Raw genomic sequence first — 72,089 nt, 5'->3', positions numbered from 1 at the left:
ATGAAAGACTGAGAAATACTGAAAGTTTTTTGTCCAACTGGGGTCTCTGTATACACACTTACATCTTTCATTGTTGTGTTTCCAAGACACATGATAGCATTTGAAGTTTCTATTGTTTTCATGATAATATTTTCATTGCAAAGTTTTTATAATTTTTTCTCTCTCCTTTCTCGTTTTTTTTTTTCTTCACCTATTTCTTTTTAGATAGTCTATCTGAATGAAGTGAAAAATTAAACTATATAATGCAGCCTTATTATAGGCGGAACAAAATGAAGATGATCTGATGAGATAAATTGCTGAAGGTTAATAGCTTTTTAAAAATCAATCTTCCTTACAAAGGAAAAGGGTAAATGGCTTAGTGGATGAAGCCTTGGCCTCTCACCTTTCTGACCATAGTTCAAGTCTAAACTGTGAGGGTCCTGAGTTACATGCTTTATTGGGCTGAGATCAGTCTCTAGTGGGCAGGAGTCTGCATTACAAGATTCATGGATGTATTTTTCCATACAGGCAGCAGCAGCACGAGAAGCTGATAGAGACTGCTCTATAATCTCCCTAAGCAGTGAGGCTGATGGACCAAAGTTAGTGTCACCCTGCACAAAGCACGAGGACATTCCAGCTGGCAGTCCTCTGAGCTGTCTACGTGTCATGCCCTGGCTATGGAGTCAGACTTCCAGAGCACCTTACAGCTTTTTGTCAGCAATAAACATAATGGTCTCCACTTAACAAACAAAAATTATGTGAATTTTTTAGAATAATAATTAACAGATTACTAGAGAGCTTTAATAATCATAATTGATCATTTTTCATATCAAGTTCAGGCAAAGAAATAATTTATCTCAACTGTTATTCATAAGGAAGGCAAAAATTCAGAGAACAAAATAATTGAAGTGTCAATTAGGAAGTTTAAGTAAAAGTGGAGAAATTAAAAAAAAACCCAACATTTCTAGCATAATTTATTAGCATGTTAATCAAGTTTTAATCAGATATTAGTCTGATAATTTATGTATTCCCATCAGTCATGTGCATGAAATGACTACTAAATAAGCTTCTTCCTGATTTAGTTTTAATAATACGTTTTAATAGAAAAGCACACTGCATTCTGAGCAGCAAAATGAGCAATCCAGACTGTCTGCTGAATAAACATACAAGGCACACACATAAAAAGAGCTTTCAGTTAAGGAAGCTTTTGCAAGCGTGATTCTTGTAAGCAAAGATATGCTCCCTTGAGGCCCAACTAAAAGCAGAATTTCTTAATCTTATGGGAAATTTTATTTTCTAAGCCAAAACAATGTAGGAAATGCTTGTTATTTAAATGTGAAAGTGTTTTGGTTCACCTGTTTGGCCTTTGCAGCAAGATACACAGAGTCTTGTGTGAAAGTATTCAGCTGTGGGTCTGTGTATTGTGAATGTTTTGAATAAGCTTAAAATCAGATTTATAAAATGTGCATTCCTGCTACTGAAAACACTGGGCGTGCTTGTGGGGATTAATAATTAATATGCAAATATAATTTGAAAGTAATGTGTGTGCTAAGACTTAGGACTTGATTGTATGTTAAAATGTGCATACATTGATGACACTTCCATACACATCCCAGTGCTTTTTAATGATTATTGCTCACTGTTAATTCAAAACACCTGCAAGTCCCTTTGTTTTGATCAAAGCACTTTTCCTCCCTTGAGACTGATGGATGGCTTTGTAATTTGTGAGGTAATATGTTAAAGGTCAGGAGTTAATATGTCCTGTGGAACTTGCTCTTCTACTTGCCTTCATCTCCCAAATAGGCTGATTTTTGTGTGTGTCTGGAACCCCTGTTCATATATACTCTAAACATATGTGTGCTCACACTTAGGCATGTGTTTATGTGTGTGCATCTCAGCTTGTACACATATATATAAATGCATGGAGTAACCTTTAAGAAAATTTTATGTAATACTTCTTTTTGTAACAACCTTTTGCTGTTTGTACCAAGCATTATTCTTCTTCTTTTTAAAATTAAAATACCCACAAAACATGCATTTACTTTCAGCTATAGAAAATGCTAATAATGCTTTTAGAATGGTCTTTAAAAAGTCTAATTATATCATTTAAAAACGGAGAGACCAAAGGGCAAGCTAAATTCTCCTAACATAAATCAGACTTTTTTATTTCAATGACTTTAAAAACCTCAAATGCAGTAATTTTAATAGCAATGAAAGAATGAATAAGTCATAACTCCGCCTGATCACATAACTGTCTATAACTGTTATTAAATGCTCCAAAATAAGTGAACTCATTATGTTTCTGCACTGCTTTTAGCTAATCTAAGATTCTGCTCACTTAATCATGCAGAAAAGGCTTTAGCACAGTTTTAGACCCTCAGCAAGGTCACTTCAATGCCTTTTTTTTTTTTTTCCTGTTCTGCACTGATCATTTAAGAACAGCACTTTGACCCGAAACTGATGATCTCTCATATAAGCTTGAATGCTTAACCCCGAAAGGGCTGTGCTTCAGATGTACATTTGCACAGCCTATTGTCATATTTGCTGCAAACTGAGCCAGACTCTCTTTTCGGGGAAGGAGGAAATGCCAATCAGAATTTGTAGATGTTGTGTGAATGATGAAAGTACATTTTATGATACCTTCAGAGACTTGAAGTGATTTTTAAAACACATGCTCCTTCTATGGACTCTTTAAGGAGTTTTAATTGGCTCTAGAAGTATGGCAACTGCATTGTGCTTTTTACTGTATGTTTCTCTCAGACATTACATAAATCTTATATGTAGAACTTTCCCAGAAGTATAATTCATTTAGGCATGAAAACCCCTTTAGACAACTCTCGCCTACAGTGAAACTGTAAACACATGCAAAAGCTAGGGAACAAATGTTGTCCCTTCTTTTCTTCATGATGCCTGTGCTGCAAAGCAAAGTGCATTTTAATGTCAGTGAAGCTTCTTCAGAAATCACAAGCAGAGGTGAAGTCCTACACCACTGTAGCTAATGCAAAACTCTTTTATTGATTCAGTGGCAGCAGGCTTGGGCTTTGAATCGCAAATGAAGGCTGTAATTCTCAAACGCTAGTAAACATGCTGAACTCTACTCATCTGGTTTGTGCTGTTGATATCAGCAGGATGACTTCACCTGAGTCAAGTTGTAGAAAACTTAATCCCACAGGCATTTATTTCTTGATGTGCACTTTCCGTTCTCTCCTCATCTGGGCACACAGTCAGAAGGAGGAATAATGCAGCCATAGCGCAAATGCAGGGTTTATCAGGGCTGTTATAAAGGTAATCATCATCCAGCAACACCATCTTCTTTATACATGGTCAAAGTCATCCTTTATGGTTCTAAAAGGTCTTTTCAAAAATACTCTTTTTCTTCTTCTTTTTCTTTGTTATATTTTAAAGTCAGAATGTGTTAAGCGTGGATGAGAAAACATTCATGTATTTCCCCCACATCTTTTCTGAGTCTTAGCAATACAAAACCAATTGTTTTTTATTACATTTAATTACTAGTGAGAATAAGAATAAAAGAAAATAAGCCACAAGGACGGCATTCAAATTGCCCAGTGCAGCTTTTCCAGCTATCATGGAAAAACTCAAGCAGTGCTTACCTGCAAAGGACTGCTCCCTACCAATCGCTGGCTCCCCACACTTCGCTGTGAAATGAAATTTTCTTCTTTTCTACAGATATAAAACACTCTGTGATTGTATAATTTCTGGCCATTCAATGCTGCTGGGGTTAGAGTCATAAAATCTAGACTCTAGGTCTATTATGGTTCTTCCCCAGAGACAGTGTTTGTGGGAAGAAACTCTCCCTGCCCTCCTGCTGAAATAGGGAATGGGAGCAGTATGCAAAGGCATTTACACCTCATGACACTGCATTTGTTCTTCAGACTACTTGAGAACAGCAAGGACATGTAAAATGGTGTCAGAACTCCCTCAGACTGTGGGATGATGGGTGCTTTACAAAGGAGGTGTGTTTTTCAGCTGTACGGAGAGACACTTTTCCATGTACTGCCATAAATCTTATGGCTCTCACTGCTCCTCTGGGCCTTGCATTGGCCACGCCTGCTTGGGAGACACAAGTGATTGTTTAGAGGTAGTCTGTGATGTTAAACCATAAACTTTGCAAGTCACAAACTCTTCTGTGTTTATACTGTACCTAAGCACAAATGGTCCCAGGCCTACAGCCACTACTGCAATGCACTTGATGTAAAGGCAATCCAGTAATTCCTAGTGTTACAATGTACTTTGGTATATAATAAATTAGTATTGTTGTCTTTTCTGGAAAGACTTGCATAAGAATTACATTATAAATATTCTACAACAGAGCAGCAGGTTCAAAAAAGCAAAAAATCCCAAACAAAACCACAAAAATACCCCACAAAACCAAATAAATAATGGAATAACCCTCCAACTGGATATATAATAATAATAATAATAATATTATGTTTTAATATTGCTTGTTTTAAGACAATTAATATTTAATTAAAATGTAAATTTTGGTTCATGCTATTTAGATAAATGCTTGAGCCTTGAATTGGTGCTCCCTTTCTCATTTTAGATAAGAAAGTGTACAAACAAAGGTTTGAGGGAGACAATATGCCTCAAGAAGAGGAAGGAATTCGCCCAGTTCTCATTGAAGAGGTGTTGTACTCAGAGACCCATCTTTCTGCTACTTTTGTCATGTCCATTCAGGAGCTTCAGAAAATGTGTTTGGTGAATTGTGTAACCAAGGGTTTACAGGGCCCTTAGCTGTTGTTGTGCCCTGTCCCACATTCTGTCTGTGAAACAAGGCCACTGAAGCACTCAAACAAGTCAGATTCATACTGCCCCATTCTGCATATGATAAATTATTGTGACACCATGGTACAGCCACTGGGCAGTGCCTCAGAATCACTGCAGCAAGGAAAATCTCTTCTATTTTTTAAGTCTGTGCTCTCATCTGCACAGGGTAGTTTTTCACTGGGAAAACAAAATCCAGCTGCTTAGAAGCAAGAAAAGACAAATCTTGGACTGAATAAGTAAAGGCTAAATATTACTATTAGAATGGCAAATGAAGAGATTTTCTAAGGCAAGCACAAAGCAAAATCCCATTCCAATATTTCAGAATATAAGCGGTATCTCTAGCCAAATCAGAATTGCATAAATGTGATCCACATTCTTAATTCACTATATCTAAATCCCAAAATGAGATGAGAGAGTGTGTGTGTGTGTGTGTGTGTGTGTGTGTGTGTGTGTGTGTGTGTGTGTGTGATTTTAATGTGGGAGGAGGAATTCTACATTTCATTTCTGTATTTTGCCTCTTGGGTCCACCTGAGATTTAGGAAATGCTTTAGGGCCAGCCAATAAGCAGTTCTGCTAGCAAAATTACCCCATTCACGTGGTAATGATTCATGAGGACACAGCATTATTTATGCATAATTGCATAAGTGCTGTGTATTAGCAATCATGTTCATAACCCCCAATGTTTAGCACATTTTTGCATGAATGATTATGCATGTGAAATACTGTGAAGATGTTTTAAAATATTATAAAGTATTTCCTCCTAATAAACATGTTTGTAAATATCCAGACTGGCCTGTGAATAAAAGCAGGGTGAGAGGCATGAATCTGTATTTATTAAAGACAATGTGATACCAAAAAGAATCACATCAAATTCTAAAACCTGGTTTTTGTCCCCTGAAGGATTGCCCAACTATGGAACTGAAACTGATTAAACCAGAATTATAATGAAATAAAAATATCCAGCCATGCAAAATTCTGACTCTAGTTAGCCACTTGTAACTTTTTTCCTGCTAATTTCATTCATAGTGTTATGAATGCAGGGCACCAGACTTGAATAAACTGCTTATAGGGTTATATAACAGAAGCTAGGTAGGATTTTTACATGGCACTTTCTGTTTTTGTTTTTAGCAGGAATTTTTTTATTTACTATTTTTATCCAGATATTTTTCATGCTATACTGGAGCATAAAGAGTTATAGTTTGAAGGCTTTATTGCCATAGTGAATCTTATTTAGGATGCAACTCCATGCAAATTTTAATTTTAGAAAACACATTTTTTTCACATCTGCCAGCAACATAGAGCTTGGACTTCTGTTTCTGCAAATATTTTGTGTAAATTGTAAGGAAATTTGTGTTGATTCAAGGTTTTTCTGTGGGAATCACTAAAACTACATTAAATGGATTTATTCATTGTGGTTCATGCTTTGTTTCTCAATGACATCCAAACCATCTCAGGATCTCATGTATTCAGTGTAAACCTAGCAAGAAAATAAAGAAACTCTTCAGGGCCCCTGATAAACAGCTGAGTTGAATTATTTCATGTTTGTAGGATTTTGTAACTTGGAGGTTCCTTATCAGGATGAGAAGTCGATAGGACCGGTTGACACACATCCCAGGTTCCTGAGGGAAGTGGCTGATGTTTTTGCCAAGCCTCTGTCCATCATACCTGAAAAGTCATGGTGATAAGGCAAAGTTCCTGGTGATGGGAAAGAAGAAATCATTGCTTCCATTTTTAAATTGGAGACAAAGGGAGATCTGGGGAACTGCACATGAATGAGCTTCATTTCACTGCCTGGGAAGATTATGGAGTAGGTCCTCCTAGAAGATGTGCTAAGACACATAAAAGAAGGACATGATCCATGGCAGCTAGCACAGCTTTACTAAGGGCAAATTGTGCCTGACCAACGTGGTGGCCTTCTGTGTTGGATTGACAGCAATGATCATCACAAGGGAAGACTGAAACATGTCACTTATCTAAACTCCTGCAAGGCCTTGCATATAATACCACATGACATTTTAATCTCCAAATTGGAAAGACATGGATTTGACAGATGGACTTTTCAGTGCATAAAGAGTTGGCTGGATGAACACAGGCAGAGAGTTGTGGTCCATGTCTCTGTGTCCAGGTGGAGGCCAGTGACAAGGGCTCTGTCTTGGGACCACTACTCTTCAATATCTTCATCAACAACACAGACAGTGAGATCAAGTGTACCCTCAGCAAATTTGCAGGTGACACAAAGCTGAGTGGTGCAGTTGACACAACAGAAAACTGGATGCCATCCAGAGGGACCTGGACAAACTTGAGGAGTGGGCCCATGAAAACACCATGAAGTTCGACAGGTCTAAGTACAAGATCCTGCACCTGGTTTAGGGAAATCCCAGATGTGAGTACAGAATGGGAAAAGTCAATGAGAGCAGCCATGCAGAGAAGGAGTTGGGGTTCTCATGGAAGAAAAACTGGACATGAGCCAACAGTGTGCACTCACTGCCCAGAAGACATACAGCATCCTGGACTGCACCAATAGATGAGCAGCCAGGAAAATCAGCCAGGAAAATCAGAGGTGATTTTCCCTCTCTACTCTGTCTTTGTGAGACCCCACCTGGAGTGCTGCATCCAGCTTTGGGGTTCTCAACACAAGGGCATGGACCTATTGGAGTGAGTGCAGGGGAAGGCCACAAAGATTATCACAGGGATGGGACATTTCTTTTACAAATACAGGCTGAGAGAGCTGGGGTTGTGCAGACTAGGGAAGAGAAGTCTCCAGGGAGACCTCATTGCAACCTTAAGGGGGCTGATAAAAACAAGGGAGAGGGATTTTTGATACAAGCAGATGGTCACAGGACAAGGGGCAATGGTTTTAAGCTGAAAGAGGGCAGATGATTGAGGGCAGATGGACTAGACATTAGGAAGAAATTTTTTACTCTGAGGGGAATAAGGAACTGGAACAAGTTGCCCAGAGAAGCTGCGGATGTTGTATCCCTGGAAGTGTTCAAGGCCAGGTTAAATGAGGCCCTGAGCAACCTGATTTAGTGAATGGCAATCCTGTCAATAGAAGGGAGTGGAAACTAAATGATTGTTAAGGTCCCTTCCTACCTGAGCCATTCTAAAATTCTGTGACACAACCTGCTCTCATATATAGAGACATACTATATAAAACTCACATAGTATATAGTATGAATGTATGTGAAAAATCAGTCAAATGACCAAGAAAGAAAGGAAATGTGGTTCCATAGTGCCCTGGAGATTGCTAGGTGTGTCTTCGTGTCTTCATTCTATCAGATTCATTTAAAGGGAGGAAAATTCTTAGAGGTATCTGGGGGGAGATGCCATCAATCTTTGTACTTAGATTAAAAAAAATTAAAAATTAAAGAGTAGGCTGTGTACTTAAAAAGCAAATAAAAATGTGGGTTTTTCTAGACAGCAGTATTTTGATAAATTCTTATTAATTAAGCTAATTTTATCTTAACTACTGATAAATTTACCAACCTCCTACTAATATTTCTTTCAAAATCTCATGTATGCCCTATGGTGGTACATGAAAGGAGCATTGCAAATAACCTACTCAAATAATGTAAATTTTTTTTTCCAAAACCTGAAATGAGAAGAAATCTTAATTTTTACCTTTTCCAATGGTGTATTTCTATGCAGGGAGGAGAGGACACCCAGCTGGTCTTCCTTTAGCATGTCTCCTTTGGACAGTGATTGCTCCTCTGCTGAGATTGTCTCAGCCGGCCAGAGCATGGTGTTAACAATGCCAAGGTTGTGGCCTGGATCCCCGTATTGGCCATTCTCTTAAGAGCTGGACTCAATTATCCTTGTGGGTGCTTTCAACTCAGTATATTCTGTGATTCTATGTTCTTATCCTGACTGGTCCTTTCACCAGTCAAGAGTCGGAAAGGAATTTGGAGATCCATAGAGTCAAGATGCTGTAGTACCTAGAAGGAAATTTGTACTGCTCAGACAGCATAAAACTCCTTGAGGTGGCTGAGCATCACCTCGAGGTCACTTTTGGGCTGATGTATATTCAATCCCTATTAAGTCTGAGCCCTTTTGTTACCTCTTTGCCTAAAAGCCCCTATAAGCAGCATAGCCAAGATGACCTTCTGCTGGGAAAACCAGGAAGGAAAAGAACACATCTCAGTAGTGCTAGCCAGTGTAATCCAAATCAGCTTGTAGATTGCTTTAATCTATAATTTGGACTGGATAAATCTGAATGTGGCTTCAATTTTGGAGGTATTTGAAGGTCAACTGCACATCCTTAGTCCATTTTCAACTAATGGCTTTTCTTATTCTGAAAGGAAGAGAGATATTTCAAGTGCTACTTCTGCATCTGTAAGTAAAAGGATGAATGAATTCTACCCTTCAAGCAGCAAGTAGTCCTTATACAATGAATGTATGGGTGGTACTTTTAGATCTGGAAAATAGAGGAAAATTATTTTGATAGCATGCAGTTAGTATGGCATTCTTTTGCCCCCACACTTTGAAAAAAGAGAGCGTATAGAAGAAGCCACTTATCTTCTTCAAGCCCATCTTGAACATCACCAAATATCATTGTAACAACTGGCTGATCATAGTAGACATAAAGGAAAAAAATAATTATTAATGTAAGTCTCTGACCAATGATGATGTCAAATCCATAACCTTATAGAACTTGGGATGAACACTAGAGAAAAAGCAAGCCTAGAGGGTTTTCTATGTTTAATTTCAAAGCAAACTGAATTTTCTAGCTTCCAGTCATTTTATTGAACTTCCACTTATATTTCTGTATTTTGGTAAAACAGAAGTTATTCAAGTACTTGCAACCACAAGAGTGCGGAGATCTAAGATCAATGTAGATTAAAGCTTATGTGAAATTTATGAAGAATCAATGACCCAAAGTCCAGGTCCTCAGTTTTGGGGCTTAGTAAGGATCTTCACTGAAATGTGCTTCACATTACACATCATAGCAATTTTTCTTCACTAGTATAAAGACCATTATTATTTTTTCAGATATATACTATTTTTGTCCACATCATTAGTGTGTCAGAAGTTAAGGCAATACACGGCTTAGCCTGTCCATAGGTAGATGGTAATCCATTGAACAAGCATGCTGTTAAGTCAGGTCATCTGCTGCTTTTTGGGGAGGAGTGGGAGTGTTCCTATCCCACACCACCATTAAGCTAACCATAGACTCTAAACACGTTGCTAAAACCCTTCATTCATCAGAAAAACACGTTAGGCTGCTTGAAATATTACAGGTGGAGGTATTGCTAAAATCTTCACATCTCATCACCAATCAGTCCCCAATTCCTTGATGATTCAACAAACTGCAGGTGAAAAAAAATTGTTTAGTGCCCTCTCTTCTGCTAATCCTTATTTGACTTTCCCCATTTGTCCAAGAATGACTACTGGAGAATGTTTTCATCAAGGGATTTTTTGACAATGTTACTAAGCTTTGAAACGAGCCCATCTGTGTGATTCTGTATCTGGTCTCTAAAAATTTGTAATGTATCTATCGTACAGAAAACCTTAATTGATCTTCTGGAATGTGTTTATTTACTTCAGTTCTTGAAATATATTTGCTTATTTAGATGAATTTACCACAGTAGACAGAAGAAGCTATTTATGTCTCAAATGTGTCATTGATTATTTTTTTCTTTTTATGGATAAGTGTGATTTCTAACTCAAAAAGTGTTTCAATAGACATAAAATATTTTCAAAGGTCTATTTTACTTCGCAGCAAATGCATTTACCTTTGGTGGTGTGGTCTAGACAGTGCTACTAGACTTTAATTTAAGTCATGTCGTGGAAAGTAGACTCAATCATATTCAAGGGGACAACAGACAACCCCAAAATATTCCAGGTCAACCAGGATAGCAATGTCCTGTCTCCTGGAAATAGTGGTCCCTCATGTTCAAGAAAGGTGAGAGTTGATGTCAGTACAAGTTAAAACATGGTAAAAAAAATACATTCTACTACAAATAAATTATGCCTTTTAAAAATAAAAATCTTACTTTGCTTGTTTTATATGAAGCTATTTTGTTAGAAAAAATGACCAACAGATCATCACACAGCCCATGCTGTGAACCAGATTCACAGAATGTTATTTTATGTGTGCCTTGCAGACAAAGGTGCTAATCTAAGGAGCAGTTTTCTCACATGTGCTATGCTTTCAAGGAAAAGGGGATATCAAAAGATTCTTGAGAGGATTTTTCCTTCTTGCTTTCCTACTAACATATTTTTAGCAAAGCATGGTGTTTTTTTAGATATACATGACAAAAAGCATGCATGGGGATTCTCTTGACCTGGTAGAAACTAGTTGTTTCTCTATCCATACTTTTTAGCTTATAAATCAGCTATTTTTAACAAGTGTTAGGAATGTAAAACTGTCTCCTTTTCTTCCTCTCCCCCAACTCTGTCACAGGAGACAGGCCAGTTTTCTTTACACATCCATTGCTTGTTAAATTCATTCATTCTGATAGGCTTGGCTAGTGTCCTTAGACATAATATCTTAATGTGCATGTGTTTTTAAGCAATGACTTGCCTATCTTAATAACATCACTAACTCAATTTGTTCCTAGAAATAGATGGAGATCAAATACTAATGTAATAGAAAGTGGAATTAAAAACAAGGTGCCAGGACTATGTTCAATTGTTAGCTTAAGGAAGTCCTGGCTTTGTCATGCTTTCTCCATCTTTCTCCCCTCCCCACCTCACCAGAATTGTCAGCTGTTTCAGAACAGTGTAAGTAGTCCCTTTGTGAGGTACTAATGACCTTTTCTTGATTTTGAAGCTTACCAGGAGTTAAGCAACTCGTGCATGCACATGTGCATCCACTCATAAGATCAGTTTTCTCCAGCAAAATACATTGTAATTTTATGCAGTGTTTAATCATTATTCCTATTTTGCAAGAATATCAATAAAATGTGTTGTAATGTTTAAATAAAAGATATTCTCAACCAAATGATCATAGAAAGCATGTTTAAAAAGATGTCAGCTTACATTTATACAAGTGATAGGAGCAATCCACACCAACTGGATGCAAACCACACAGATGGCTAGCAAGTTGGAGTATTTACAAACGCCTTGGATATTTTAACATTCGCACTCTTTCTACCTGCCACAGCAAATTTGAACTAGATTTTCCAGCTGCTGTCAGATCCAAATGCAAGAGTGTCCTTCATTACAAGCACCCCTACCAGGAATCCTTGGCAGTATATGTCTATCTTCCCTGTGTATTCTCTCCCCTGTAGCTTGCAATTAATTGATAGAGTATAAAAAGAAGGACTGCAGAATGATAGAAGTGCCTGGTGGAGTGTGAGGGTTTATAAAGGCAAGTTGGATGTCAAAAATGGAGACAACCCCTCCCTTGCTTAAAGGAACCAAAAACATTCAGGAAACCGTGCATATTCAGCTTCACGCATGTAATTATGTAATAGACTACAGTGATGAGTAACAGCTTGTATTTCGGTGTGGCAGAGGTGGTGTAATACAATGTTTGAAAACATGGTTTTTTCAGTCCCATCCCAAATCACCACCCTCCCCTACACTGCTTTGCATTTCATGCAACCTTTCTGATCAGGCAGTGTTTTCTTCCTACTTTAGGCACTCATTATAATAACTTAAAGAATAACACCTAAATTAGGCCCATCACTGTTTTTATAGTCATAGCATTCTGATAGTATATGAGTGCCTTAACAGCTGTAACTGTTTGGGTTCTGAGAGGAGCCTTATTTTAACCAAAACAAGTTTGTTGACTTCACTACTTTTGTGAACAATTCCTCCATCAACTCCTTTACTTCTGACACATATCAACAGAATATTTTGCTGTTGGCAAACTATCATTTAATGAAACATCGGGAAACTTACTATAACATTCATCTAAATGAATCTCTCATGCTTAAATGGGTAATATTGAAACATAAATATTTTTGCATTTGGGAGACTTTCCTTTGAGAAAACCATATATAAAATGGAAGCTCTATGAGTAATGAGTGACAGTTCCTTAAAAGTTAATATTTTCTTTAATCTATTTCCATAACAGGAGAAGAGAAGAAAATACAGTGCTAAGCATAAGGTGTGCTTTTGGGATTAGAGAAACAATCTCTGCTAGTATGTATATCTCAGACCACAGGGAACAATACACACACCACAAACACATTTTTATTTCATTTAATCAAATATAGAGGTGTCTTAAATATTTTTTCCGTGTTATTAAAAGGATTGAGGATTCCTTACATTTTCTTTTTTCTCTTTTTTTTTATAAAGAAAAGTAAAACTGCCCTTAATACTGGACTAGACTCTGTGATTGTCATGTAAGGTAATGAAACCATTAAATGCACAGTATTAAGAAGAGACAAGATGCAATTAGCCAAGAAATTACTCTGATCTCAGTGACATTTTCAAAAAATCATAATACAATATACATTGCAGGACATGATTGACAGTCTAATCCAGTTTTGATGGAACGTAGTCCACATACTGAAAGTAAAGCAGTACACGGCCAGATAAAGCTCACAGCTGTGAATCCCTGATATGTCCTTACAGTCTTGTCACCCAGGAAATTCCTCAGGTTTAAAAGATGATGAAAGTATCGACCATTAATGACAGGATCATCTCCTACCCTGAAATAAAATGTACTAATCCCTTTTGCTAGGTCTATGAATTCCTAATATAAATTATATAAACTGTAGTAATTCATCTCTGTTAGCACAGTTGTGTTTGGAAATTGTACAGCAGTCTTTGCCCTATTTGAAATGCCAGATGAAAGCAAGACATGTTCGTTTAAGCTGCAGCATAAAGTAATTTAACACAGGGGACAGAATAACTTCTGGATAATGAGCAGTATATATGTAAAAGAAGGAAGTTCTGAAGTTCTAAAGTGGCCTGATGGATTTATGCCTGATCTTAGAAAGAGGCCAAAAATGTAAATATAGGAAGTATGGTTAAATGCAGGTGCTTTGTTAGACGTTTGTAAGATGATTTAATGATTGAGTCATACAGAATACATCCTCTAACTTCAAAGAGACATACAATGGTCATTTATGTCTTACAAATAATTTGGATGGTAACCTATCCATCATGTTAAAATAAATAATGTGGATCATACTGGATTATACTGCAAGGGGGGAAAAATAAAAAAATTAATCTGAAGTGACATTTACAAACACATTTGAATTTCTGTAATCCATTTTTGATAGTACATGGGCTGCATATGTCTGTCAAGCTGGATTTGCAACCATGTGCTCATGTGTCATTGACACCTATAGCATTGGCTAGACAAACAGTCATTGATAAAGTCAGATGGTTAACTATTTAAAGGGCATTCAAGGCACCTGTAAATATTACAAAGCATAAGGCTAGATCTTGGATATTTTTCACAGAAGTAATGACAGAACAGAAATGCAAAGTTATTAAAATAAATACCTGAAATCCATGGATGTAAAGTAAAATTCTTCAATAACAGTGTTTACTAGTTTTAAGAGTAAAGCCAGTAGAGAGAGAATATTGCTAATGAATCATATTTTCAAAAACCCACATTTGTTCTAGAGGTAATTTTTCAAAAGGATTCCATGTTTTGTAGCCTTTTAACATTGTGTCTCTGACAAAAGTCTGCAGTAGAAATCACTGCACATACAGACAAAAGAGAGTCCAGTGTTATTAAGGGCTCTGAGAACACTTTAGGAAGCAGAACATGAGAGAATAAATTCTTTCATGTCTGGCTAACATTGCTTTTGCCAGTTATGTTCAGAATCATTGCAGTGAGATCAAAAGTTAACACTACACTTAAGTTTCCACAACTTGTAGGATTAAAGATATCCCACAGGTATGATGGACTACAACTGATTCAAACTCTCCGAATTTCAGCAGGTTTCAGCATAGCTTGAAATATGAACCAAACCAAAACTGATTGCATGCCATTCTCAAACCACCTCAGAGAACCCAAAAAACCCTCCAAAAAGCAGCAGAAATCTATTAGTCATTTGAAATGTTCAAATAAAAATTCAATAGATAATGTCAGACCAAAAAGCAGAACTCAACTTTGAATATCTACCCAAGCTTACATGCAAAGAGGTGACTAATGGATTATGCCACTTTATGAGTCAGACTTAGAGAAATATTGCATTTCCATCCTGAGGATTTGATTTATTCAAGCTGGGTAGTACTAGAGATGAATACAACTGGGTTTGTAATTAGCTTATATTAAATTCAAGGGTTTGTTTGGGTTTTTTATAAAGTTTACTAAAAGCTGCAATTTAATGCTAAATTCTATTTAAAATATGTCTGAATCCCAAATAGCTTCTGGATAATTTTCATTTGTCTGTGTTCTATTTATTCAATACAGACATATTTTTTTATTATCTTATCTATCAAGACCTTGAACATTTGGAAATACTATTGACATAAAGCAGAATTAGAAAGCACAAAATACAGCAATAAATGACAAGATTTTATTGCAATAGTGTACATACAAGAATACACTTTAGATTACTATCATAACTAATATATTGCCATGCTGATAAGAAAATGGCAGAAAAAGAATGCTTGATACATTAGCAGCTTGAAACTAAGAATGTGATGATTATCTTTGATTTCACTAAATTTGGTAGTAATCAAGGGCCATCAGCAGCTCCTAGGAGGATCTGTGCACACCACAGCGTCTCATCCTAGTCCAGAAACACAGCAAGTTAGAAGAGTGTATTATAAAGCAGGGCTGCTCATACTGCTTACAATATCTTCCATAAGTCTACCATGAATTACTTCTTAAACCACAGCTAGGCTTCCTCAGGGAAGATTTTTCTGTTTCTGTTCTGAGTCAGATACTGTGCAATCTTTACTCACTGTTATAAATTAGCTGTGAATGTGTCTTGCCTACACAGCTTCATGTCAGTAGGTTCTTTCTTTCCCCTTTTTTAAAAAATGAACAAAAATTGAAGTATATTTCATTCCAAATCAAGGAAAAATGAGAGAACACCTGTATTTCAAGGTTTAGTTTTTTTCTTGTAATACGAGTTTTCCCAAGCAGAGAGGCAGAGGAATGAAAAAGAATGTCTTGAGGGTTTGTATAGTAGGTGCTTTTATGTTCAACAACAGTACAATTGTATTCTTTGTTTTTAAGTGTAACTGTCTTTATTTGAGGTAAATGAAGATTATCGGCCCAAATTGTTTCAAATTGGTTTTGATTACCTATGCTATAATCTTTAGGTGAACAGATATTCAGAGTTGCCTTTTTCTTTTCCCATGTGCACAATGTGATCATGCTTTTCTATTTTTATTATTACTTAGGGAATATAATAAAAGAGGATAACTTTGATTTTAACTGTTGTAAAAGTAAACAAATATGTTAAGCTTTTTAAAAATAACAAATACATTGACATTTTTGGATGTTTTCCTATGTTTCAGTACTTTGCCATTTATGTTCAATTTTTAGGCAGTCAGCTTCAATTCTGGCATAGTAATTTATTAGAGAATCCAGATTCCTTTGAGAAAAATCAAAACTGATGATGCCAGCAGACTCAACATGAGAGTATAATGCAGTTAGTTTGCTGTATGAGGATTTAAAGGGAGAAAAGAGGAAGATGCTATGAAAAAACTGAATACTTTAGTGTGTGATGTGCTAATAGTGTAAACTTTGTCTTTTAATAATCTTAGATTTTTAATACACATAATGCTATATGTTGTGATAAATCCTAAAGTTCTTTTAAATATAATTGTACACACTGCAAGTTAAATGATTGAACGTAATTTTGCATGTGTAATTCCAGCATCAGCTACACTAGGTATCCTTTTTATAGTTATCTGCCTTTATTAGTCTTATATGATCTGTTCTTATTTCTGCAACAAAATCACAACAGCTAAAGCCATTATTTGTAATTAGTGTTTATAAGGCCTAAATTTCTGATATTAATAGCCTGATAATAAAGAAAAGCTTAGGTGTTGCTACCATCAGTGGTGAAGTAAACGAATTTGCTCTAAGGCTAAAAAAAAGGATAATGAGAAATGCTGTTTATACTTAATTGAGGTAATGCCCAGTGTTTCCATTTGGCCCAAACTCCTAAATAACTCCAAATGTTATTTTTTTTCCTTAAAAATTTTTAAAAATTATGTATTTACTGTGTTCTGAACCAACAGTGGTGTTACACTTACTACTACAGACTTGTTGATGAGATATTTAAGGTGGGAAAAAGACTAGTGATGGTCTCTAGCCAAACATAGATAATAATAATTCACAGGATATAGTGCCTGACGTTTTCAAAGCTCTGTATAGTCATATGAAAAGCATTAGAAAAATATGAAAAGAATAAATCACTCTCAGTCTAAAAGGATTCCGTGTGCTTCTACAATTAAAAGAGCATAGAGGAAGACCTGAATGCAGTGTTTGGAGGACACGTGTGTGGGGGGAAACCTTCCCCACTTAAAGACAACGTTAAATATTTTTCAAGATTTGAAATCAATTTTTGGAACATCTGTTATGGCTAATTAATTACTTTAATTTGCTTTAAGTTGTGTACTTGAAGATGAATAGTGCACGATAACAAGGCTAGGCTTTGTGAGGAAGACCTTTGGTAGTCTATACAGTGTGCTGCCTCATTACAGAGCTAGTTATCTGCGGGAAGTCTGACATTGAAAGGTACTACACGTCCCATAACACCCTCCCTTAACTGTGATGATTGTAGTTTCTTCCTAAAAGTGATGATTAGGAGAGAGAAAAACAAAACTGAAAGCTGTATGAATATTTCATGTAAATGTAAGCAGGCACTTACTGGACGCAGACCTTGATTGATGCCAGAGTGCCTCTAAATGCCTTGACATTGAAGGCTTTAGACTTCCCTTTCCACAATGACTGCTTCAAGAGCTACAGTTAATAGAGGAATATAGCTGTATTTCACTGAAGAGCTCTTTATTACTGCTTGATATTAAACAAGACCACAAGCCTTAAGTTTGACTAAGTGAATATAGCTGCAAGAGTTTGCGGATATCTAAATGAGAGAAGATACTTAAGATTTCTTCTCCCTCTGTCTTCCTGTTCTGTAGCTCAATTGCTTGCATCAGTTTAAAATTCCTTCCTATGAAGAAGTGAATCAGCAACATATGAGAAATCAGACATAAATTGCTCTACAGTACCTCTGTTCAACAAAGCACCAAATGGAAATGTCTGAACAATTCCTTACAAAGAGGCAAGTGTTTTTCAAACATATTGAAATTAATCTAAGTATTCAGATTTAAAAACTTGGAATTTAAAAATTTTTCCCAACAAGGATTTCAAAATGCTGTTGAAACATTGATCAAAGATACCTATTCTTTCAAGGATTGGTTTATCTTTTGTTTTCATAGGGACACAAATATTTTTGTGCATATGCTATGTAAGAGTTCAATTCTTTCATACTTTTGAGGTGGCCTCTTGAAAAGAGAGTGGCCTTTTTTAGTGGAATATTAATGTGTATGCAAATAGTTTAGAAGCTGAAATCAGCGTTGTAAAGGAATAGTTGTAAATGTCTTTCAAAATAAATCAAAAGAAGGAACCATAATTTTGAACGTTGGCAGTGAGATGTTTCATGGTGAGTGTGAGATGGTGATCATAATATGTGGCTACCATGTTTTATTAATCAACAAACCACCCTTTGAAAAAAGTTCTGTGACTACCATACAATTTCATCAAGATTATGGACTACACTTAGCAATTGCTTAAATTTTTAAGCCTGATTCATAAAACTGCTTTTTCCAGCTCTGATGTATTTAGGTAGAAATTTTAATCAATAAGTTAATAGAAGAAATGGAATGATTCCTTGCTGGGAAACATCCATCCCTCTGTTTTACAGATTAAAAGGCACTTCTGTTTATGCCACCCATCTCAACAGGTGGACTGTGGGATCACATTTTCATTCCCCACACAGGTTGCCTCAGGTGCATAAAGGACTGAATTGGCCCTTCCCAAACATCCATGCAACGGTGTGTTCCTAAAGCTCTGTTCTTCCATTAAGTTTGTTTCTCAGGTAGTTTGAGAAAAGAAACAGCTAACCTGGTTTTGTCCATTGTTATCACAAAAGTTTAAGTTTTCCATAGAGTTTTTTCACCTAATTGTTAACTATACCAGCAGAAGAAAAGAAGTGCTTTTTTATTCTTTTTTTTTCCTTTTTTAATCATTGCAGCACATCATCTCCTTTGAGCTAGATTTGGGCCCTTTCACTTAACTTGTGTTTTGACATGAGATTTCCAGTAGCTAAAAATAAAATAGAATTAAAATTATATTTTAAATTCTTTTTTTTTCTTATGTTGCACTGTAAAAAATAAAGCAAAAATGAAATAGGGTCTCTTCTAAATGAATGTGCTGGACCTTGGGTATTTATAGGATATTGAATTACATGCAAACAGAGATTTTTAGCTGCCTTCTTCATATTGACCACATCTAGTTTTGATTTCTTCTGAAATAAAGAACCTGCATTCATTTCTGTTGAAGTAATTAGGACTTTTATCTATTGGTCTAGCAGCAACTGGCTTAGTTACACTGGCTACTATATTTTCTGAATTCTCACATATTTGCCTTTTACTTTAGGAGTTTCTTTATTACCTTAAGCAGAATGTGAAGAGAAGTGAAGGGTATCTCTAAGGTAAAATTGTAGGAGATGCCACATGCCAGACTCTGCAATGTGATTTTTATTTTACAATAATACTTTTAAATTGCTGATAGTTGTGTACCAGTTAACAAGGTTCTGACACTTTCCAGCTGTGAGTGGTCCTTATGTGCCTGCTCATGCCCTCATCTGATTTTGTGTGTTACTGAGCTGACCATATATTTTTAAGAACACTAAAGCCCATATGCACACTTATGCTCATATAAAAATGTCATACAACACTGATTTTAAGCTTGTGCAGGTGGATCATGACCACAGAGTGAGCTAACAGAGCAAAAGTGAGCCTTGGTGATGTTACAGCCTGATTGTTTCTAAGCAGGTGTAGTGTGCCAGTATTTTTTATGCTCTGAGAGAGAGGGAAGACAAGACCAGGACTACAAAGCTGCATGGAAGGACTTGAAAAACGACAAGTTAATGAATATTGGATCACTTTGTTATTAAAAATAAATGTAGATTTTATCCTAACATTTCATAATCAGTCATGCATCTGACTTTAATAACTGTAAACTTGGACTCATATCTTTGTGCACTAAAACCTAAAACTAAGGCTCTAATTACCTACAGATGCAGCCTGCTCCTGTGTGTCTTGAGCAAATGAGTGAAGTCACTCCTGCTACCTGCTGGAAAGACAGGTAGGTGGTTATTCAGGCAAGAGCAGTAGAATTTTGATGCCACTGTTAGATATTTATGAAAAGAGATGCATTGAATTTTATCTCAGTAGATCAATTTTCAGGACAGAGTTCTTAACAGTGTATTCATAGGCTGGGTACAAAACCAATTTTATCTGCTTCACTGGTGTGTGAACTGTATAAGGAAAGACATCTCTTTACTCTCTGATAGCTTATCTTCCCTGGTGACCATTTATGCGTGCTCTTGTAAATATACATATTTTACAGAAAAAGCTCTTTAAACTATCCTTCGAGATGACCTTGAAATAGAAGCATTTGAATCTTCCAGGAAATTAACAGCAAAGTCTCTTTTGATAATGACTGGTAGGGTGGGAAATGCCACTCAAAGCAGAAGTAATAATCAGTGCTGCAAGCTATTTAATAGTACAGGTTTATGACAGAATAAGATTTTTACAAGGAAATACACAAAAAGAAAAATATATCTACTCTTCCATCCCTGAAAAGTTTCTTATGAACTGATAGATTTTCCGAAAATAATTGTTTGGCAAAGTGGGGCTACTGTTTAAAAATATTTAAAGTAAACAACAGGAAAAATAACCAGTGGTTTGTTTGGGTTTTTGTCCTGCTAGTCATATAAACAGTAACTATACTTAGTTCTGTGAATAGAGAAAATAATGACATTTTCCATGTGATACACCAAAAGCATGAAAATATTTATCACGGCAACATAAGGCATTTCTTATATCTTAGTGTGTAGTTCATTATCATTATTTCATTCCCTTTTTTTTCCACTTTGTTTTCTCACTTTTCCACCAAACAAAGCTTCTCACAGATGAATCCCTCCTATTAAACTTATAGGTTCATACATTGTAAATATGTGTGTGAATTGATATCACCTCGTTTATATCCACTGCCCTTACTTATAAATAAATCCATATATTCTTTTTTTTATCTATACATAAACAGAATTATAACTCCATGCCCAAATTCCCTCACACAGATGCACGCTATAAAAATACTCTTCTCTATAAATGTCTTTAGGCATACGCACTTTTGTCCCTAACAAATGTATGCTTTGCATGTGCACGTGCACATTTCACAGAGCACACTTTCCTGTGTTCCTCGCCAGCCCACATCAAATGCCTCTATTTGCTTTTTCTCATGCTGTCTTTTCAAAGATGCCTATATAAAAATTCTCTCATTTCTCTATGTCTATAGCTTGTACTATTCATAGAAATATTCACTTTCTGTACACAAGCACACACAATCCTTACAGCATTTGTTATGTACATGTACAATCTTTTGTAGTAGCAGCTTGATTAACCATGGACTCATGTTAAAATTTTATGGGTAGAACTTTGAAACACACCTCTACAATACAAGGTATTCCCTTTTAACTTCACTAACAGTGTCAAAATAACTCATAAACAGTTTAGCAAATGCACAGGAAAGAAACTAAAAGATAATTGACACAATAATAAATCACTTATTGCCGTTTTGAATTTTTGAATTGATACCATTACTGTGGATTTTACTCATTATCAACATTTTTGAAAATATGAGAAATCAAAGACAGGTTGAGCAGTGACTTTGGGATAGGCACCCAAAGAAGAACATAGAAATATTGCTTGAAGTTGTAGGAGAGACAAAGCTTTGACTGGAACTCAAACTTGCAAAAGATGCCAGGAATAACAAGGAAGGCATTAGTACGTGAGCAGCAAGCCAAGTACAAGCTCTGGGTCCACGGCTGAACAAGTTGGTGTAAGCTGACAGGTCAATTAAAGATGATACAGAAAAAGCTGAAATACTAAATGCTTTCTGTGCTGTGGTGTTCAAAGGTAAAGTTAGTCCCCAAGTCTCAGTGCCAAGAAGCAACAACAAAGCAAACAGTGAACTAGTGAGTGAAGAAGAGAGCTAAGAGCTAACTGCAGCTTTTGAACATAGGGAAGTTTATGGGACCTGATGGCCTGGGTCTGAGGGTGCTCAGAAAGTTGGCTAAAAGTGCAGCAAAATCCCTCTGTTTCACCTTTGAAAAGTCATGGAGGACAGGTCAAGTTCTCAATGTTTGGAAAAGCACAAATATATACCCACCTCCCAAAAAGGAGATCTGGGAAACAACTGAGGAGTCAGCTTTAAGTCAGTCCCAGGACACATAATGAAACAGGCCCTCATAGAAGCTGTTGCCATAAATGTGAAAGACAAGACAATTGGGAAGACACAACGTGGGCTGGTCAGTGGCAAATGACTGATCAACTGATTGCCATCTGTGATGAAGTAACTTGCTCAGTGGATAAGGACAGAGCAGAGATTGCCATCTGACTTCATTTCAGCAATACAGTTGACACAGCTTCCATAATTCGTTTCAAACACTATATTATGAAATGCATCCTGGTCTATAAGGGCTATGTCTATCACACAATAGAGAGTGGTAGTAACCATTTAAGAAAGGAAGGAAAACCAATGAGTTTGTCTCAGATATGCCATCACTGATACATTACATCTACCTAAACAAGTTGTTAAATTTTCTAAATGTTTTGGCTAATTCTTAACAAAAAGCTGTGGATTTTTCATGGTATTCATGAATATAGATCCTAAAAAATGTACTAGTCAGAAAGAAAATATTGGGGGAAGAACACCAGATATTTTTGTTTGTTTTTATCAAAAGAGCTAGCTATTAATCACTACTATTTTTCTTTTTAGTGAAAAACACTGATTTATCCAAGATAGAGTTGCTAGGAATCCATCGGATTTAATTATGATTTCATTGGGAAGTCTCCTTTAGATGGGCATAAGACACAACAATTCATAATAACCAATAATCCAGTTATTTAAGGAGTAAGGAACTCATATACAAGTTCTTGTGCCAAATCAGTCAGAACAAGGACTTATACTTCTATGCTGCACCAAATACATCTATAGTTGTTTAACTCAGAAATAATAAGATTTTGTTTCATCTGTGTTTCTTTCTACAATAACTCCACATGAAAGGCTCCAATGGTAGCTCCCTCTCAATGGGTAGGCAAAAAGCAACCTTACTGAAAAAAAAAGGCACTAAGGGAAAGGGATGGTTTGGGCTGTGATATCTGTGCTGCTCTGACTCTTGTTCAATTAAAAATACCCCTTTCTACTGGTCACTGATGATGCTGACAGCTGGGTTCTACAAACTTTCAGAAATGTTTTGATGCTGACCTTAGACTAGGCTTACATTGTGCAAAAGAAGTGTAAAATTTCAGTCAGCTTAACTTAAAACACTTCAGAGATAATCATTGGAACTATATTCAAAGAAAAGTAAAGTGTCTCTAGATGTAGCCAGAGTGTATGAGATATTTTTCCTCTAGAACTAAATTCTGAAATATTTCATATTTATATTAATCATGAAAGCCCATATTTTTAAAGTCTGAATCCTTTGTGACATTCAGAAAATTTTTTAATTTGCAAAACTAAAAGCAGTGAACATCACTTTAAAATATAAAGAAAATACTGCTTTTTGACATCTCTATTTTGAGATGGCATCAACAAATATTCAGGTATAGAGGCATAACAGGTTTTCTTCATTAACAGTTGCATGGATTATCATAGACTAACTGTCATTGCTATGTTATTTGGAAATCTGTTTTTAATCCAGCAGCACCATATTGCTAATGATTGAAACATCTACCAGTGGAATCTTTTCTAACAGCAGAGAAATGCCATGAAATTGATTTTAATTAGGCTTTGGAAAAAAGGAATTATGTAGAATTCAAAATCCATTGTTCAAGTCATATGCCAGCCAAGCTGTGTAAGAGGTTTTTACAGCTAACTGGACATTAGGGACCCGTGTTTGTGTTCAGAAATGTACTAACCATTCAATAGAAAAATGTAAGGGATATGTTCACTTACAGCATATCTGACTAGGTAGTGATTTAATTATGATTATAATTGTAACCAAGAAACAGACAAAAGCAGAGGCTAAATTCTGTTTTCCAGAGCGAAGTTCAAAAGGACTATAGGGATTTTTTTCAGAGATGAACATTTATCTGCATCATATGTTAAATATGCCTGCATCACTGCATGTGAGCATTCTATGAAAATATGGTTGAGATATTGTTAAAATCAGGTCCATTCTTGCTGAAAAATAATAATCAAAAAGCAAATTGTTGAGTGATATATCGTGCCAGATCCAGAAACCAAAGCCAGAGGCTTGATGTATTTTAATTTTTTAGTAGCCTATGAGGAAAACAAGCAAATCTCCATACAAATGCTTTTCTCTGGCTAAATGACATGCATTTTTAGGTACTAAAATGTTGACATCAAAAGGTGAATAGGCATTGACTTTTCTTGCTGATCTACAGGTATATTTATAGCTGACCATAAGGAGTACAACATTAAGAATTTTGACATACACAACCAAGGTTAAAGAATTTTAAGTTTCCAAGTGAAGATTTCAAAAAACTTCTTTTAAAAATACAAGACAGTGCAACTGTTTAAGTGAAGAAAATGTCCTGAATTGCAATAGGAGAGCCAACTTAGTAAGATTTTTTTCATTGAAATGTCATTATTATTTAGAAGAATATTGAAACACTTATTAAATTTATTGCACTTATGTTTAAACAATTATTTCCACTTCTGATGGTTCAGAAACTCTGATCCCAGTATTTTTCTGCATATTTTGCTACAGGGTCTTGCTGAAACTATGTGGAAGATTTGCTTTGGATAACCAAAGCTGTCTGTCTGAGTTCAAGATTTATTGTGTTTATTAACCATAGTTCATGATAAACAAATATCAAAGTCAATTATGTAGGAATTCTGTCTTGCGATCTGGTGAAAAAAAATTTTAGACTGCTTCAAAAGAAAATGAATGGGGAAAAAAGACAAGGACAGAAGGCAAGTAAAAAATAGAAGGCCCAGATAGAGGTTAAAATCATCACCCAGTAGAGTGAAGATCCAAGCATTTAAAGATGGTAATTCCTTCTGATCTGGAAAGTCAATTACATACTGGGACTATTAAAAGCAGTTTTTAAATGTCAAGTTTTAAACAATCCCAAGGATGGGATTTGCTGAACCTTTCTGTACAAACTGTTTCAGAAGTGCTTCACTTCTCTTACTGAGGGTTTATTTCTCTGTAATATCCAATCCAAGTTGGTCTTGCTGCTGCTTCCAATTGCTGTGATTCATCTTTGTATGCATACCCCTCTCCTCCGAGAAGAGATTTTCTTCCTTTCCTCCATAACTCCCCATAAGGTACAAAAGACTGCAAACAGAAGCTTGTCAGCCTCTCGACTGCAAGGTGAACAAAGTTGCCTCGGCTTCTACGTATGTTTGTGTAAATCATATATATGTGTGGACATATCATGTACTCCAGTCTATACCTGTCTTCATGGCATTCTGTTGGACTCTCTCCAGTTTCTCACTCTCAAGGGAACCGAACAGGACACTGTACTCCAGGTTCAGCCTCATGGATTCCAGGCAGAAGGGAATTACCATTTCTCTTTGTCCCACTGACTACATTCTTACCATCAAGACCCTATCAGTGGTTAGTGGTGTCACCTCAAGGGTGTGTGCCTGTTTCATGACCAGGTTGCTGTCCATCACAGACCACAAGTTACTACTGCATTGCTAGTTAGTCTGCAACATATACTGTTGGATGGGATTATTGCATTTGAAGGATTTTGTATTCTTCCTCTTCTTTATATAACTGGAAAAGGTTTCAGTAAGGACTTCCTTAACATGCCCATTTTTTTCTTAAAAGTGTCTTATAATTATCCTCAGATTAAGACAGCATTGTGGAGTCATTTGGTCTTAGCACCTAAAAAAATTCAGAGCAAGTATATCTCTGCTCTTTCTACAACTTTGACACAAATGGTCTTTCTATAGTTTTGATATTTTATTTAGTAAAACTCTGGGGAGGATGTAACAGAATGTCCGATTTTAGAATAACTGATTTTTTTTTATTTTTTTATTGCTAAGACTGCCTTCTTACAAAAGCATTTAATCCAATATTCCAACCAAGGGTAGCCCTTTTAAATATAACACAGACAGGCAGCTGCTGTCTTAAAATGCGAGTTTTAAAACCATCTGCCATCAGTGACATCTGCCCATGTTCCAATTGGTAAATGCTCTTCCCTTTTTCATGAAACTCTGCTGCTTTTTCTCACCTATTGCAAAAATATCATACAAGCCTGGCACTATTAGAAGAGTTTCCCATTCATTTCTATTGCAAGCCCACAGGAACCCGTGGATAATGTCACTGTTTGGCAGCTGGCTTTGCATATTTACATATATATGGATAGATGGATTTTCTTTTCAGTGTTAATTTGAAAAGGAATTTAGAGGAATGACACACAGAACTTTGGTACTAGTTTAATTTAAATTGTTGAAGCAAAATAAAATAGCAATCTATCAAGTCAGTCCTCGTAGGCAGATTTTTCCTTAGAGCAAAAATGACCATCTTGGTAAGTCAATAAATCAGGTCTCAGTTCAGGCTGTGCAGACTCTGGAAGCAGCCCTGTTACACAGATGAAACTGAGGTCCCTTTGAACATAAAGCTTCTCCCGAAAACAACTAGGGAAATGCTTCACCAGTGTTGTGCAGTGCTGCAAGATAGGGCAAAATACATTTCCATCGCAAGGTTTATATCAGTATGACTTCTGTTTGCAGAAGCATTTTATTCCAAAAGTGTTAGCATCAAGAAGCACATAAATCACTGAGAAGAGGAAGCAATGTTCTCTAATACTGTGGATCAGAGCATATCCATGATCATTATGAATGAAGGGGGAGGGGGGAGGTTGGGAAGGAGGAGCAAAAAGCTAAAAAAACCACTAGTATCTTTATTTTTATTTTGTCAGTAGTCATGGTCCTACTTAATTTTACCTTAGGAAATGGATAAAAATTAAACTGTACAAATGATGAGTATTTCACACAACAAAGTTGATCAAAAATTTTGATGCCAAAATCTCTTCAAGCTGCTTGTGAAAACCCTTAAGAAGGTGATTTACTGGCCTACCTCATATTTTCAAGATTGAGCTTTCCAAGTTGCCCTACCTTTCAAAGAACTTTTAAAAATCTTTCTTCTGTTCGTTAATTTTCAAATTAAATTTGAAATCCAACATATTATTTCCACTTCTCTTCAGTGTGTTTTACCTCATATTGCAAATGCTGTAGACAGAGGTGAGTAGTGTGTGCAAACATTTTTAAAAAAGAAATGGTTTCTGTCTAAATTTAGACCTTTAAAGGAACCTTGAGTATTTTAGACTATATAACAAATTACAGTTTTTACTTTGTTGACTGGAAAAAGGCAAATTATGAACAAGTCCAGAAAAGAAGAATTCATAGCAGCAAAGATGAAAGACCCCTGAGTGGGAGAGCTACTAATGGCCTTTACAGTAATGCAGCAGCAAGAAACTTAATTCCATAGAGCTTTTCACAATTCTTTTAATATTTCTTTTTCTTTATCATAGCATAATACCTGGCTTGACAACAGAAATGTTAACATTTAGGGCTCTATTCTTCAAAACGTCACGCTCTATTAACAGTGTTTTTCTCTGGGATTTACCCTGTCAAAGAAGGAATCACCAAGGAGTAAGGTCTATGGTTGTCTTATCACTAAATCCCTCTTCTCAATGATGCACAAATGACGAAGTACTTTTGGTGCCATTTCAAGACAGAAAGTTCAAACAGGTCATTCTCAGGTTAGGGTGGTAGGAATACTTTCCTGCACATGCCAGGTGTTTTTTTAATATGCAAAACAAACACAAAGCTCTCAGGTGTTTGAAAATAAAAAAGCAGGTAAGTCATAAGTGCCTAAGGGCAGCTCTTCCTGCTGTCGTCTTGTTTAAAGGCATTTGACTACGTGCAATTGTACACGACAAAGTTCCTCACACAGCCACGCTTGTTTTACCTGTACCTCTGACATACGTTAACATGGGCATCGTTCTTTTGGTCCTTTCCAGGATGTGCAGCTGTGCTTTGCGACGGTTCTGCCCTCTGCAGTGATGCAATAGCGCTTCACACCCACGAAACGAAGGAGATGAGACTCCTGAGTGGGTCCCAGCTGAGGCCCCAGTGTTGCCTTGTGGGTCCCCACACAGCTGCCTCTGTGTTTACACACAGTGACACACCTGGACTGCATGCACTACAGAAACTGGCTGTGGGACCCTACTGCTCAGGAGCATTTGCATATTAACCAAGTGAGCAGTGAGGTTAGGCACCTTATGTGCTGGACTGTGAAAGGACCGAGGAAGGCCATTTTGGCTGGCAAGCTGAAAGAACCTTACCTTTTTTCAGGCTCTGCACCTCCAGCATTTGGACTGGCAACTCAGGATGAGAACTTATTCCACAGCATACATAGTCTGTGGAGGAAAAAATCACAGCAGAAGTCAAATTAGGAGGAGCTTATTAATGATGTTGAATTGTTTTATAGAGTGCTGAGCAAATACTGGATTTGCAAAATGAAGTTGGAAGTTTCAATTTTATTGTCGTTTGACTGAATCATATGGGATCGTGTTTGCACAGAGACTTTTGTGCTTCCTCCAATAATTATCAAATGCTAGGAAAAATGGGAAACATGGATGTGAATCTGTGGGGGAAACCGGTGTGTGAGCAGCTACACGTGAAGATAACTTCAAGGCAGGGACATAAATGTGAATACTGTTTACTTAAAAGTTACTCCCTTTCCATTTCAATCCTTTAATTTTCTATCCTTCGAAATATTTCTTCTCCTTAAAATATTTCTTTGGCTAGAATCTAGGATTCAACAGTTGCATGTAGGCTTTGAAGATCAGTTTTTGGACACTTAATTTTCCCTACAAAGTAGCGGCAAGAATCTCTTTCTTACATGACTTTATACTGAAAAAATGCTGAGCAACAGTGAACTAAAGTGCTTCCTGTTTTGTATAAGTAAGCAGCAAATTGGACCAGCTATTTAGATGCATAGATACATCTTAAGGAGAATATATTGGAATAAATGGAGAGATTCTTAATAAGGGAAGAGAGGTTGCACTTAATAGAAAGAGCATATAGAGACCCTGACTGTGGCTAATGTGCATAAAAAATTCAGCCTGTCAGATCCTCACTTTTCTAATTCAGTAATCTAAATAATTTATTTGACATTTTAGCTCAAGATGACCTTTCTTGGGAAAAAATTACTGTTTTAAACTTTTAGCAAGTGCAACCACTGCAGAGGAATGCTGTTGAAGTCTGCATTTTCCCAAATGAATAAAGGTTAATCTTGTACAGCTCAAACACATTTTTGACCCTTTTAAACAAGTTCACAAAAGTCATTTAATTTTTTTAATATAATTTCAATTATATGGCAATATTTGTGTTAAATGAGCTTCCTCCCCTCCTCCTCTTTTTTGTCTGTTGCTCAGAAGCCATTAGCTCTGTGCTCTGATGGATTTAGGCAAAGGACTTGTTTTGAATGACTAAAGGTACCATTCTACCAAATGTTACTTATAAAGAAAGTTCTATAAATCAAGTGAAAATACGTGGTAGATTAATAGGAGAGTAGGTTAAAACAGCCACAACTAACAGCAAAAAAAATGACTGTCCAGAGGTCCACAGCTCCTAGATTGGTCACTTGACTCAAGTAATCAGCCTCAGAGCAACGCCACAAAAAATGATCATGTCTGTCTGTCCCTGGATTCTCTTCCTCTTACTAAACAATCCTATATTTTGCAGAGGGCATTTCAATGGTTCTACTAAAGGACATTTAGTGTAATTTTACTTGGCTATTTCTGATAATTTATCTAACTTTCCGACAGGTCACTAAAAAAATCTTTCAATGTAAGGATTAATATACCCCCAATTGTACATAATAAAGGCTATAATTCTCTCAGGTGTTCAGGTGACTTTATAGGGGTACATTATTTATTGTCGAAAATGTGAATTTGCTAGAATGGCTGAAATATCACAAAGGTTTCAGAGTCTGTGCAAAATTTGCAGTGCAGCTGTCAGCTATGAGAGAACCTAAGAGTAACCAGCTATGAAAGAAATGGATGACCAGCCCTATTTAAGCCTCTCATGAGATAAAAGTGCAGGGTTTAGTGTTGTGTTCAAATCAGATCTTTTTTCCCCATGTTATTTTCCTCCCCTAATTTGCATCATTCGTGTGGTTTCAGATGATCATCTTACTCATATTGGTGTGCAACTGGAGTAATTTCAGTGTAGTCAGTATAAAGCTAGTGAAAGTTTGATGTCAGAGGAGAAGCAGTACACTCATCTCTGCTGTGATATTCTCTCCTCGTGTCTCACTGATGTCAGTTAGTGCTTTCTTTTCTGACATAACAGTGGGGGTTTGATCTGATACGCCCGCACATACCAGTCAAGAACTGCTACAAAAACAGGGAGCTGAATGATCAGTGAGGCTTATGTTCCTAAGGCATTTTGGCAGTTTTAAAATCCAATGTAAATGTATTCAGCCTCTTACAGGCTTTCAGTATTATTAACTCTTAATTAACAGTACTGGGATTATCTGTCTTGCAGATAGTGTTACAATTGCAGATGCAACTTAGTTTGCAGGAGTTTATGAGGTCAGGTGTGATACTACATGGAAGACTAGGTATTATTTCCAGAGGCAGCCTGTCACTAGAAGTGGTGTGGCTGTTCTCGTACCACACATGGATAAACCTAATGAACCCTTCAACCATGCTACAGCATGGAAATCCAGCCTACATTGTTCTTCCACACATTCCAGAAACAGAAAGCACCAGGCAAAGCCACCCCAACACAGCACGAGGGTGAGTTAGCTCTGGCTAATTCATGAGCAGTTCGAACACTGTATATGCATCTATTACAGTTACTCCATTAACCAGGAAAATGGAGACTGGACTTACAGGGGAGCTAGCCCATGTAAGTGTTTACTTAAGGCATGTCCACTGGCTGCCTTAAGGCTTCTAAGTTTACAGAAGGCAAGGTACAGTTACTGGATAGGCAGCATTTTATGCTTGCTTGTGTTTCTCTACCTCATGTGCTTTCAGCAGCTCTCAACCTTCTCAAGCAGGTGACCAGAGAGCACAGCCTCGTGCAGTGGAACAGTATGGGGCTATAGTTTGTGCAGTTCATGTAGTGTCACATTGCGCCATATTTGGATGGTTTGCACGTTGTCAAAATGTAAAATGCCCTGGAAAAAAAGCAATAGTAAAATTCATAGTTATTAGGCAGTGATCACTCCACTTTTAAACTTCTCCAAGAAAGAAAATCTTCCATTTCACAGTTCTATTCAGTGCTATTCAGTCTCAAAACTGATAAAAGGGACTGATTTGGAGTAAATTAAATTGGACTAATAGGATTAAATTGAGAATTCAAAATGGAACATATATTATTAACAGGAGAAAATGTTTTGAGCACTTTACTGGGTAAAGTTAATGAAAGGGAACTGTGAGCAGTAAACTGCATACACTGCCATATGAATTTTAGTCCTGTTTGGCATGATTGCAGAGTGACTGTATGAAGGAGCACTGGTATATTGGTTTTGGGAAAAGGGGAGTCCTGATCTCTTGCCAAAGCTGACCTGAAGTGGATGCCATTGATTACTAGGGGCTAGTCCTTGTTACTTGTTCTGTTAATCTTGTACTAGCTTTGTGTGCTCCTTTCTGCATGTAAATGATGTATTATTTCCTAAACCAATGGGTAGTATTACATTGTATTAGAAGTCTGATTAGGATTTAAACTGTCCATAAATGAACAACAAGTCTCAGACAAGGTTTAAGTTTGAAGTTATTTGTTCTTTAATTTTAGAAATTTATTTTTCACTCATGATTGAAGTATGAAGCCACTGTAGCTCTCTGTTCAGCAAATACCTTGATAAGAGCAGGGCTACCCATTCTTTTTTTCTCTAAGCTCTGACTGAGATTTTTTGTTATGTAAATTGTTATCCTGTAGTCCATAGACTGAGATCTTAATGATTTCTGAGGACCTTGAGTCTGGATCTGAGGTAGCAAAGATTAAATGCTTGTTCCTCTCATTACCAGTTCTCTATAACACCTAGATTTTCTGTGTTGTAAACCCATTGCTCTTTCATGTAGTACCAAGGCTCTGGAAATGACTTCAAAATAAAATTATAATGAAATTATGTTTAAATCTCCTTCCTTGTTTCCATCCTCATTATGCAAATTACATGTCTTAAAACTGTCTACTTATCACTTATAAGTTTGGCTACTTCTCACATGACTTTTCTTGAAAGATGTTTCTAAACATCTTTCTTCAAGTTTGATTTTCTTTACCCTTATTTGTTTCCTATGCATTTGTGATGACCGTGAGTTAAGTAAAAATGTCTTGGTGATGATGTGGCAGATGGCAATGTTTATTCTGAAGTTATTTAATAGATATCTCAGTAGTCTTCACAGGGAGAAAAAATACCAAGATGTGAAAGGACTGGTCTGCAATGCTTTTGGATACTGATGCTCAAGAGCACTTCTTGGAATTCCTACATCAAATTCATTTAGCTGTGCAACCAAATTGTATTGAGGAAGATGGCCTTATTCAACCTGGTTTTTTCCAACATGCAATCAAAATACGGAATTCTCAACTGACCAGCTGTTAGTTTCCATGCAGTGTTGGAACTCCTTCCTTCCTTAGGGGAGATAAAAAATGCTGATAAGGCCATTTGTCAATCGAAGAAACAAGAGCAAAATATTACCACTTGGTACATGAACTCACAAGAGGGAAGCCAACAAATCTATTCTGTCCCACTGCACAAGTGGGAAGGATGGAGTACTGGCTTATAACAGGGACACCATGCATTTCTGAACACTCATTAAAATCTCCATTGTCCCTTAGGTGTAGTGCAGAGATATGGCCTTTCATTTGCGGGCAGCACAGTGCTCAAAGGTCTGGCACGAAGGACAGTTAGAAGCACAATAGATTGTTATCTGCTGCTCCCCAAATCATTTGGTTAAGGTCAAGAAGCTACTAGTAAACACATAGTATGATTTCCTAAAAGGCATCTCATTCTTTATCCCACTGAATGGCACTGTGACACATAAAGGTCAACCTTAGTGACCATTAAACAAGCAGCTGCTTAAGACTGAAAAGCAAAACTGGTTTCCAGATGCAGCTGGGAAAAGGCTGTAACCAGGAACTCTGAACATTCCTGATTTCTGGGAAACACAGGGTCCTTAATCAGATGAATCCCAACAGTGTGGCTTGAGCTACACATTGTAAGTCTGCATTGTATGTTTCAAACAGCTTATCACTGTGTTGTTTCTGTGAAACCGTAGTAAAACTAATTTGTGGCTCAAATTACCAGAATATTCATAGTGACATATTTGTGGAGTACAATAGGGACATTCTTGCATTTTGCTGCTCATTGGTAAACAGCACTGTCATAACATCTCTACTTGGTAAGGTGGGCACTGCTGGTGTAAAATTTGAGTCCTTTCACACAGCTCAAATTTAGGTAGTTATCTGGCTACCTCATTTAGTTAGCTGGCAAGCATAGCTAAAAGAGAAGAGTTAATTAAAAGTACCCATCTTATAATTTCCACCAGAGTTTCAGAGTAAGGACTCCTGTCTTTACCATACAGTATCAACAGATATCCAACAGCCTGTGAAACCAAATGACTAAAATTTGTTGAACTGATGGGGGTTTTAGTCTAAAGATAATTGAAATACACACTAAAGGTAACTATCATTAGTTTAAAAATTTGCCCCTCTGATACACACATGAGTCTATATATGTTGTCACTAAGAAACAGGAATTGTTGAGCATTTTCTGTTTCTAATCTGTAATGGATGATAGTAGTCGGTGCATTTTTTGTTACGATCATCGCAACTTAAGAGTGTGGGGCACAAAACATTAACCTCAAGACCTGCCTGAAAGTTATTTACAATATACTTATACCTCTACACACTGTGGAAGTATCAAAAACCTATTTTTTATCAGAAGTCTGAGTTGCACTGCTGTGCATGAAAGAGAAAAAATTAGTCTGGATTTCAACATCTTAAATGGAATTACCTAAAGTGTGAGAGATGGAATGAACCATGATCCATATAAAATAAATAGGCAATGTACAGATAACTAGAGAAAATAATTTACAGTCTCTTATACTTACAGCACGTTTAATTTCAGTCCACAGTAGTAGTAATGCCAAATTATTATAAACTGCTGACTTCCTAGAAAGCTGAGTGAAATAAATCTGGTGACCTCTGTCCAGTTTACACTGCCAAAAACTGTTCCTTTTTCCCAGAACTCACACCAATTTTAGACACTCATTGGTATCCTTCTTGGAAATCTCCTTGTGTCACAGACTGGAAAGAGCTGAACTGTCTAATAATATGTGAAAGTGCATCCTCCTTTTCTAGTCACCTTGATAGGAGTCTGTCTGTGACAAGAAAAAGGAAGTTCCCTCCCCAGGGATATTAAATCTGACCCTTTTCCTCAGCTTTCAGGGGCTTTTTCTTACCCATGTTCAAACCTAAATGCTCTGCCTGGATATGTTTCATTCTTTCCTGGGAATTATTTTCTCATTATTTCCCTGTCATCATTGCTCCATCTTTCTTATTTAGTGCAAGAATGGTGGGACGTATAGGTTCATATGAAGTTAATCTTAAGGCTGAAGTAAACTTTTGGCCTAAAATTCTCTTCCAAGAAGAGAAACACAAGGCTCAGATTTCTGCTTGGGCTTTTGTGAAGCTGTAATAAATTATTCACTAATTTACTTGCAATCAGACTTTCTGATCTGCTATTTGATGGGTATCCCAGTAGGTAAAGAAAACCACAGAGAATGAGTACTGTATTCAAACTTGTTACAACAGGTCAGGAACGAAAAATTAGAATGATCACATGATTTCCATTAAATTGAAAAAGCTAGTGCTCCATTGTGCTATACTTCCAAAATTCACTAAAACCACTTAGGATGCAAACATTAAAATACCTCCCGCCTACAGCTGATGTTAGCATTCTTTGAAGATTATTGAGTGGGAAAGGAAATCCAGCAGGGTGAAAATTTGTAGACGTGCTTAGTGATTGCTAAGGGATAAAAAAACCCTGAAATACAGACACAGACTTAGGCACACACCCTTCCAATACCTTCACTTAAGTTTTCTTTTTTTGGTTTGTTTGTTTTAATTCCCCTGTCTTTTCTTATATGGCTACTTGATTTGATTTGAGAGATGGAACTGCCTTCCAAGAAGCCAATGTTTTTAAGCAAGAGTTGCATCAAACCAAGAACATTTCAGAAAAACTTCACTAGACAACTTGTTCAGATCCTCCCAAAAACGCACCTATGAGGTACTGTGTGTTTACACTGCATTTTTTCTGGAAAAAAAAAAAACAGGTCAAGCATATGGCAAAAACAATCAAACAACCTAAGCTTTGACACACATTTGGAGAAGATGGTTTTCACCTGAAGAAAACAGAAAGTGTTTTTAGACTGAAGTCATTCAGCCTATTCTCCGTTATTCAGAAAGAAAGAGTAATATTTCTGGTCCACCCTGCAAGCTGCCTCTCCTCCACATGGCACTCCTCCTTCCACAGCAAACCCCCCCCCTCTCCTGCCAGTCACACTTTGCTTAAAAACAATTCGTTGTGGTTTGCTGTTTTATTTGGTTTTTTCAGACAGAAAATGTACTGTTGTTCTGTACATGTTTTCTTGCTGTCATACTTTGCAGACGATTTTCTTCCTATTTTCGGAGGCCTGAATCTGCCTTTGGTCACACTATTTGCTCCTCTATGGTCACCTCTGAGAAGATTAACCCTTTCATTAAAAAAGCTTGGCCAGGGTCAAACTACCGCCTGGCTCTGGACTCTTACATCCCTTTGATCTCCCAGCTATGGAGAAATTATTAGCAAATTCTAAGCCTTCCCATGTGATTTGTTTTTGTAAATTTGTAGAAATTATTCCTAATCCTATTACGTGGCCGAGGGCAAACCTGCATTAAATATATGAGACTTTTTGTTATGTGGCAGATGGATAATAAAGGAATGCTGAATGCAGCCCATTCCAAGTTATGGGAATCTGGACACTTCATCAGCATTCACTTAATCCTCTGCCATGGCCTACGCCTTTGATGAATGCTCTCATTTATGACCACTGATGCCACTCACTTAATTTCAGAGAAGAAAAATAATACCTAGCTGTTAATGTGAATATTTGAGTTTATAGCTGTACAATGAATAATTGTGACATTATCAAGGGAACATCTTCTTATACATTATTCACTTGTATAGACCACATTAACCAGAGAGAGGAAACTTTCAGTTTTGCATCTTCCATCTTCTTTGGAAGGTAGGCATCATGCAGACAAAAGTCAGTGTCTTAACCCAAATTCTAGCTGACAGTCCGTATCAGCCCTCACTATATTTTGCTCATTGTGGTGCCAATCTCCTACCTCACCAATGACATTTTTTCAAAGAAAGAGTGGATTTCCTAGAGACTCTACCCCATGCAACTTCCATGGCTTTTTATTGAATAGGAAAATGTATCCCTCCTTTTTTGCTTTAATACTGTTGCCATGTAGCATGTCTGTAAATTTAAGCTGAAAATTAAGACAGCACACAGGGGGTTTTTTTGTACTTCATAAAAATATGTGTCCCATATTAATAATGTTCTTTCATGCATTTTAAAAAATAAAACTTAAACTCATAAAAACCCTAAAATTCATAAAATGAAATCTTTAGAGTTTCTCATTCTTTAGCTTACAGCTTTCACATACAGAACAAAAATATTAAGGTCTGTAAAATATATTAATTTATTTTCTAGTACTTCATGTTTTCCTGAAGTAGGTGTGTTTTTAAGGACATTTATAATACATCTGATCTCTCTTCAGGTTTCCCTATTTCACTGGAGAGAAAATGTGACTACAATCCTAATGTAAATGTTATTTTTAATTGGAAATGCTTCCATGTTTTAAAGTGTATTTATTTACTTTTTTGAGTGTATAGCAGAATTTAAGAGTAGGAGTTTGCTATGTTTTTATCCTCCTTTTCTGCAAGTGTGGTAATTTTAGTTGGTATTTAATGGTGCTAAAATTCTAAAAGTAGAACCCTGCTGTCCCTTTTAGTTTGCATGTATAAAATTCAGAGGTAAATTGAAGTTCTGGTAAATCATCAGTGTGAGAAATGTTTCTAGATATAGTAAACTGTAATAAAAAAAAACCAGTTAAACATCTTTTCCTGGTGGGAGTTTTCACACACTGTAACTAATTTGCTTGAATCAACTAGAATATTCAACGGGAATAAAAATATGTAGTTTATTTATTTATAGTAAGTTTATTGATCACTACTTTAAAATGTAGTGTAGCAGCCTAACAGGACTGACTGCTCCAAAATGAATATTCATAGGGGTCCCATGTGGAGTAGCTGCTTCACTTATCCTCTTCCCTACTGTCACCCACTTCAACACACATGCTGCACAAGGCACATGCAAGATTCTGCACACACGTTTTATTTTGTATGTAGCGAGGTGCCTGTCAGAACACAGAGCACTGCCAAAGTGGAGGGTTTTATTTGGAAAAGGGATTGTAATACCTTGTGCAATGTGTCCATATAATTATAAGGATCCAGGATCTATTTTTTAAAGTAGAAAGAAATGCAAACTGTTCTGTGATTGTAAAATGATACAATGATGAAAGATTACAACTTAATTGACTTCGGGGAGAACAAGGCCTTAATTTAACATCATAATGGGCTGAACTAAATTTTAACCTTCTTGCATCTCTACACTGATTTCAGGTGCTTTTATTTCCCTCTCCCCCCAAGAACCACTAATCTAAACATTTCTGCAAAGGCACAGTATCATTTCTAAAATATTCTGTTTCCTTTTAGCTCAAGTTTTTGGTAAAAAAATAAAGTAAAACATAGATTTACAGAAGTAGGAAACAAGACTATCAAGCCTATTAACAGTGGTATTAATTAACAGCCTATTAATTCATGTTTTGGTGAAAATGTCTGTAATTCCAGTCAGACATTTTATTTGACATAAAGAGCCCAAAAATTTAACTCTCTCCTAAAATTATAGTATAAACCATAATAAAAATTTTATTGAAGTACACCTAAATTGAAACACAGAAATGGCAAAAAATACATGCAAATGGACTTTAAAGATGGTGGTTGTTATGTATTAATAGTCACTTAGATGTTTTGATTCATTCTTGGTATAAGTAATGGTCATGTAAGGCAATCCAGATTGATCAAATTTTGGAATTTTTTCAGAATATATGGGGTTTGAGAACTAAAGTCACCATGTATTCTCCTCACCAGCATCATATCAATGGAAACCTGTAACAGTTACCTGTGGTGGGGCCAACCTCTCTGGCAATAAATGTCAAAAAATCATCCTTTATTACTATAATAATATAAAAAGCTTCATTATATATGATGCATGATCAGTATCTGGGGATTACTTGCTATAGCATTTAAGGCTCTACTGAACAGCCAGATAGTGGTCAAACTCCCTGTTTGCTATTAAGTGCAGATTACTCTAAGATCACACTCTTAAACTTAAAATGTATAAAACATCTTCCATAAACTATACACTGGAGGTGATTATAAAAAAGAGCAGGGGCAATGTAAATATTTTTGTTGTTATTAGTGCCTATCATTCAGGCTGGCAGCTAGAACATTTTATTTTTCAGAAAGTGCAGGGCGGTGTTTACATTCTTTTTTACAAGCTGGCTGATACAGACAGGAAAGCTGTTCATTGAGCTTTTCCTTATGATTTTAATGCTCCTCTTACAGGGTCTCTTTGAAGAATTTTAAGTGAGTCTAAACAAAGCCCTCACTGAATGTAATATTACTGTAAACCAGTGCATTCTTTTCATATCTGGAATGAGAAGGTAATGAAAGCATGCTGGTGTCACGGCTCCAGTCTTGCAATGAGAGGAGCTTTCTTCCCTATAAAGCCTATGTAGGAAGGAAAAGCTACAGAACCAAGAGAAATCTCACTATTCAAGGTACTGTCTGTTTATTACTGGGCACTGAAAGCCAAGTGAAATGGCCTCCTGCCCACCTCTGTGGGTTTCATGATCACACAGTAATCCTCCAAACCCAAAGACTGAAACAAATGCTTTTACTGGAAAGTGAGACACACTTGTGGCTTCCTTCTCATGAGTCTGTTTTCCAGTGGGATTGTCTTTGAAGCATACAGCCTTTATCATGTGCAATAAATTATACTTTGCTGTAATGTTGCCTTGCTAAAATATGCTAAGAAAGCTTTGAGCAATATTTACAAATAGTTTAAGTGTCATAACAATACACCCACTACTCAGGCTTCCATCGATTTTACTGTAATAAGAGTTGTAATAAAGGATACCACTTTTAAGTATTATGAAAGTATTCTGTATAAAGAAAGATAATTGGGAAAAAAATCCCTAAAACCTATATCAAAATCATTTTGCAAATTCTACAATCACAGCTGTCAGAAAAAGTAACCACAATCTCTCTTGTCTAAGAGGAATTATCTGGTTCTGTGCTGCTGCTTGTCTTTCTTTCTGTCCTATAGAAGTTGTTAATTTACTCAGAAATATCAAAGCTCAGCTATTGTCAGAATTAACAAAAAAAAAAAAGAGCAGCTTGCTATAAATAAATTTGAGTTATGCTACTGAAAAGAACAACAGCTTCATTTTCTCTTTCAGGATAAAGTTCCATCCTGCATATCAAGTGTTAAATTCTGCTGCCTGTTTCCTGAGTGTAAAGCTGGTGTAATTCCTCTGCCACAGAAAGAAGCCATTCAAATGAACATCAGTTCAAAAGACGGAAGACCCAGACCTTCCCCCAAGCATTTAAAAGTCACATCAATATATTTATTAATGAATACTTCTATTGCATCCAACTTTGTTTTTAAGACCTTCCTTAGGCAAACTAAGAAAAGCATGTGAAAACAAGCAAAGTCTTTTTTTTTTACTATCCAGCTTTATTATTTGCTATTTTTAGTGGAGTGCAGAATATGCCTGCTACACTTGTCAGTAACAACTGGCATCAATGAGTGATATGGGGTGGACTTTGCTTAGTTTTCTTCCAGCAGGTTACTATAGCTGTCGATCCACACCACTTAGGTCTTGACAGAAACATAATCATGTTATATGGGTATATACAGAATGAGTAGTTAAAGTATATTAGAAAATATATACACTGAAGTGGATCATTATTTTCAGTCTATGAAGGCAAGGCACCAGCTGAAGGTTATTTCTCTAGTTGAAGCTTGGTGTTATTTGGTTAACCAAAAGGAAATATGGTGTAATCTAGGGAACTCATGCTCCACCTCCCAAACATATTGTCTGCTTTTCTACTATAATGGATCTAGGGATGCAATGACTTCTTGAACCCTTTCTCTAAAGCCAAAAGTAGCACTCGTGTAAAGAAAAGCCTAACCACTCCGGCCACGCCAGTGTCAGGTTCTCAACCCTGACACTGCCAAAAGGCATTATATTCTAGCTGCATTTTTAGTATAGCAACTGGGGATAATATTTTAGGTGAAATCTAAACTAATTTACCCCATAGTCAAAATTCTTCCAAAGACCAGTATGTATATTCATATTAATAGCAATGTTTAGATCTGCTGCCCTCCTACCATTACACTGATATATCTGTGGAGATTATTATTTTTTCTTTTCTGGAAAAAGCAAGCAAAGAAATGTTTTGTTTTACGAATTAGGTGTACAAGTAGGTTTACTTGCAGTTAGCATGAATTTCAGAAGGCAATAGCCCCTGCATTTAATAAGCAGCAGACAAGAATTGTCCAGTAAATTCCAGGGCAGAGTGTTTGTTCAGATGAGCCACAAAGCAAGCTGTGATGGAAGGGAACTTGTAGGTCCCTGTCTAGTATTAAATTTTCAGTCTTGATGTGATTATGTTATTTTATCTCTGTGAATTTAGCACATTTGATATATGGTTATAGCCCAATAAATGTAACAATAAATATCACATTTGTATTCAATTTTAGAGGTCTCCTTCCCTCCCTCACACCAGCAGCAATGGGTGTGATCCTATAAGGCTCCGACTGTAAATAATTTGGTTAAATACAAGGTTACTGATGCACTGACAATATAGAGAGTCACGGAGACTCTTGTAAGATTCAAGCCCCCAGATGTGTCTGCTTACCTCAGTCAAAGCAGATGTATTTGATTCTGAAAAAGCAATGCATAATCTATTTTTGTTTGTTCAATAAAGGAACTGTATATTTACCATATCTTTAGGGATTACTTTTTATTGTTTTCAAGGAAATAATTTCAATGCTTACAAATTGTTGGATGACATTCCCTTGCACATTTTTAAATATGATATGCAGGGAAAAAATTTCTTGTTCTAATCTTTTTATTTAGAATAGAAAAGCTATGTGTAATCTAGGAGATGAAATATGATATCTTTATTAAAGAGGAACATTCTAGCTCTATTACACTTACAGGTCTGCCAGTATATCCATTAAGGAATCCATTTTTCAGACTTTTAACACTTGTCTGTATTCATACTGGAGAGAAACTTGGCACTCAGGTTTATAGCCCAGGAGCAATTTGTGCTGCTATTTACACATGTCTCTTGGTATTCATTTAAAAAAATGTTTTTCTATTAAATGCCTGAAAACCATTTGGTTATTTAAAATGCAAATGGGAACAATATTAAAAAGAGCGCTGCTCTAAGAGTCCCATGCTGTAGTCTGATAATACTTCTGCCATATGAAGTTTATCATATTAAACCATTTTAGAATGAGCTGAACGTCAGAAGTTGTGGCATTTTTTGACATTAGAGAGCTTATATGCCCATAAAAGAGCTGCATCTCTTTTTCATTTAGCTAATACATATTTTAAAAATTGTGTATGCACTCATTTGCACATCATAATGATCCAAAGATCCTCATAAAGGTAAATCACAGAATTCACAGAATCACAAGGTTGGAAGATACCTTCAAGACCATCGAGTCCAAACCTAACACCTCAACTGAACCATGGCACCGAGTGCCATATCCAGTCTTTCTAAACACATCCAGGGACGGTGAATCCACCACCTCCCAGGCAAAGCCTTCCAGAACTTGATCACTCTTTCCATAAAAAACTATTTCCAAATACCCAGCCTGTATTTCCCTTGACGCAACTTGAGACTGTGTCCTCTGGTTCTGTCAGTTGCTGCCTGGAGAAAGAGACCGACCCCACCTGACTACAGCCACCTTAGAGGGAGTTGTGGGGAGTGATGAGGTCTCCTCTGAGTCTTCTCCAGGCTAAACAGATTTTATTTAAAAAGGCAAAAAAATAACCTGTGAATTTATATAATACTGTTGTTAATTTCAGTACTAAATCTATTAATATCTGACATCATAGCATAATGCAGTTTATACTAGTTATTTTAGGTTTTTTTCTTAATTAAGTCTAACTTAAAATATTAAAAATTAAAATTTAAAACAATAACTACTCTACGTAAGTAAACCATTTTATCAGGGAAAATGTGCTAGACCCAAGGTAGCACAACCAACCTAAGTCACATCACATCTTCCAGTCTTACTGTCTGAATGTAAATTGACAGGGATTTAATCCAAATATACCTTTGCTTCTTTGTTTATAAGTTTTCATTTTAAATTGCTCTTCAGCTAGAGGTCCAGTTCTTCTGAAATTAAAATAACTATCACCATTTTATTGTCTGGACAGTGCTTTTGCCAAGAAAGGCTGGACCAGGTGATTCTTAAGACTCCCTTCTGAGCTGGTATTCTATGATTCTATGATTTATTCTGGAAAAAAAATCAGAAAAAAATATCTGTATCCTCACTGGATGTAAGTTAAGAGTACTGATGGCTTTGTATTGTTTTCTATCAACTGAGAGATTATCCTGGGCTCATAATAAATGCATTTGAAGTTCTTAAATAATTTGAGAAAGGTTGGAAGCATGGCATCTATAAACCATTGATATCAAACCTCATAATAAAAAACGTTCTATTCTTACTTCGTCATTTAATTTTTTTTTTTTACAATAAATAAACTTAAAATGATAAATAGAATTTTAATAACTTCCTATCAGACTGGTTTTCTTAATTTTGTGTAAACTACTCTAGACTGAGCTGGAAGCACTGAAGAAAATATTACAAAGAAATGGAATCCAAAGTCAAGTGGTCTTTTTACCTTCAGGTCATTTCAGATTTTAAGGGTTTAGAAAAGACCCATCAAGCTCCATTTAGACTTCAGGAATAATTCCTTAAAGCATTTCTGTAAACAAAATTATTCATAGTATAGTGTTTCTTGTTCAATTTCGTAGTTGCTGTTCCTCAGTTAAGAAAAGTGTAGAGAGGGTTTTTTTCAAGATTGTACTTTTCACTTCTGCAAACCTAATTTTTAGTCTTGGGTTCTGAAAAATCAGAGGCTATTTAGAATACAATAAAGAATAAAAATGTGATCAATTGTAAGAAGTATTTCTGTGAAGTCTGAACAAAGTGGGAATCAGAATTGCAGCCCCAAGTATTTAAATAAGCTATTACAAAAGGAGTGCTAGGAACCATTATATTCCATGATTTCTTGTGAATAATAGAAATGCTCTCTATCAAGTATTTTTACTTAAATGGAATAAATGTTTGAGACAGATGGTGTTCATCCATTGTAACCTTTCATGCCACTACTGTTGGTATTGTTATAACTTCGTCTATTAAAAACATGCTTTGAAGCTATTAAAAATACTCTAAAACCTACAAAGAAGTGTAGTTTTAACCACCATACATTAGTATCTCCATCTTTTGGTAGTGTGTCATTTATGCTTTAATGACATCAGTGTAGAATTTCAGCATTCTTACACTGAAAATGCCTGTCATATACAAACAACATTATGGCACTTTCTCTGTATAATACGCCTATAGTAGTGCTATTATTTAATGGTGTGCTTTTATACTGCTGAAGTTTTAAAGGATAAATGTGCCTACATCATATACTAATGCTGGGGCTAGTAAATAGAATTTCTTGTTGTTAATGAAGTGACCAGACCTTCACCTCTAGTTATGATGGTCCAGTATCACTGAGATAGAAAAAAAGAGTCACATTTATGACTTTAGGAAGAGGAGAAGCAATCTGTGAGTGCCGGATTATCAAACCTCATGTTAATGTCTGGAGCTGTTTACTGGTGGAACACACTCATGTGCCGTAAGAATTTAGCTGAACAGGGCTGGATTTGCCCAATTTTCATTTAGGAGCACAGACCTGTTCACCATTTGGGCTTAGTTCCAGCAGACATCCCCACTCCTCTCACCATATTCCAAATTAAGTATTTTCTTGGACTTTTATAGTTAAATTTAGGAAGTCTGTCCTGTCTGACCACACTGTGGTCAAATTTGCTGCTTAGACACAGGTGGGAATGTTGACTCAAGTGGGGATCAACCAAGAAACAGAGGAAAGGTGTTTGTTTCCAGGCATGTGGAGCCATGCATGCCATTGCTGTTTCCATGCAGCAGTACTACATGAAATAAAAGTAACATTGCTTGTAAGGGCAGAGTTTATTGGATTTGGTGAGATCTACTATCTCAAATACATCTGATTCTTGTTCATACAACACGAGCAATGTCTATGAATTCATGAAGAAATATTTCTTAGAGTGTTCTGTAAGACTGAAATATCTGCAGTGGCTTTCTGGATGGAAAATAGGCCAGTAGAAAGATTATTTTTGAGTGCTTAATTAGTGAACAAGTCAAAATATATACATTTTTGCTTTGTAGTACTGAACATTTAATTTAGAATATTATTTTCTGATCTAAGATACAGTTTTATGAAAGTGGTTTTTTATACTCCATTACACAAATCATTTATAATACTCTCTTTAAAACAATTTTTGATTATGTTTTCTCTTTCACATTCTGTACACTCACAGTTTGCATATTTTTTCAAAATATGAACTTATTCACTAAAATAGCAAAGTGGATTTTCAGATAAAACATGAAATACCTTGTCTGACCACACATAACCTGTATATATTCTCTTCAAAAAGTAAAAATGCTCATAAAATCTTGCCAAGAGAATTCTTACCATTAAAACCTATTTTTACATTTATAACAAATTAGATACAAAATATGTTTGAGTTTAAATTGACTGAATGTGTGAGGAGTCTTTGGGCTATGGTGAAATTTGAGAAACGGAGGACAGGTGAATGTATCCCATCACGAGAGAATGTATCCTTTAATAATGACATCAGTTTCACATCCACTAAGGTAGCTCGAGTGTGGTAGGTTATTTAACTCCAATGAGCCAAGCTTTCAAATCCAGTTAAATATTTCTTTGGCTTTCTTTTGGGAATGACATGGCACAGTCTTGGGAAAATGGAGCCCTTTTAATTCTGCTGACCTCTGTCACTGTTCATATCCACTACATCCAGGTCAATGCTGGCAACTGCTGCAGGAGTCTTTGTCACGGTGCTGGTTACACAAATACCTGGTCCCACCTGCAGCCCATCTGCATATTACTACAGACTTCCATTCTTAAAAGAAAGTCTTAAAGCTGTTGCTGTAGCTTGGCATTAAACCTTACTCAGTTTTAATAAGGAGTATTAATTGGGATATATTTTCACAATTCTAGGGTAATTTATTCTCATAAATGAGAGGATGATAGTTCACTAGTTAGCATGCAGAAAAACTCTTTTATTCATTTAGATTAATTAATATAATATGATAAAAGTGCAAGTCTGCCACTGTAAGAAATAATTTTATATGCATTTGGAAGAAGATGCTGGTTGTTCAGAGGAAGCAGATGCTTTAGCTGAGATGCTGGGATTCTGATCCCATGACACTTAAGAATAATTACTAACTACACATGAAACAGAAGCAGTAGCAATTTTGGTACATTTAAACCCTCATTTTATCTGCAAACCTAGTGGTCTTTAAGCTGAGGCATGTGGGATACTCAGGTGAATAGAAGCCCTTTAGCTAACGTGTGTTATTCAACACACACCTGTGTGTGTATTTGGAAAAGAAAGTCTGTCTTGTTTTGCTGCTGAGGCAGCCACAAAATGTCAAGATAATCTTAATTTATCCATTAAAAATGTAGGCCCATATTTAAGAGTCATCAGCAATAAAGGAAAATATACTGAATCATTTCAAGTGCATGCTAATCATTTAATGTAATAAATGGAGCAACTCTAATTATCTCCTGAGGAAATGATTTCACACTAAAACAATGGAAATGAAGAGGTTACTTTGGGAGCATTATACACAGCTGAAAATTACTCATCTGAATCTAGTGGATATTTCAAATAAATAGAAAGGATTGCTTATGCCTTTTCAGTAATCATTTAGTGCTATGAGAGAAAGAGAAAACGATGGCAAAGATATTTAATAATTTGCACTCAGGCAGCGAGGCTTTCACAGGTACCGTTACACAACCAAGCACTGTTCCTTTTCACTGAGACACTGGTTAACACGAGATCAATGTCATAACTACAGGTTCAGAATGTAGTTGAAGGGTGAACAAGAAAAGTAACATATTTGTGTATTATATTCGTTGATTAGAGTCTGCATTAGAATTTGTAGATTTGCAATTGATAATATCCATGAGCCTTTCCCTTGGGCTCTCTGTGACTCTTTATTTTAAAAGAGATAAATAAAAATATTTATGATTTTTATCCCCAAACTAAATCCCATGAAAGCTTATTTTGAAAATTCAGCACATTTGTAGACCAAAAAAAAAAAAAAAAAAAAAAAAGGAAAACTTTTGAATAAGATGTAAGAATTTCTCAGGGAGTGGGGTTAAAATTCAGTTTAATGATCCAGTCCATTCCCTCACAGGGAACTGATTTCACTGCAAGCTAAAATGTTTTGTTAAATTATGTACTTCAGTTGCTTGGGTGTTATGTCTCTCTTGGAGAAGCACATGAAATGAGCACTATCCTCCTAGGCATTTTAAAAACACATCCACATTAAATAGAATATATATACAGTGGTTGAGCATACAGTCTTTTTAAACTAGATAACAAAATGATTTTGACTTGTTTTAAAATCTTTTTCCTTAAATGGATCTAAAGCTAAGACTAAAATATAGATAATGTGGACTGAAAAATTTTCCCCTTGCTTTCAGTTTTGTGGAGAATAGCACATTATAGGTACTTCCCTTTGTGCAAGAATCACATCAAATGCCAGGAAAAGTACATCTGTTTTGGATACATATTTAAAAGCATGCTTTCCAGAACCATCAATTTGTCTTTATTAATGCATCAAGTGCAGTTTGTTTAAAATGTTTGTCCATTCCGCTGCTCTGCTACTACAGATATTATTACCTTATACTTATTACCAAAATTGGATAAGATAGAAGGGAATACAGCTCTTCTCCACAGTGAGGGATATGACCTAGTTCAAGACAAATTAGTGCACACTGATTCTAGAAGCATAAATAGACGACTGCAAGTTTTTGAAGGTCTGCATTTATTCTGAAGCTGACAAGAGTATTTCACAAGAGACTAGACAATTGTTTTTTTATCATAAGATTACTGTTCATCATGTACAAGAAAACAATTGTTATCAGGTATGAACTTAATTGGAATCAACTGTAGCAGTCTTTACAGGAATTTACCAAAATATCTGCCATTCAGAGCTGGCTTACCATAATATTCTCTGTGGAATAGTTGACCACAGGATTCTCATTCACAAACAGCCAGGTTAAACAGTTAAATGCTAGCAAATCCTGCATAGCCCTGTGGGAAATTTCACTTTAATCCCGAACTTATAAGAGGACAATCAAAACCCAAAGCCTGGGTAACAAATCTGATCCTCTGTTGCAATCTGTGTCCTCATGGGAAGGAGAGAGATGCTCCCTGTACAAGCCTGAGATGGATAAATACCTAAATGATGAGATAGATGGGGAATGCAGAAGAAGCGTCTGGCTTCAGCCATTCGCTTCCAATTTCACATTACATTGTGAAAGGCAATTCTTGTGCAGCTTGGGAACAGCCAGTCCTGATTACTATAAGTTGAAGTGTGGCTTAAGGAATGATTAATGACAGTGTCAGGAGAAAACAAAGCACAATGAGAGTTATCTCTAATCCACCTGCTTGCAGATGCTATAGTAAGGGAATGAAAATGGCCCCGGCGAGCCCTGATAATAAAAAAATCAAAATAGAAAGGTGCAAAGCTGTAGATATGTATTAATCTGATATATAAAAACTAGGTCTTAGCTTGAATAAAGCATTAGGCATGAATGGAGCCCCATAGGTGATAGATATTAGAGCATAGTGGACTTCACATTGTCTGTTTTTTTTAAATCAAACAGAACTGTTCCCTTCAGTATTGCCTTTGACATTAATAGGTTGGTATTTGAAAAGTCACAGTTCACTAGATGAGCAGGCTTGTGAGTTCAAGCTCATTAAACAAAACCTCTTTTTGTTGCTTAAAAAAAAAAAGTGACACCATACCACCACCTTGTGGCTTGGTGATGCAGAAGCCCACGGAGGAGAGAGCTGCGCTCCCGGTTCACAAGCGCCGCAGTCGGATGTAGCGCAGCTAAAATATCTCGTCTCCTTTCTTATTGAAAGGCAAAAAGCTCGCAAGCTGCTTCAGCAAGCACAAAAGCTCTGAAAGGCGGCCTGGCCATTTCAAAGGGCTCCTGACCAGTTTTCCAGATAGATTTGTTCTGATTCAAGACTGGGGCTATTGCAAAAGGAAGGGTAGTCACTGATCACAGCTATGACTGAATATGCACATTATGGTGGTTTCTTTCAACTTGATTGCAGCTACTCAGCTTCTCTCGCTTCCTGACCTATCCATCTTCCTAAACTTCGCATCCGCTGGGAAATCTTGCACAAGCTGCGTAGTGAGCTGAGACCTGGGCCGACTCCCAGCGCAGAGCTGCAGACAGCCTCGCGCTGCTCGGCGCTCGCTGCTGCTCATCAGACAGGGCACGTCCCTCCAGATGCGCACCACTGACAGCCTGCGCTCTGATATCAATTCCAGCGCTCACATGTGAGCTACTCACTTGCTTTGCAGGTTTCATCTACTGAAAAGTAGATTTTGCATCATTCTAGGGAGAATGCCGCTGTGTCTTTTCATGAGGTAGAATTGTTAAAATTCTAGGCACACCATAAGGTTTCCTAAAACACTGAAGCTACCCAGGAATCTAAACATTTCTACTCTTGTTCGGGCACATGTTCTCCCTATGTCGCCAAGGATACTTTGAAAATTTTAACCATCATCATGTTAGTCAGGAATATAAACTGAAACAGAATACTTCCTGAGGCCTGCTTCTCTGCCAGATTTAAAGGTATTGCCTCTTGTCAACAGGGAAGGAATTATTTGGCCCCACTGAGTTCAGAAACAAAAGTCTCATTGATTTAACCGAGTCAGGATTTCAATCCCAATGGGTTTTGCCTCCTCCTTTTCCTTAATATGACCAGCAACAAGTTAAATGTTAATTTATATTTCATGGAAGTATTTTAATATTGAAAAATCTAATGAAGATTTAGCACTTGGCTTTTAATAAGGCTGACATAACTGTAGAAAGAAAGCAAATACATTATTTTAATTGATATTAATTCATAAGTGTTCCTGATTTATATATTAAACAAAAAAGAAAGTGTCTTGTCATACACTACAATTTATTGTGTATTCAACCATCATTTACTCAGAATCTTCTCTTTTTTTTTTTCCTCATGTGAAGGGTAGGATGGAAGCTGCCATGTAGAATTGTACAGCTGCTGCATATGCTATAAGTACTGTGATCACATCACCCTTATTTTCTGATGACGCGCCTCAAGTCAATTCTATCCATGTGTCTTTGTCTCCACCTGACATCTCCTGCTATCATAATAATCATGCTGTATGGTTTGAAGCTTAAAGCTTTTGTATACTGTATTTTCTTAATAATGCCAGGGAGCCAGGCAGTTTCTATTCTATAAAGATACATTGCTATAGGCAGCAAAGGGTCTCAGTTGAAAATTTTTTGATCAAGAATTGACACCAATAAAAATCAGGTGATTTGATTAGTCCATTTTATAATCTGGGGGGAAAAAAATAGATTTGGATATATGTTTGGGTCCTGATCTCCTTTTTAGGCATTTGGGTCTCAAGATGTTTATTCAAGCTAAGGTTTGGAGTGGAACAAAGCAGAGGTTATGAATTAATTGGAAGTGGGTTTACCTGTGTAATAGCACAGATCAGGGGAATAATTTAGCCAAGAGAAAGTAGTGGTACAACTACAATGCTTTATATAATCATAAAGGATCTTTAGTGAAAATTTGAAAAGTAATGTGTCAGTGTTATTAGACAGACATTTTACCATGAAGATGTGATAGGCTGAAGATAAATGCAAAGGCATTTAAGGGTTAATTTGTGTGCTCAGGTCCCAGTATTGAAAAAATGAAGTTACCACTGTCAAATGCTTGTCTGAGATGCTTTTATACCAGTCTCATTCTGTTTTCTTCCTCTTTGCAATCAAATGTTTCATTCCCTTCAACCTCATCCTCCCTTCCCATGACATTAGTTTCTCTCTTGATCCTGAGCAGCCTTTGGGAACCTGAAAGTTTTTCTTTAAAAAATTGCACTGAGCTTTCAAATGTCTCCTCAGAAGCATGCTACCTTTGGATGAAATTCTGGTCTTGATGCATACTCTATTTTAGGTCTGTCTTCCTGCTTTCTTTACAATGTGTGCACCCAGGGATTTTCAAGCAGGATTCTGTTCTGAATGTAGAGTTCCTGAAAAACATTGAATCCTCGCATCACACCCTGTAAGATCTGCAAGCAGCCGCAATCTCAGCAGAGATTTACAGACTATCACAAAATGTATTTTAACAGAAGCTGAGAATCCTGTTACATAGTGTTAGAGGCAAGGGGTGAGAAAAGGTAGAGGATTAGAAGATCAAACTCCTTAAAAGAAGGTTCAGATTGGTTTTGAACACCTGACAGAGATTTAAACCTTCTCTTTCCAAGCTGTTTTTGTGCAAACATTCATCTGTGAGTTGCTAGGAATGACATCTTCTTTTATTCAGAAAGCTCCCTAACCAGTTTATTTCAAAAGATTTTAAGTAAGTGTTCTTTCTGGCCAAAAGTCATTCCACTCTCCAAAGTCAGAAACAAGCCAAAAGCAAGAATGAATAATTTACAAAGGGCAGCTGGTCTGGTTTTTGCAAAATCAAACTAGTCTTGGCTCTAGCCCTCCTTCAGATCCAAAGCTAAGCCCTGCAGGTCATAACTATTTCTACACTGGGTTTGCATATCTGCCTAAATTCCCTAGCTGCTACTGTATGTGTACCTTGGGTAAGGTATTCTTTTTCCTTTCATTTCCTACCCTTAAATTAGGTGGTACTATTGATTCAATTATAGTTATTTGTGATAATATGCTTGAAGAGTAGGTGAATATTGAGTGTATACTACAGAGGAGGCTCGAATTAGCACCTGGAGGGAATTTAAAACAAAGTATGCTAAAATAGAGCTACACTCACTTCTTATGAAACAAAGTAGCATCCAAATTACTTTCTTGAGTATAATTATGGAGTGTGCATACAGGTTCTGTAGCTTAATAGTAAGTCATGTGCTCACTGATGTCACCATCACAGGGAGCATTCTGAGGCAGGACATGATATGGGACCTCACCTTTGGGTAAAAATCCTGGCAGCTGTTGAGAGTTAATGTCAAGATCCCTATCTAAATTGCATGCTAGGATTGTTTTAAAAAAGACTTGAATATATTTCCTCTTTATCACATAGTGACTTTTAAGCCATCTCCTTTGACATATGCTAACCTGAAGCAAAATAAACATTCCTTCTCAGAATTAGGCTGGACAATGGAATATCAAGTTCAGTTGAATTTACCTTAATTAACAATAATTCTAGTCATTTATGTGGACACTGCTCCTGCTGTGGCTGCATAAAACAACAATAATGGAGCCATACAACCATTTGGAAACAGAATCATTCCTTTGTGTTCAGTAGGTGTTGAAACTCAGTATATTTCAATTCTAACTGGAGTGCTGGCTCTTTGTAGTTTGAGATCGCATGTGTGAGCGTTCTTGACAAAGTATATTCTACTGCAGTACAGCCTTTAAAATTCTTTTGCAAGAACCCCAACACCAACAGCTGGTCCATATGCAGTTGACAATAGACTGAATGTCTTGGCTAAATATGTGACTTCTTTAGCAGTGCATCTACAACATGGACAGCAATTGTCAAGGAAGCGTCAGTATAAGGGCTGGTATATTCCTCAAGATAATCACCTACACCAGTGTAAACACATTTGTGCTGGTAACTTAGTCCATGTTGTAGCCTTTTGTTTGTTCAAGACATTTAAAGGAAGCTACATTTTTAAAGAATTAATTGAGGTGTGCAGTCTGAAAAAGAAAAGAAATAGAGCATAAAATGAGTGTAGCTCAGATGCATTTATCATCTGCAAACAAAAATCAGCATTCACTCAGATAAATAGATTTCCATGTGATGTTCCTTCTTTCTCTCTTTGTTAATCATGAAGCTTTTTTCCTTTTTTTTTTTTTTTTTTCTAAAGCTAGTGGTAGATCTGCTCCTGGCAGTATGTTATGTTCAACCATTAGTTTATTTTTTAAGACTAAGAAGAGATATTTCTACATGATAAATTATTTATAAACATAAGAACAAAGGGAGGCTGTCAGGGCTGCTGGTACTTTGAGAAAACAGGGGGAAAAAAAGACGATGAATTTATGAAGAATACAATTTTATGAAGGAAGGAGGAGGGAGAAAGCACTACTAATTATTAACATTCATCTGCAGACAAATCCTGAAAGAATAGGATTAGAGGGATACATTTACATCTGTCTGTCACAAAAGGAATTCTCATTAAAGGTTTACTAGACTGTCACAAAACTTCTTCTAATGTTAAACTTGAGGGTCTCATGGGGGAGAAGAATATCTCACTTTTGGCCCATCTAATGAAGTGATATTAAAACAAAAAAAAATTAAAAAGCAAATAAAAACTCTTGCATTTTTACTAAGAGCTCCAGCTGAATCTGCTTAGGTGACACAAAAGTAGATATGCCATGGAAAAAGTTTTACATGTCAGAACAAGTTTCAGCAGTTTCTATTTACACAGCCATGTGTACTTTGAGACATGATATGACTGCCACGGCAATCACTTTGTGAATAGCATTCATCATCTGGACGCTTCTTTTCATCTATAAAAAGAAATCTGCAATAGGTTGCTTTGACAATTCAAGATGCTGAGCCACAGTTTCTTTGCTTTAAAGAAACAGACATTAAGGTTAAATACATTAAAAGTGCACAAAAATAAACACACTGTGTACGTACAATATGTTGACAATAGCAAACTTCAATCTACTGTAGTTTTTGATCAAAGAACTGAAACTGTGGAAAAGAAATCCTGAATCTAGCTAAAGCTGTCATTTTATTTTTCATAGCAAACTAATTTATATTGAGTGCACATCACTGAGGAAAAATCTAGAATAGTTTTATATTACTTGAGCCATTGTATGTGGCTGTATTAGTAGGGTGTTCAGACAGCTACTCTTAGAATCATGTACATCTTTTACTGGAACAGTATTCTAGTTAATTTGAATGTGGTTTATGAGCTGGTTTAATTAACATATGCAATGGCTTGCAAGGGAGAAAGTTTTCATCTTGAGCATTTTGTTAGAGATAATCAAATTTAGCAAAGAAAAACATTAAAAATTCCTCTGGATCTGTCCCTTGCCATGAAAGCACGATACTCTTCAGTGCATCAAACCAAAGCCAGGTTAAGCCTTTGAGATACAGCCATTCCAGTTAGTAAGCATTTCTTTTCATATTTTGGGTCAGATTCAAAGTAGGCTTAGACCTCTAATCCCTGATTTTCTACACATTTATTTTTCTAAGCACCGGGTGGAGAATATTCCCCAACATGTATTTTCAAACCTGATTGGTGATTATTAGTGCCTGCTTTTATGAGAAAGAATTGAGACAGCATAAAAAGGCCCTATTTTCAGCGGCTAGTTCCAAAGGTCTGCTGAAGTTTCAGCTCTCTAGGTCTCTCAGCTTGGGTGCCCAAAACAGATGCATCCAAACGTAGGCCCATATGTTTGAGCATGTTGCACCACTATATATGCACTCCCTGGCACTGTTGAAAAGCATACATTCCCTGCAACCCTCCTACGCTCCTCCCTCTGTTCTGCTCCATTTAGGTCTGTGCACACAATCTAGATTTCAGGTAACCCAAATGAAAAAGTTCTCTTTATTCCTGTAGCTGAAAAATTAGATGGGCAAGTCTGGAGCCTGCATGGTAGACCACCTTTCAGCATATGAATCTCCTGAGCATGACAGAGTTACTTACTTGCAAAGGGTACAAAAAACCTCGTAAAACAGGACTTGGATAAGCAGTAATAGTTTTATTCTAAATTTATCTAGAAGAACTAATAACAAGATATTTTACTGTAAAATTATTTATTTCTAAATTTTCCTACACTCAAAGCTTCCTTCACTGACTGTAACAGTATAATCCACTTGAACTATAAAAGTAACAATGCAAAACTATCACTACAACTTTAGGAAATACCTTTATACATTCTCGAATGACTTTTCAAAATAAACTGAAAAACAAACAGCGGTGTCCAGCAGACAAACTTAAGCTACAGAAAAAAAACAAAACCAAAACCAAAACAAAACAAAACAAAAAAAAAAAAAAAAAAAAAAAAAGAAAACAAAAAAAAAACCAAACCAAACAATAAAAATGCCCAAGAAATATGAAATTAGAAATGTCAAAAATAATTGGATTTTATTCCCCTTTTCTGATCACATATCTTCCAGACTGCTCTTCTTTATATTCTTTTTGGAGTTCTTGCTTGATATTTTAGGGCAAATAACCCTAGTTTGATTCAATAAATATTTAAGGGGTACAATTATTTTCTTTCTTGCATTCCCTGTCATGCAGTCAATTATCACTAATCACATTCCAAAGAACGGAAAATATTTACAATCATTTAATAGGGGATTAAATGTCCCACTTTTTCAGTTGGGTATCTCCTTTCCCTTATTTATAAAGCAGGCATTGGAAGGCAATTAAAGAAGTAAATGGTGAGACACTTAAATATCTATGCTAAAACAACAGTTGAAGATTTACTGTGCACCTTTTCTAAGATATATACACATTTTTGCATATTAAAGGCAAGTGGAAAATAAAATCCTTGGGTTTTTTATTTCATTTTTTGGCCTTTGAATTAAGTGTTTTTTATTTTTGCATCTGAAATTAACATCTCTGCAAAGGATAACTACATGCAATACCTTTACAATCTCCTGATAGACCAGAATTGGGGACTTCTGTTAAATGCAAATTCTTCTAGTTAGTGTATATATAATTATAAAATTGCACTCTTGGTGATATTTGCTATTAAACGTTGTTGCAAATAAAATTGTTGCAGTTCAACCATTTCTGTTATGACTTTTAAAAAGTTTATTATTCAAGTGCTCTTAATTTTAGAAAATAGACAAGTATGTAGCATAGACAGGTAGGTAAAAAGATAATTGCTGAAACTCACCAAAAACAGAACTCTCAGAGGACAATTACTGAATCATATCAATGTTTGGAATCTGACCCAAGAAAGATTTGTGTGGGAGTGCCTGTGCCTAATTCCTCCTCTGAAATGAGCCCTTTGCTATCTCTGTGCAAGACATGCACCTCTAGAGCTTCCTTTCTGTTCGCCAGCTCAAACTTCTGGGCACCTCACACAGCCTTTCATGTATAAGCCTGACTCCACAGCAGCGCTAACTGCAATTACATGGGGATCTGCTGCCTCCAGCCAGTCCACCCTTCTCTGCTAAGAAGAGGTCTGCACAGCTGGGATGCTCAGTCACTTCTTCTGTATCCTGGCACCAATTACTTCTAGAGAATCTTATTGCAATTTTCATAAACTGCACATTTGCTCTTATTCTATGATTTACACTATTTTTGTGGATATGTGAATATATCCAAATGTTGTTTTTCCTTAAAAGCAGTTGTATAAATTTTGAATGTTATATTTCATTGTATAGTCATGACAGACTTCATATTTCTGCTTAGTGTGCTGTAAAGTGGGAGAAGATTTTTTAAATATTGTTGGAAAGTGATCCAAATTCCAGCAGATTTCCTGGGCTTTATACTGAAAGCCTTAGGTGCCCTCTTTTGGTATACTGCAGGAATTGCAGGCAGGCTTTTTTAAAAAAATATATCTTTTGGGGAAGCACAAATTTTCACTTATAGGAATCTGTGTTGAATGTTATACAAATGAAATTTGCACACAATAAAAAAAATTGCATTTCATATGAGGTCCTATTATATTTTTTGCTTCAGTATTTATATTGCATGCACAACCATGCTTTGACATTAAATTCTCAAAACATTGGGCTTTGATTTTGATGATTCAAGAAGTAATTATACTTAAAGGCAGTATACCTGGAATGCATACGCACAGGGAAAGAAGAACTGTAGTTCACAGAATATTCTCTAGTGGACTCAATATTGTAGTTATATCATACTGTCTCTATGGCTTTCAGTAGCATGGAGACTCACGTAACACTAGCTAAGTTCTAGTTCCAACATCTCCAATGCAGTAAAAGGTCAAATTCATTTCTTTCATATGTTATATACAGTTACAAATGTGGAGATTGTACAAGTTTAGCTGTCTGTGTCGGGCCATCTTGCTTTATGTAATATTCTGTCTAGGTCGCTGTCTAGACTAGTGGTACTTTAATCTGTGCAAATTTCCTTTGTACTGGTTCTCTTTGGTTTTAGTTTGGGTCCTTAGTCTGTCAAAACAATTCTCAAGAACAAAAGAACATGTCTTCTGAACTCCTCTTCCTCCATAACACTTCCTATTATGATAATTTAAAATAAATTCAGAGTAATTGCTAGTAGTTAACTCCAAATTTGTGCTGAGAGTGAATCTCAGACATAGTTTAAAATGTAGTTCATTTCAGTTTTAAGTAATGTTTAAGTAATGTTTTCTATCAAGTTCAATAAAAAAATCAGTAGAAATTGTTGATTTAGAGGACCGCAGTAGGGTAATTGTCTTTTCTTTGAATTTTACCTTTTCAGCTAAAGAAACACTGCCACTGCGGGAAAGAACAGGTGCATTAAAAGAACATGCTCAACAAAAAGAGCAAGAAACATGAGTTTTGTACTGGTCCTTAGACATTCTTCACAGATAGTCTTATATTTTTCTACAGAAATTAACCTCCGTTTCTTCAATCACATCAGCACTGATGCAGAGATAGATGATTCAACCTGAGCAGATGGTCCTATGGAGTAGCAATTTCTGTTCTTGTGAGGGATGTTTGAATCAAAAATCTTTTTCAAACAGGTATGAACATTCTAGTAGGAAGTGAATATGGCTCACAACATCTGTTTTCAGCCCTTCCTCATAAAAGAAATGGTCTTTGTATCTGCTTATGGCTGTTAGTACAATCTCTAAAAGCATGAGCTGCAATTTTACCTGGAACTAGCTGAACAGCAGTTGAATATGAATGACTACAACTTTGTAGACGTACATCAGTACTAGCTTTATGTGCAGAGTGAGGGCATTAGGGCACATTGTCACATCAATTTTTAATCAGGATTCTCCAATTAAATCAATGGACTGTACTGTTTAAAAGTCAATAATACAGTAAAGCTTGGTACTTGGCTCAAATCGACAGATTTAGAGGATAGCCAAATTCAGGATGACTGTAACATAAATAATGGAAGTTGCTTTCAAGTGCTCTCAATCATTTAGCTCATTCTAAAATGCAAAGTTACAAACTGCACATCTGACGATGCAGTTAGACTCCATTTGTAAATACATTTCCTATAATGTGGATGTGATGTATTATTCATAATATAATGAAGACCCAGGTAGTATGGAGCAAAAAAAGGCAAAGTTTCGTAAGCAGGTAGGAGACAGAGGAGCCATTTGTAATATCATTGTAAGCTAAGCAATAAGTATGATATTAGATTAGATTAGATTCTCTATTCTCATCAGAGTTCAGCCCTTAAAAATGATAATAATAAGAATATTTTCCTGCAGACCAAGAACAACATGTTTCAGCCCCTAACTGTGAAGACAAAAAAAATGGAAAAAAAATGGTCCCGAGTTTTAATGTGTTTAACATCAATTGAAAAATTATTAAGCATACATGTTTTCATTGTTTCTCTCATTTAGTCATTCAGGATTATAATCCTATTTCTCTTTAGATTTTTTTTTTAAAGGACAACTTCCTGTGAAGAAGAGCATGAAGTTGTTCAGAAGAATCTGTATTTATCTGTAAACTGTTGCCCTGAAATGAGGAATAATCTAGAAGCGACAATTTAAAGCTAGGTGGACTGGATATATTTCCTTCTGTATTTCCATAGTTACCAATTCAGAGACCTGACTCATTTGATCCCACAGATAGAAGTACATTGCAAATTTTCCTGAGTGTCTGCAAAAATGACAAGGGTTGGGTGTAAAATCTGCTGATTCTGTGACAACTAGCTAAACTTGCATTCACTCTTTTGGAAACAGTATTAATTTTATCTGCATTGGTTGATGTTCTCAAAAGACCAAGCCATGATTAGCGCAGAGTGTTTAGCTTGGACACCCTTACTTCTTGCCCTTTGCAATTAATTTAGCAGTGCTGGCTATTCCAAAAATTCAAAAGTCTAAATGAGTCACTCACGAAATTGAGAACTACATTTACACTACATTTGGAGGGTTATTTATCCTCTCTTTCAAAGTTTTAAGACTTTATATTCTCAATATATTTTGGCAACTGTGAAGTCTAAAAAATTTTTGTTGGAGTGAATAAAAGCCAAGAATCTCATTTAAATCACCGTTTCCAGAATCAGACTTTTTGTTAAAACAATAAAATGAAATTTGGATTTTGGTGAAGTCCAGGAGGATTTTGACACTAATGTCTCACAGGACAAGATCACCTATCAGAATTGTGAGGAATTTACAAAACTGGAAAAACTGACTGAAGATAAAAGTTTGGGATTAAAGGCAGGAATTAGTTGCTGTACTCTGTGGTTTCTATGACTCAGTTGTCAGCATTGAAACATGAGGTTCTTGGGGTTCAGTAATGTGTTTCAGTGAATTACTAATAAAGACCAGAATTCTCATCTGGTGTAAATTCTAAAAACAGCAATAGATTTACCTGGAGGTGAGAGTGTCTTTGAGACATGTATTTCTTATATAGCATTAGCATGGAAAAATAATTTGCCTTGTATTGAAAAATTTGTAGTCAGGCAAGACAAGGATGTACCACAATACCTGACTTGAGGGTTCATCCAAGGGAGACTACAGGTTTTACACATCCTAACAAAGGACCCTGCAGTTGTCTGCAGCAGGGATTATAAAGAATATGATGACAAAAAGGGAGGAGGGACACTTGAGAGGAGATAGAAAGACTTAATATTCTAGATTTGTTCTTTTTATCTCATAATGGTAAGATAGCAAGAACAAAATTGTACTTTGTATTTTGTGAAGTCAAGAAAGGGAGCAGTGCAATACAAGTTAAGAAGGAAAATGATGGAAGTGAGAAGGCATTAGTAACACTTACATCCTACTACTGTCTCTATCAGGTTTGATGGTATTATAATGCAACAGCATCCCTTTGTGACTCTATCATGGATCAGAGCTTCAGAGATCCGCAGTACTTAGCAGTACAGTCTCAATAGTCCCGGTTTGGATTTGACATGCTCAACAGAAAACATGCATCCAAAGTTTTTCTGATGTCATAGTGCCCCTACACCTTTACCAGCCTATCTTACATACTTTACATTATTTGATACAACTTACATCTTTCTTCATCCCTGATCTTTCCACATTTGACTTCTAGTCTTTCCTGTCCATGGATTTCTGAGCCTCCAATTCATCCCATAGGCCTTCCCCATTCTTCCAACTCTAATTTTCTAATCTATTCTAGACAAAATTCATCTGCAATGAGATGCAAGGTCATTCTGTGTAGTCAGAATGTTTTTTGCAGGGGTTTCAAAAAGACATGGGGTGTACATATCAGAAGTCCATCTGTAGACAACTGTGCTGTAGCTAGCAATGAACAATTCCTAGAAAATCCAAATCTGTGGTAATTATAGCTTAGAAATTATGGCTTTGTTACAAACCCTTCTTTTCAGTAAAGGTTTAATCATTTTAGTACCTTCATATATCCCTATAGTAAACTAGTACAGTGATTTGAATACTCTTGTTCAATAATTAGTATTGCTTCAAACCTCAGTGTCAATTTTGCTTCCCAGACCCTACAGCAGTCATGATTCATTCCCATCACTATGATGCCATTTCAGATCAAAACCAGCAGAGTAGTAGACAACCTCTTAGTGATTTGGGTTTTGATAAGATGTGAGAAACCCACATTCTCTGATTTGAATTAAAGGTGGAAGAGTTTTGAACTATCATACAGTAGATGGAGATTCCAGCCACATGGAAAGCTGTTATACGTTTCCTTGATATGAGGAAAATTCTTGAAATCTTTAACATTTTAGCAGGCTGAGAAAATTGTTTTCCATTCAGTTTTAATCAGATCATAGGCTCAATGGAAATTGTAATAATTTCTGACTTTGAAAAATGTGATGTCTCATTGGCTTGAACAGTTAATCAATGATTGAATTCACTCAATAGAAGTTTACTTAAGAAACCAGAAAACAGATGTTAAGTCTCATTCATTTTGCTGTATGGGCTCAGAAAGGTAATTACTACCATGACTTGGAAATTCTGATCTTTGACAAGTGAATTAAGCTCCTGTGAGTATATACTGTGTGTGATGAAAAGTCCAGGAGCTGTGAGTTACACATTCAGGAGCTAACCTAAGGGAGCATTTCAAGATTTTTGAGATTCCTACTGGGGTCAAAGATTATTCACAGGTCTAGCCAGTTGAGTACTTATTCTGGGAAAAAAAAAAAAAAGAAAAAAGGTAAAAAGCCCTTTTGTATAGAATCAAAGTGGAGATGTTGTAAAAATTAAGAGGAAAAACACCCATAGGGTGTTAAGATAAATTAAAATTACCAAAGCTATTTCTGGATCTTTAACTGTCTTTATAATAAACTTTTGATTGCATAGCCAACAATTTTACTTTCAAAATACGAGATTGTAGTTTACAGTAGGCATTCCTGTGTAAACACAAGAGTATAAAAAAATTAAATAATTATTTCTGTATATGAAATCTTTTCCTTGGCACATCTTATGACAAATGGTTGCTTCTATTGCTAATGCAATAGAGTCAGAAAATATCTTCCAAGAAAAGGAACAAGGAAATTATGTTTAGAAGGGAATTTTCTTTGTTAAAAATCTGAATTTAACAGACGAGTGACTAATTTGATGTCTTTAAAAAATACATCAATGTTTATGAATGTTGATGTAAAATAAATATTTTGTCAGTCTAGAAACTGCTCTTTGCTTTATTTGCATCTTTAAAAGTTATTGAAAGGTTACTATTAGTAGGTGATTTTTTAATATACCAGTTAAATTCAGGTCCTGCTTGACAATTCCAATTATGTATGAGACACAATAGCTGCTATGATTCTTTTCCTTTTCTGAGCACTTTTGAAAGAGGCTTGAAAAGAGGGGAAAACTGTATTTTTAGCACTCCAGTGAGTAGATCAATTGAGTAAGAAATTGCTTTTACACAGTGGCTTTTTAAAGCCTAAATGTGATCTAAGCCATAATATTAGTTAAAAGATTTTCATTTGTATTGGAAGGAATTCAGAATCTAGGTAATCCCCAGTAACTTCGAATTACTTCCTGATTAAGCACTAAGTTTTCATTAAGTGAGCTACCACTTAATCTTGTTTATAGAGACAGTCTTCTCATCCTTTTGGAATGTCAAGTAAAAGGACATTGTCCAGAGTCTTAAGTTATTCTGAGATGAGTAGACTCAAAGAATTACATCATGATATTTGGCAAATCCTGTGACCTTCTTAACTCTTTCATTGCTTTGGGATATTTTATTTTCCTCCAGAAAACTACATGTAGCTCACTGAAATACCACTTCATTTATGAATACGGCACAGACAGAATTATAGCACCAGATAAGTGACCTTTGTCAGCCCTCCAAAGAAGAATTTGTTTTCAGTGAAGAAGCTGTTGTAGACTTTATCATGTGGTAAAACACCTCTACATGAGGATAGTAAGCCAGGAAAGGCTGTTGTACATCAAATGGTCTGAAACTGCTCTTTGGTTCTTCTCCTGACACTTCATTGTTTTATTTTGTCCCCTTGATGAAGATACAAAAGATTAAATGCTTAAAATATCTTGCTAAAAATATTCAGTCCAGAGTCTAGGAAAAAAGTCATCCAAAATGTTAATGTTGGCTTATATCACAATTGCATTGAAGTAGTACAGCTAGAGAATGTAAAAAGGAGATGTGTTTTTTGTCACATGTCTGATATCTTATATGTCACTAAAACATAAAGACCCTTGCAACAGAATGGAACAAAAAATGTATCATTATCTGATGAATAGTCTTTTTCCTTATTAGTGCATTGATCTTTACTATATAAGGTAACACAAACATTTAGGTAATAATCCAGTAATTTCACAGATTTTATCTTAATTTTCTTTAGTATCTATACTTGAATCACAGATTTCTGTAAATATTCAGTGTTTCCTATCCATACCATTTTACTTAGGAGTTAGTGATCAAGGTGATACCTAGCTGGGTGGCAGTGCTCAAATACACCTGGTTGAGACTGTTCCAGTCAGGTCCTGCAAAGATGGTCTTGCAGATTCTTAAGAAAAATCTTGTAATTAAGAGTTAATTGTACAGAGGTTGTGAGGAAAGTCTGCAAAGGGAATGCTATTTTTTTAAAAGGAATGACCTTTTACTGCTAGAGAAGCCACACTGCAGGGATGGTGATTTCTGCAGTGATCTATCTGTGCTGTTTCTCATAATGAAAGCTCAGATTTGGAAAGTTAAAGAGGTCCCTGTGGTAATTTTTGTGCTTTGACTGGCATTTGCTGCAAATAAAGTGACTGGAGAAGACTGAAAGAGAGAAAATAAAGATTTCCTACCTAATTCCTTCCAGCCCAGGGAACATTCAATAAATTGAAAAGCCAAGAACCAGGAACTTTTACCCTAGTGCTTTATAAAAACTTTTCCTAATAGTTTGATATATTCAATACCTACCTCTGTGCCGTACAATGCTGAAAGCTTTTGCACAACTGAGATAACCTCATTCTTTTTGCCATCACAGTAGATGCACTCTTCCTCCAACCCACACTAAAACAATCAATCTTTTCCAAGTGTCAGTAGAAGAGCGATAGTCTCTTTGTTATTATCTCATATTGTGTGTTGCCTGTTCCTCAGCTCTCTCAATTAAATCACTCATATCAGGATTCCCTCACATGCCAGAATAATTCCATTAGGTAACTTGTTCTAAGGAGAACAACAGGTGCTCTAGCACAAGAGTGCCCACTTGGCAGAACTGAGGACAGGTATAATCAGGGGAGGGCAGTGATAATCAGATGGGAATTGCCATTTCTTTTTCTAGCAGAGAACATATTACAAGCTTCTCTGTCATTCTTACAAAGTCTAGGCTACACAAGAAGTGTAACTGCTAACAATTCCACAACAAAAATCTCTCTCTTTGACTCAAATATTGGAGGTTTATAATTTAGAGATGCCTAGCTCAGGCACCACATGTGAACCAAACATGAGCACTGTGACATTTAGCTGTGCTTTCTGTAGCCACTAAACTTCAACCTGACATGAGCAGAAACCAAAACACTGAACCATTCCACTGCACTCACACTGCTGTAGTGATTGGCAGAGCATGGACTTGATTTTCGGCAGGCTTGCTGCTCCTGCAGTCCTCCTCAGCAAACCTCAGATTTGTAGGTAAAGCAGAAGAAGTTACCAGTATAAACTTGAGAGGTTTGGACTACAATATGTAAAAATTGAGTGAGGGTCTTTAGGTTATCAGAATAACTGGGGTGGGTTGAGGTGACATCATCTGCTTCAGTAATATTATTCAGTATGTTTCAATGCAAAGACTCAAAGAGACATAGACCTAGTAGACAAGGTATAACAAGGCAGTACCAAAGGCAGATATTGTCCAGTCACTAATTAATGGGCTGATAAGCATCTACCAGGTATCACATTAGAAAGAGACAACCTGGATTTTGCAGCTGAGGAGGAGAAAACAAGATGACTGTGAGGATTTGGGATAGTTGAGAGGGTCTTTGGTGACTATGCAAAATTCATTCAAGAAAGTTTAAGGGAAGAGATCTAGGGAAAAACAAAGGGTGGAATAGACCAAAGGGGTATAAAGGGGTACTGCCACATGAAAATTGTTGCTGCTCTGTTAGTCTGTCCTTTAAAAAGTATTAAATATTTTTTAAACTACCACTCTGTTTAGTAGCACTCTGTGCCCTATGAGTGTGTGTGTGCTATAAGGGCTAAGTGGCAGGTATTGGTAAAACAGACCTTAGAGAGGATTTGGTGGCAACAACTGGAGTCAGAGCAGGGAGTAGGTGCCCCTCACCTCTGCTGCCAGCAGCCAGAGTGAAGGAGAACCTCAGCACAAGTGTTCAAGGAATGTTTGGACAGTGGTCTCAGGCACATGGTGTGATTCCTGAGGTTCCTGTGCAGGGCCAGAAGTTGGACTTCGATGATCTTTGTGGGTCCTTTCCAACTCAGGATATACTATGAGTTTATGATTCTGACTTCTGAGACGGAAACCATGTATCCCAAGGGCCAGCTACTGCAGGAAACAGCATGAATGAAGTGGCTTAGCATCTGGCCTGAAGATATTTCCCTGCAGAAACTGTAATCAAAAATCCTAGGCTTACAGATGGATACTCTCAAGTATATCTATAGATATTCAGAATTTGACATGATTTCCTTAAGATCAGAACACAGGACACAAAAAACCTAGAAATTCACAGGAAAAAAAAATCTTGTAATTTGTAAATGTCACTACAAGATGGAAAATGGAGATTTTTTTGAAAGAGTTCATCATTTAAATGAAGTAATATTTTTTGGGTATTTTGAAAGATGATTTTAAAAGTGCCATTCTAAACTTACCAGATTTTAAAATTATTAGATCTTAAGTCAGAAGAAAAAACATGTTCATAAATGTTCTGTCTGTAGGGAAAAAATATCTTGCTTTCAGGGATATTAGAGTAATAAACAAAACAATTTAATTACATCTTTTCTGCAATAATTTTTTTAAAAGTTTCGAGATAATATTTGTTTTTAAAACATAAATATTATTTAAATATTATCCCTCTACTTAATACTTCTAAACATTGACTAATGAAGTATTAAACTCAGGAGAATACAGTTGTTTACATCATTACAATAGTCATTTGAATAAGATCACAATATATGTATCTAGAAGTGCATTAATTAGGCAGCATGTAATAGTTTACAAGACCTGCTAATATATGGGACTTCTGGGAGCTTTTTCAGATTGCAGCAATTGATTTTGTCACAGAGCCAAAAAGTGGAGAGGAGTTGTAATATTTTTTTTCCTCTTCCCAAATCATACCTGATAAATCTAGTGGTTGCCTTTCTTTTCTTACCCCCTGTTCAAATCAAACCTTAATTGCTCTGGCATCAAGGTCAGGCAACTTGGCTAGCTCTAAAAGATACCAGCTGTTTTTCTCATCCTTGCTGAACCTCTTTTAGACAAATTTTGCATTGTTTTTTGTGTCAGTTTTATCGTGGAACATCGTGCTGCCATCTGGAAAGAAAAACACCATGGTACAGGAACAGCTGGTGAATGAGAATGGCCAAATAAATATTGGCACTCACTCTGCCATTAGGTGAGATAAGAGGATTGAGGCCATGCCAAAAGAGACAGCCCAAACTGCTGCCATTATCCTTCACTGTCCCCTTTCCCCTTATCTCTGTTTCAAAACACAGCTATCATTCATTTTAGAGGAGGGAAACCAAACCTATCAGGTGTTGGACATACCATCCTGAAGCCTGGAAAACAGAGATATCCATGGTAAAAAGCATCTTGCAAATTGGCTGAATGACTAGATACTGTTATTCCTTTGGAAAAATAACAAGAACATTTCATATTTCTGTAATGATTCCTGTCATAGGGAAAACACTTTAGATGTAAATTAGTTCTGTAGGTATTTGAGACTGGGTAAGGACATATTAGCTTTATTTTCATAGGCAGGGAAGTTTGAAATGCAAAGAAATAAATACCCGATTTGATAGATATGGGTTAAGTATGGAGTTTGTGTTAATGCTGGGAATAAACTTTGATTGTAAACTGCTATGCATTTTTACATAGCAACAGATTATTTTCCTTCCAGAGACTTGAGGCTAGAGCAGAGATTTAGGGAGGCTATGGACATACCCAGCCTTAAACTCCAGAAATGCAAAGCATAATCACAGAATCACAGAATACCATATTGGAAGGGACCTCAAGAATCATGTGGTCCAACCTTTCTTGGTAAAAGAGCTGTCTAGACAAGATGCCTTGTCTAGCCAAATCTTATAATGTTGGGGAATCCACCCCTTTTCTTGGGAAATTATTCCAATGGCTTTTTGTTCTCATTGTGAAAAGTTTTTTTCTTGGGTTCGTCAAAATCTCCCCAGGAGTAACTTGTACCAATTATCCCTTGTCTTTTCTGTGTGACTCCTTTTATGAAAGAGAGTCTCCATCCTCTACGTAGTCACCCTTCTAATACTGGAACACAGTGATGAGGTGTCCCCTATGGCTTCTTTTCTCAAGGTTGAACAAATCCAATTCTCTCAGCCATTCCTCATATGTCAGGCTTCCAAGTCCTGGGATTATCTTTGTGGCCCTTCTCTGAACCCTCTCCAACCTGTCCACAGCATTCTTGCATAGTGGGGCCCAAAGCTGCATGCAACATTTCAGGTATGCAGGAGAGTGGGATAGTGGCTTCTTTATCTCTGCTGGTGATGCAAGCCAGCATCCAGTTACCTTTCTTTGATGCAGCAGCACACTGTTCACTCACAGTGAGCTTGCTGCCCACTAGGACCTCCAGGTCCTTTTCCAGAGAGCTGCTCCCTAGCTCATTAGATCCCAGCCCATGCTAAATTCCTGTATTACATTTTCCCATGTGCCAGAACTTACATTTGTCCTTGTTAAAGTTCCTAAGGTTCTTGCTAGCCCACTCTTTCAGCCTACCCAGATCTTCCTGCAGAGTGGCTCGGTGTGTCAATTCCCCACCCACCACACAGACCACTTGTCCAGAACCGTAACACACCAGGGTCTCTAGAAGGAGGCTGTGGGAGACCGTACCAAAAAGCCTTGGAGAAAGCCAGGTAGACAGTGTCCACTGCTTGCACACATCAGCCAAGCAGGTTACTTTGTTGCAGAACACAATTAGGTTTGGCAAGCAGGATTTGCCCTTGGTGAACCCATTCTGATTTTTCCTAATCACACGCTTCAACCGACTTGTGATAGGACCCAGGAGGATTTGTTCCGTAACTTTACCAAAGACTGAAGTAAGACTGATAGGCATGACTTCCTGGATCTTTCTTTAATCTCTGATGTAGTGTTGTATTCTTATTTATTTGCTGGAAGGCTGATTCAGCATTTCAGAATTCCTTTATTTTCAGACTCACATCAAGGTAGTGGGCAGAGGAGCTACATTCAGCTATTCACGACACAAACTTTCTATAAGGTAGAAAGGCTGATCTAAGGCTGATTCTTAACTCAGACAATGAGTATGAATAAATTTCTCATTTGAAATCAGAGTATGTTAGCTCAAATTTGCAGCTTGGATCAGTTGAAAATCTATTTACATTTGGTACAGACTGGACACATACCAACTTGCAGTCATTAAGAGGGCCTAAAATTTCCCATAAGGTAATAGTTTTGGGAAGTTTTACTTAAAATGTCAGTTCTTTTTTAATAATTAATGTGATTGGTTGTGAGACAAAAGGCTGAAAAATTGAAAGTGAGAAATTAAGGATGAATTATTCCTTATCATTATGTCTGTCTTGCTGTATCCAATAAAAACCTAGTTGTCCATGCAAATTTGACTGCCAATAGTCTTTATTCACTGATGGTTGTTTGGAGGAGAGTTTAGTAATCTCAATACACTTCCCAGTGATAACAGCCGCCTTCCTCACAAAATCCCATATGGTGCTAACTGGCATGCTTGTCAGTTCTAGTAAGGCTAACATCATGGTGTTAGCATTGCCTTTCCTTTGCAAAGAACATCGTTGCCGAGGTACAATAGTGAGGGCTTCTAGAGTGAGCAAAAAACAAATTACCCCAAAACACTTGCTGTGACATAACATCTTTCACTATCATAGAAGTATAAGCAAAGACTAGTCCAATCAAAAATCATGTTTTGCTTTCTTATGTTTTCTATGCAACTGCAAAAGACCAAACAGCTGCAACTCATGAGCTTTTAGGAGCAGGGAAAGCCACCATCACCTCTGATCACCTCTGATCACCTCTGATCTCAGCTGCAGCACAGGCCACAAAACTTCTCATAATTAATTATGGATGGGAAGCAAAACCAGACAGTTACTCAATCAGGGAAACAAAAGAAGCCTTGCCTCCTTCACAGTCTGTACTACTCATATGCAACCTGCCCCCTTCTCAGCTCCTTCCACTTCCCATGGTATTTGTTCATCCCCTGCCCTACCGAGCTCCTTCTGAGGAATTCTGCTGGCCACATCTATTAATGTTTTTCAAAGCTCTCTGTAAGTGTTCATTGTTTAGCTGTCGATGCTCTCAGCAATGGGCTGGATTCTGCCTGCCTGTCTCTCAGCAGATGCATTGGTTTAGGTCTCTTTCCTCTACTGCTATATTCTGCATGACTTTGTGCATTATACCTTTACAAAGTTACTGGAAGAGGAAAACCTTGCAGAAAGGTGCAGTGTGTTGTCACATCAGCCCCACTTCTTTAGAAAGCTAAACTACTTACCAAACATCAACAGCTTTGGGGGAAGTCAGTGTCATGGAGAGCACTCACCCAGCCCCACAAGATATGAATATCAGGCATAATTAGCAATTAATCCTGTGGACAGGTTTTATTAAGAAAGCACTAAACTTAGGTTTAGGTATTTTAAATCTAGAGATTTTAAATGAGAAACAAAAATAAAGAGCCATCACTGGGTAACAGTCTCTCCCAGGCCATATCTTGTCATACAAAAAAAATTAAAATAAAAAATAAAAAATAAAAATATGAAAAAAATAAAATTTTTTAAAATTCTTGCTCTATGTTTTGTCATGGCAAAAGATTCAGAAGCTCCACTATTACTATACAGTAACTGAAGGCTGCCTTGCTAATCATGAGATCAGATAAGTGATTCTGGTGCAAAGAAACCATTTAAAAATTATTATTTACAGTGAAGCCCTGCAAATGCAGCCAACGTGGAGCCCCTGGAATCTGCTTTGCACTGTTCCCTTTTATTTTCTGGAGATATCGTCCACAGAGAGGGAAGAAATGAATGCATCAGAGGAAATAAATAATAATGATGGAGTAACAATCTAATTTCTGTAAGTAAAATGACTTATTTGTAAAGAACAATAATAGCCTGCCCTTCCACAGGGGTTGAACTGAGGTCTTCGCCTCATCTGCTTACCTCATCATGAAGATGCCACAACTGCTTTTTCTTGTGTTCCTGCACACTTTATGCTATGTATTGGACCTATATACTGCCATTGCTTCTGGAACCATCTTGTATAAGTGTCCGACTAATTTACCCACAGTACCTCAGGTACCAACAGCTGTGCAGCTGCAGCAGCACAGAAATCACTGTGGCCTGCAAAAGTACCAAAACAAACCAGACAGATAAATACACAGACCTTTTCCTTCAGAAGATGTGCATACTACTCAGCCTTCTCAGTATCAAGATAGGCAGCTTGAGCTTATATATGTTCGCAAATACAGTGTTTAAATGGCCATAAAATATCCTTCCAGTAGGAGTTGATGTGTTATATTCCTTTTGTCCACGAGATGTCGATGTACCCTAAGAATTCTAGGGTACATAGCTTTGGGTCTTTATAACATAAAGCTTGCCATGATTCTTATTGGGTCTAGCAATTCTCACTGAAAAATTAACAACAACAACAACAATAATAATAACTATGACAGAGATCACTCTGTCCAACAGAAAGAATCCTTGTTAAGGGTGCAAAACTTCATGAATTTCTTATGCCACACAATCTTTTTCTTGTTCTGGATAGACACCTGAGGAGGGTGGGCAAAATACATCAGGATGTGGTGGTGAGGAGAGGATACATGCCAGAGGGAGAAGCAAAGTCTGTTAACTTAGGCATTGTGCCTATTAGCTTCAACTCCCAAATGGGAGCTGCTCAACATCTGACTTGCTCAGAGTGTGGGTGGAATGAGTCTATATGTATCAACAGCTGTCCGTGTTTACTGATACATTAGAGTACTAAAAAGGATTAGAATTATGTTTATGGAAATTCACATTATTGCCTGTCTTTCTTTAAATGTTCTGTAATTTACATGAGCATATCATTGGAATAACATGAACACATTGAAGAAAATTAACTAGTTAAGGAATAGAAGCTGTTCCTCCTGGTTATAAAGAAATACTGAGCACTTCAGTTGATAGGCATTTGATATATGCTAGTTTTTAATGTGTTTTACTGCCTTGCACTTTTTTTAATACATGCTGCAAACACAGATGAAGAACAAAATATACCTGTCTGATACCTGAAGCCACAGATACAACCTAGATGGGCTGGTGTGGTCCCTACTTGTCCTGTTTTAGAGTTGGAGTGGCACAAAAGGCCTACTTTAGAATGAATTTTGATGTATGTCAGCAAGACCTAAGAGTGGGGATTGATGTATCTGGGAAGGGAGACGCCAGGGTGGGTACTTCCCTGGCATTCTTCCAGGGAAGAAGCAGCCAGCATTTATGAATGGGTTTCAGTAATGCAACAACTGCTGCCAGTTTGCTAGAAGCCAGGTTTTGCCAAATGCCTGTTCATTTTTTCCACAGACCTATAATATTTTCTTTCAAAAGAGTAGGATGGAAAATTATTGACTGTCTTTTTTTTTTTTTACAACAGAGAAGCTAAACTTGCTCTTTCTTGCATATTTTAGAAAAGTATATAGTTGTTTATGGTAAATTTTGAGTAGTGCAAATTACAATTCATGCACTGTTATTTTCTCATATTTTAAGAAAAAGACTGATTCCTTCTATCAGTATAAATATTTTCTGAAATCAAAAAAAATAAAACAACATAAAATAAGTTTCTATTAGTTTTATGTAATCTCTTTAGGTTTTAGGTGTCTAATACATGATGTCTTGATTCTGCTTTCACTGGCATAAATCTGGCTTAAAATTCATTAATATTTCATTTTCTGCTAACCAGCAAAGAAGGATAGGGGGCCCTTTTTTAGTCTGAAGTAAATTTAACCAAATGAATGGAGAGACCAACAAAAGCTTAAAAATTATCTGTATTTTATTGTATAATTACGTTATCACTTAAGGAGGAAGAGTTAATATCGTTTCCTACAAACATAAGTGAGAGAACTACAGCTTGATCTGGTATGTAGTAAAATTCATCTCCTTTTCTTGATTTCAAAAAAATTGCATCTTCTAGGAAGAGTTCAGCAAAAGGTATGCTCATGGGACCCAGGTTCCCACCTGTGGGACCTGAGATCCCTTCAGTTGTTTGAGTCAAACATTTAACTGTTCTCTAAAAGCTGGTAGCTGCAATCTGTAAGGTGTTATAAAGGATGAAAGCCCAAGTTTTATAAAGGATGATAATATTATCTTGCAACACTGCAACGTGTTGTGATTGGCTTTCCCCCCCCACTCCCTCTGGTCCTTTTACCCATATTTGTAATAGATACAGTGCTGCCTATGAACTCATACCCCACTGCAACTTCCTGGCACTTCATGGTGGTGCCAAAGCCAAAAGGGCCTAAAAGTCCAGATGAATTTCTTTTCTTTTGAGCTGAAATGGCAGATCTGTCTAATAGAACATAACAGAAAATGATCGAGAATTAGAAATTACCATATAGGAATCAAACTGATTTTCTTTTTACTGTTTCATAGCATTTAAATCAGCAGTATGTTGATGTGTCCTAACTCAGATTCAGCTCTAGCAATCTCTGTACTCTGTCTCATTCTCATCTCTTCCTCCTTCCCAGTCTTGGTGTCCAGGAATGTTTCTGACAAGTCACCACAATGTTAGAATATCACTTCTCTTTTTCTTCCTTTCATGGTTGTTGTTACTCTTGCTTTTGTTACTTTGACAAATGATGAAATAACAATGTGCTGTCCTTCAAAAAACTTTTTGTTCAGTATGAGGTAAGAGCAAATGGGACAATTAATCTCTCAGAG

The sequence above is a fragment of the Motacilla alba genome, chromosome 5, assembly GCF_015832195.1.
Source record: "Motacilla alba alba isolate MOTALB_02 chromosome 5, Motacilla_alba_V1.0_pri, whole genome shotgun sequence".
Lineage (NCBI taxonomy): Eukaryota > Metazoa > Chordata > Aves > Passeriformes > Motacillidae > Motacilla > Motacilla alba.
This window is presented reverse-complemented; position numbering follows the sequence as displayed.